This window comes from Pholcus phalangioides, unplaced genomic scaffold (assembly GCF_987345545.1).
Source record: "Pholcus phalangioides strain wild (caught in Gottingen) unplaced genomic scaffold, Ppha-v1.0 ptg000009l_1, whole genome shotgun sequence".
NCBI classification, from domain to species: domain Eukaryota; kingdom Metazoa; phylum Arthropoda; class Arachnida; order Araneae; family Pholcidae; genus Pholcus; species Pholcus phalangioides.
In genome coordinates, this window is record NW_028301602.1 from 6830972 (window position 1) to 6903060 (window position 72089).

A 72089-nucleotide genomic window follows, 5' to 3' on the forward strand; every position below is an offset into this window, starting at 1 on the left:
GTGAAACTTTTCCACTCCATTTAATGAAGCACAAATGTAAGCTACAGATATTTTATTTCTCTGCATTCATGCTTTATTAAACATGTTTTTCCCCATTGACATAAATATTTTTGTTGAAAGATGCAAATATTGTGAATTAAGATGGATATGTACATCGCTATGCTTATTTTACGATGATTCTGAGAAAATATATTCTCCTAACTCTTAAATCATTAAACTTCGGTTTGATGTTTACATAAAAGTTGTAAAAAAATGGATATCAACCACCGCTTTTTATTTCCAAAATGACATGATTTATTCACATAATATATTTAGTGAACGATATTTCCAATTGTTCTCATGAACATACAGGAAGGGTTGTTTTATTTTTCTTCTTCTTCTTTTTTTTTCATATACATGCAAATTCTGAATTTAGTCTTTGATTAGCTTCACAGCCTATGTCTAAGGAAAAGAACTAAGGGAGCGCTCCGCAAATGCAAAGTTTGTCAAGTTTGGGTTAAAAATATAGGAATTTTTCGGATCAGCTTCTGCATTTCACTAATTGGAAGTTTTAGCACACGGGGACATTGTATAAAAATTGAATTTCGTTATTCTTTTCATGTACACGACACCTCAAAAAATTGCAACATATTAAGAAACCGCATGCCATTAATATTTTTTTCGTAAGTGGAAGTATATTCATAATGCCATCGGTAGTAAAGACAATTCTTTGTGCAAACTATTTGAATCAGTATGTATACAGTGTGATTACTAACCATTGATCCTAGAGGCATGCTTGCAATTATAAAAAAAAAATATTCAAATCACGTGTAGAATTCAGATACTTTGTTCATCATGATGCAAGGGATTGTAATAATAATATACATCATCAACAACCATTTTCAATGTAGGTGGATGTAGATCTGCTCTATAGTTTTCCATTTTTTTCTGCCTAATGATTTTGCCTTCAAGTTGACTCCAGCTATCGGATCTCATCACCGCATGTTGTTTCGGTACGCCTTCTCGAATGTTCAACAGGTAGGTAACAATCTAGAATTGCTACAATTGTGGTCCATCGGTTGCCATGTCTTCTTGTAATAATATGCCCAGCCCATTTTCACCATTTACATATTGCAAACATTTAATACCTTGATATGATATTGACCCATGATATTGTTATGAAAATTATGGCAGTTATTGCCTGTATTCCGTCGGATTTTTATAAAATATTTCTGTGCATATTTAAATGAGTAGAATCGGTGATATCTTTTTTTTTCAAAACTTCTTGAAGACGTCACCTTGGAACCCTCCTCTTGCGAGTACTTGAGAGAGAAGACAAACTCTCTTGTGTATGTTTGATACGTTTGCGTACGTCTGTTTAATCCGTATTGTCAAATTGTTCTGCTTGTGAATACGTGTAAATAGCTGTTATGAAGAAATCTGCGACGTCTGGCATTTTGGTTGGATCCTTACTCATTGAAAAGACTTGTGTGAGAGACATCCAGAACATTATCATATACTTTTATTTGGCCCCTTATCCGCATGATGTTTCCTTTCTCGTAGCACACACTGGTTAAATACTTTTCTTTTCAGGTGAAATACCATGCGGCTCTTCAGAATTGCACAGTTTTAGCAAAAAAGTACACCATCGGATCCTGATCCTTCTATTTATTTCATAGAGAGAGAGAGAGAGATGACTTCGCGAATATTCTTGTATCCTTTCTTCTAGTTTCTAGGGATTATTGCTGATGACAACAAGTATGTCGGTACAGTTATTAAAATAAAAATAAAAAATTACCTTTCTAGACGGAAACCCTGTGCTCAAAAACTCAATTAGAAATTTATTGCCCTGGCTTTATTGAGGAAAAAAAACGACGTTTCTAGGTGCAATATTCGCAAAGTCATTAGGATTGAAAAATTGGAGAAAAATTCGTTAAAGAACAGCGTAAATAAAGAAAAGAAGCGTTGTCTTGCAGCTCTTGCTGTTCTTTCCCAACTGTCCTCTAATTTTTCAAATCAAATATCTCAGTGAATAATATGAAAGTCTTTTTTTTTGCCTTAGGAATGACAAGGCAACAACATTCTAATAGGGTTTTTGAGAACAGGGTGCCCGTATAAAATATTATTTTTAGTTTAATAACTACAAACCCTTCGCAACATGATTGGCGTATCTGAATTCTACACGTTATTCGGATAATTTTTTAATTTGAAGTATACCTCTAGGATCAATGATTTGCCAGTAAAATGGGGCAAGAGAGGAATTAAGTAATCGCATCGAGATCGTTAATACATCGAGATCTAAAAAATAGGCAAATATAAGATGAAATAAAACCTGTAACCAAGCACTGGTTACGTTATTGTTGTCATATCGTGGATAAAATGTTTTTCATCCACAGTGCCATTCTGTTCCTGATGAGAATAAGTTGATGACATCTATGATAGATGCAAACGAGATATTTATTAATGAACCAATATTTTAGGGATATCACGCTGCGGTACATCCTAGGCGAAATAGTGATATCTCTACCTGCATCGATCTTCATATTAACTTCATATATCTACATCATTTGCGAATACATAAAATTTATTCAGAATGTTTCGTTTATTTCGGGAACGTTCTTTTATTTTCTAAAAAAACAAGTTTATAGTGAGCGTTATTATTCATAGAGTAGTTCCAAAATCGCTGATAAAAATCAGTAAAAATAATGATCCTGAAACAAAACTCTAGGGAGTATCTTCATAAATATTCAGTTATTCGCGAAGGACATGCTCAATTATAAACCTTTAAGCTGTGCCACTGGAATGCGTTTTAAATAACTCATAAGTAAAGTTTTATGTTTGCTGAACAGAGGTTTAAAATTTGTTATGTATCTTCCGAAATTTATGCTCTGACTAAATATGCCTCAATGAACCTCTGGAGGACCATAAGTTATCCGTGAAATAAATCTAATGGGAGCGCGTAAGACAGCGTTCGTTCTTTTATTTGTCTTTCGTCTTCGAGATATCTTTTAAGAAAATGGAAAATATGATTTTTAATGATATCGAAATATGACTTATACCGCATGACCCGCGGACTACTTTAAGAAAACATTGAAAGCGGATAAAATTAAATAAACGGAAATTATTAAAGCCCGTTGACCAATAAAAAGTGTACTACTTCGTTCATTTGTAACTGTGAGATACTTTTAGTATATTAGGAGCGGCTAACGAAAAAAGGGGAATCAATATAGCAACAGTTTTGGGGGGACCTCCTTATTTTATATATTTCGGAAGAGAAAATTCAGTATGTATTTGGTATACGTGACAACAGAATTGCTGAAATTCATCTTGGTGAAAGAGATAACTTTAGAAATATTTCTCTCTACCTCTCTCTCCAAACTTTAGAATTAAATTTAAGAGTTTTCGGGTTTTTTGGCCGACGTTTTTTGATACGTTACGCAATTCCTGAAAATGTTCGCCACTCGTGCGAACGGAACGTCGGAAGACGAAAACTGTATTTCACGTCTTCCGAAAAACCCGAAAACTCTTAAATTTAATTCTAATTTACTCGATGGCCATGAAAGCCTTTTTTTTTGTTTCATATTTCGAAACTGTTCCAGATATAATTTCTGGTTTTAGGTTTTTGGGACACACGTCGGGTCAATACACATCAGACACTTCATTTCGACCTGCTCAAAACAATAGCAATGCCTCTCTTTCACGGCCTTTCTTTCTAGTTTTAAATAAAGTACTCGAAGGATTTCATCATATAAAATATGCGGCGTCTTTAGCAATTTTGTGTTCAAAGGAAACCAATCCGATAGCTTTTCACTTTTATACTATCACGTATCTGATACGCCATATAAGCGCAATCTTCGAAATTTGTATAAAATCGGAAGTTTTTCTGAACTTTTGAGTCAGCTATTTTTCAAAATTTAGAGTTTAGAAAATCCAAAAATTCATTTCCGCGACAATCATAGACGTTTAAAGTAGGTGTTTGGATTCTGATCGCAAGCAAAAAAAAAAAAATCGAAATTTTAAGCAGGATCCATGGCGCGGTTGAAAATATATAGTGTCTAAACCTGCTGCTCTCTACGGCGACAGCAGCACGTCTACAACGATAAAATCTTCAAACGTTACACTTGACTGATAGTTCGAAAAATGTGTGGTAGATGGCAGCACTATCACAAGCATTACACAGAAATAACCTTCACGTTAGGTTCACAACACGGACATGCGCATACGAACATGTACCGATTCGTTGGAAATTCCGCAGAGGAATGTTGATGAGGTACATGTGTGGTTTAGTAGTGTGTAAACTTTTGAGGCACACTGTAGTAGAAAGATGCATTATAAAGAAAGGAGAGAAAGAAAAAATAACATCCGCTGATTATAGGGTGACCGTAAACCTTCATGATGGTAAAACAAAATGCAGAGGACTTGTTTGAATTTATCCCACAGGTGTTTGTACGTAATGTTACGTCCGTGACAGTAACGAGGTTAAAAAACGTCACTTATTGTATTAGAGGCAATATTTCCCTTTTTGTATGTGGGGATGTAGAAAGCATGCAATTTTCAGAATAGAAAAGAATTGAGGTAATTCGAACGATACTTTCAGATAGAACAAAATAAATTAATCAAATTATAATCATCTAGGTGATGATTATTTGTAAACATATTTTCGCTCATGGGTAAAGAAGAAATTACAGTAATTCAAACGTTCAAAGTTCACGTGCTTGCGTTCGCATTTTTCTCTTCTCTGAATAAAGATCAATAACTATTATTTACGCTCAAAAATATGATTCTGCCTTGTTTGTTTAACAAGATATTAAGAGTTGGTATTAGAACAAAGCAAATGCGACAGATCAGTTTGAAAGACAGAGAAAATAACAATAATAATGAGTCGGGCATGAGGTTCGTTCATTTAAGAGAGAAAAATAAACTTTAGTTTTGGATTTCCAGCCTTTTTATCCACAAAAATATACGTGACAGAAACAATTTTCGCTCAATTATTTTTACTGAGTCCGGCCGCGTTTCTTATTATTGTTATTACTGGGCTTTTTTTCCACCTCCTTTTCTGAACAATTCCATTTTAAAATTTTTTTCCAACTATTTTTATTATTTTTTTTCCCCCATGAGAGCGACCGGAACGCGTTGGTACCAATTATTTCGTGTAATGAACTCTTTCGTTATTTAGAATGGGAGTATGTGCTGAATAAACAATGAGACAGAGAGAGGGAGATTCTCCATTTCTCTCCTTTCTCTCGCTCTAACGTGGTGGCACTTCCAGTAAGACATACTTATATACCTTTAGATTCCTCCCACAACCTAATTTACGTTGTGTGTGAGGCGATTTCCTTCCACACAGTGTATTTTGAATTGTGTTTCACGTGCATGTATACATTTATACGTACTTCAGCTGTGTGTGTGTGTAAGAGAACATGTAGAAACATAGTTTGCATTCTGTTAACAAACGTACGAGAAACAATTATCCATAGGATAGGAAAGAAAAATAAATGCGTGAAGCGCTGTTTTTGGAAGCTATTCATTTTGTTTCTTCGTGATTTTTTAAAATCTATAGATTTTTTTTTTTTGATCTCTTATGAATGAAATTTGAGATTATTTTCTGAAGAGAGCATTTGTATAATAGCTGAACTTACAGCAGATGTATAAAATAGTTTTTCTTTAGAACTGGACTGCTTTGCAAAAGTGAGGAATAGCCCAAAAGATACCATACGGAAGTGGTATAAGAATATTCAAATTTTATGTTTATTTATCCACATTCAAGGGGGTTATTTACATATAAGTTTTGGAAGCGTTCCGTTTTGAAAGAAAATTAGTTCAAATTTTACCTTCTGATAAAAATTGGAGATGGTAAAGTCTGAATAATTGGGAATTACTGCAACACCGGTTGATTTCAGAAGGTTTGACGTTGAAAATAAACTTACTACTCTCTCGGAAGTAGCATAAGAAATACAGTAATTTTACAGTCGAACCTCCTCCATAACCGAATTCCCGTAAGCAACCGGTTCCACTAATTGGAATTTTTTTAATTACATAGACGGAACATAATGTTTTTCACTATTCATTAAAATGGGCAGTCCTCGTTAGCTGTCAAAACTTCCGCTCCCATGGGTGTCCGTTATCGAGAGGTTATACTGTAGAATGCGGCTGTGAAAGCGTTTTCTGAGAATGTGCAGCTGTGAAAAAAGTCCTCGAACGCCAACAGGACAACCACTTGTTTTTGTCCTCTTTTGAATGAAAAATATTAAAGTGAATGAACAAGATAGATGGGTTCACTTTTGTTGGAAACGACTCGCTTCACATTGTAATTTATACAGAAAATATTCTCGTTTGAATAAAAACCCTGTTGCATAATCCGACAGAGCTCATCCCAAAGATCCAGAAACCGCTGCAAAGTGTATTTCGGGGAAAAAATTTTTCCTTTTGGAAATAAAAACTCCTAATTTGAAATCTTTATATTTTTGTTGCTGTATTTTGCCAAGTATCCAAACAATTCTAATAGAAATATACATCAGAAAATATGAAGCATTAACAGACAAATTTCGTAACGAGGTGGTTAGAAAATAATATCGCATTGACTATTAACAAATTTGATTGCAAATTCGCTTTCTTCTAGTTTTGGAAAAGTATTTAAAAGTTTCCCAAATGATATATTTTTTAGAATGGGGAAATTTTTCATTTAACTTGAATACTGGCCAAAGTAGCGGACGTATTATCATTTTAACGATAATAATAATTTGTAATTTATTATGAAAACCGATTCAACATTAAAATCTGATTACCTCTGAAAATTGTACCGAGTCAATAAGTATTTACGGTTAGACTGAAAATGGTTAGCACCTATAAAACTCAAAATTTTGATATAAATAAAAGGTGACGTAATTACAAAAATTATCTTCACGTGTACATTTATAAAGCAGGTAAGAATATTTTTCAATAGACACAAAAAATGGGTTTGATGATGGAAATAAGGATGTCTTGTGGTAATCGTGTTTTTCTTCGATTATACATTTGAAAATATCGGGATTTCTCCGAGTGGATCGTACCAGCATCTCCTAGAGATAGAAGGCCTCCGCACTCTGCTTGTAATGTCAGTAAGCAGTCCATTTTCCCTCAGAGATATTCAGGAAAAAAAATTCCCTGCTCGTGCCAGTATCATCGTTGTGAGGAAAAGAAATGATCGGACTCAGAATTATCGATTTATATGCCTCACATCCAATCACTATGCGGTATTTGTGAGCCAATCAGGAAGATTCTACGCCAAAATAAGAAGAAACGAAACAGGATGCTGCGTTTCAAGATGTTGCAAACTTGCTAGGTAGTCTGAATGGCGTTTATGGTAAACAGTGCAGAGGCCTTCTATCTCCAGGAGGTGCTGATCTGATCGTACACGGGTTAATCTAAATTGATGGGACAAACTTTAAGAGATGATATAAGACACCTACGCACACATTTTTGATCATAGATTGAGTGGTCATGTCACAATAACAAAGGCGGTAGAATATGTCTTTGGGGGAGTGCACAACATCCCTTCACCCGTAACAAATACCATAATTTACTGCGATATGCGATGCCAACCATCCAAAGGTGCAGAGCATGAAATGCTGTTGTAGGCATGCTGTCTCAAGGTGCACCCTAGTTAAAGCAAAATATACCAAAAGTTATTGTACCACTTTTTATTCTTTGTCCCAACATGATCTTAATGGTCATCGCTCCAGTAAACGCCAAAATTAAATCGTGGGTGCATGTAGTTGTGGCATAATGCAACATCACGTCCATTTAAAATTAATCAAACACTACAATCCTGCTGCATTGGATTGGACATGATGCGCGTATTACATGACACTCGCCTCGCGCTCTCTTCTAACTCGATTTCTTTTTGTGTGTCCACCTCCAGGGCGTTGTGTACGTAATTGATATTGAGCCCTTTGAGGATTTCATCGCTAAAATTAGTGTCACCAATGTGTTTTATTCTACTGTTTGAGCCCTTTTCTTTTCATATTCGACAACCATAAGCGGATGCAGGCTCCTTAAACGGGGAGGGGGCGAATGTCAACCTTCGTCAATGCCAATAATACAATATTATTGAACTGAACGGAAAGGTGGATTTTCACCCTTCACCGCCACTCTCGTCCGCCCACGTCGACCACACATTCCAAGACAAAAAAAAATGCTTGTTTAAGTGTATTCTAACACCCATTAAAGAGTTTGTCCCACGAATTTTGAATTTCCCTGTATCCTGTTGCGTCTCATCTGCTCCTTTTTCTCTTTCAAGATGTTAGAATACAATTAAAAATATTTACAAAATAAATTCATAAGATTTAAGGAGTTTGTGGATGAGAGCAAGAAAAATCAACATTTTTCTACGAAAGCTTGACGCAAACAAACCTTTCCATTCATTAAGATTTTATTATTCATAAATGACAATGTTCACGTGTGAATTACTAGCCACAATGGGCTATACAATTATATTTTCTCTCAATAACATGAAATTTATATTTTGTTGTTGATTCTTACTCTGCTTGCACTGATGCAGTGTACGGACTCGCATCGCGGGGTCCGGGTTCGAGCCCCACCGTCGCCACAGTGGTGGTCGGCTGAAGTTGGTTTTCTGTGGTTCCCAATTTCGAGGCGCAAATGCGAGCCGATCTCCCCGTTAAAAAGTCTCGCCACAGAGAGCAACAGACCTACAAGCAGTACAAATATTCAGTCACGACACATCACTCACTTCACTTCTGAGATATAGATGACAGCACTGAAAAATCATACACAACACTAGATACGCACTCAGACTGTTAGGTACACACAATTACACTTCCGGCACAACTCACTAGGTAGAAAATTGCCTATGGCGATAGACCTGAGTTGTGTTCGGTTAAAAAAAAAAAAGTGTAACCGGCGCCACAGTAGTGGTCGGCTGAAGCTGATTTCTATGGCTCCCAAGAAATCAGCTTGGCACGAGACGCGAATGCGAGCTGATCTCTCCGTTGAAAAGTCTCACCAAGGCCTAAAACAGCACAAATGTTCAATCGTTACATTTCACACAACACATTAGGCACATCACTAGATGCTCTCTCAGACTGTTTGGTAAGCACACTCTGTTCCAGACTATGCCACGAACCTGGGATGGAAGAGATCGCGATAATGCGATCAGTCCGGTGGCAGAGTTCTGGCGTTCATTCATGATAAATCGCATAAACTAATTTCCGTTTAAAAATACCTCAATAAATTGACTGTGAACATCATCACATAACATTAAATGTAAAAAATAATTGGTATTTTAGCCACCATTCAAAACCGTTCACAATTAGCTCCGAGGATTTAGCAAATACTCTGTAATAGATATTAGTTTCTAGAACCCAAGACAAAAATGATGACTACGTTAAAAAGACTCAGTTCATCCTAGTAAAGCAGGATGCCTTATAGGCTCCTAGGGGCGTTGCCAAGCTGCGTCTGGTATGCTTTGAAGTGGTTCTTTTTTATGGGAAAATATCCATCAAAGTGTTCTTGGAAGCCGTGTCTGACAAACGTTTGAGAAACAACTGTAGTAAAGTGTGGTGTTTACGATAAACAAATATTTTTACTTTATTTATCTAAGCCTACGCATTAACAAGATTGCGAAAAAAATTGGCATTCACATCTAGAGTAGCATTTACAACGAAGGGATATTATTTATATCTATGAAATAATTACGATTGCATATTTTGAATGATTCGAAAAATATTCATTGGGAACAGAAAAATTCACATTACTTATTATAATTGGAAACTTTTTTTCCGTTTTTGAAAGAAAATATGACGAAATAAAAGCTGAGGTCTGAACTGTATTGGAAACACAATATTATCCGTGCAATTGCCGATATATTTTACTGTCTCGCATCCATTAAAATCCTATAACGAACGTAAATATGACCACGAAACACAGAGCTCTGTTCAGCCTCCATCTCATTCATCCTGGAGAGAGACAGATAGAGACTCGCTATATTTCCCATAGAAAATCCTGCACAAACACATTTGTAGAAATCAAACGCCTGAGAATAAATAAAAGTAATCTAATATGAATTCGTCTCATGTTTTTCCAAATTTTCCTGCGATCTCGAATAAGAGCCATTTGCGGAAATTACATTGAAGCATAAATCGGGAAAAATACTTGCAAATATTTATCAGCTATCAGACTAATGATCTTTGTGGTCGCGGTACGTCACTATATGCAAATTTTCTAGACAATGCATATTGACACTTATCATACATAAACCGCAAAAAAAAGGGCTTTCCTTCTCTCCTCGTAATTTATGAAATGTATTTGATCTCATATTCGTGTTATTTTCTATAGTGCTTCATAACAATGTTTTATTTTCAAAATGGGAGAGAAAAACCGTTTATTTCCCGCTATAGTTAATTGGAAGTGCTTCCTGGAGGTAGGTACAGAACCGACATGAAAACGCAAGTTCACCATTAACTTCGCCGCTGGTACCAAAAGAAAATAATAAATTCGAAATGTAAAAAAAAAAAGGAAAAAAAAATCGTTGCCAAATTCGCGTGCGGTCATGAATATGGAAACAAAATGAAATGACTACACATTTTTTTTCTTCTCCTCCCACAATGCATTTGTTTTCTATGCTTTTTTGATATATTTGTGTTGGGATGAAATTTCAGCCTCACTTCTTCAAGTTTTATAATGAAATTTTTCATGTTCTTGTTTTTTTTTCCCTAAATGAATGAAAAAAAGAATATAATTCACAATTTTTCATGCGGAAGAACATTAATACGACGTGTTTTTTTTTTCCATTTTCAAACTCTGGAACTTTTTCCATGATATACTATGTGTGTTTCTATTCTTTATAATAAGTATGGTTCAGATTACGTTGATCTCATAGATAGTTGGGTTTTTTTTTCTTATATGGAAATTGAAAGTGTAGGTGGATTGCGCTATTAGAAACTCGTACATCACTTGTTATTCTTACGAAAATAGTGGTAGCTAAAAATTGATTGTGGCAAAGGCTCACTTTCGAGTAAGTTCGAGTGAAGCATTTTCAAATTTTCCATATTTCTCAGCATGTCCTGAATATCTGCTGAATTGCGTGGGTTTTGAAGATCCGTGGGAGAAGCGAGAGTTTTTAGAGTGAGAATCAGGGTTTTTGAGGATTTGAATTGGAAATTTCCACAATTGACGACATTTCAGAAGGGGATTGGGTAGCGGTGGATGAGGTCGCAAAGGGGACGATGAGAGTGAAGCTATAATCGGGCAATATAATGCACTAGCTGTTTCTAATGTGTTATTTTGTTGAAAATTTCCAAATAAATTAACTATGAGAGACATGTGAATCTTCATACTGGCATAGGATAGCAGCATATTTAATGGGAAAAAAATTGTGTAAAAGAATTGAAACACAATTAAAACCACTTTTGTGGACAAAAAAACGTCTGTAAGCCAGAGGTGACCCCATCAGGGGAGGGGGGGGGGTGTTCCTGTTGAATATTTAAAAAATGCAGTATTAGCAATAACTGGAAGGGATCTTTGTTTGATAATGCTCGAGATTCTGACGATATGAGATGCGTTTAAAGCATTAAAGTACATAATCATTGCACAGATGAAGAATTAAAAATATTGCAAAAGAAAAAATACACAAAGTTTAAATACTGAATTTAAAAATTTAAATCGTTTGGAAAACTTTTTAATCGATGTTTAGTAGGTTTTGGTGAGTATCCTAACTCCTCTTCGAACATTGGCCGCATGTGACCTGTGGGTCAGCTGTCGGCCACCCATGTTATATATATATCATTGGCTGAATATCCCTGAATATATATATATATATTTGATTTTTTAGTCATTCTTCGCGTGCTTCATCATTGGCATCAGCAGATTCTCTGCACAATTTCTTGATTACGATTTCCTGACACACACGAAGACGAACCAACCAACCATTTGAAGCTTTGAAGTTGATGAATCTGAGTTCTCCAGCTTCTCGGGCTTTTTCTTGTTTTTTATTTCTTTTTGTTTAAGAGAAAAAGCCCGAGAAGCTGTATATATTCCAACTAGAACATGGTATTTCACCATGTTCAATTGTATGAGAACCCCCCCCCCCAAATGAGCCACGGCAGAGTTCTAGATCACTTAAGCAGCCCACGGCCCTTTTACAGATCACTTAAGCGGCCAGCAACATAGTTCAAGATCAATTAAGCAGCGTGCGGCACAGTTTGAGATCCTTTAAGCCTCCAGCGGCACATTCCCAAATCATTTAAGTCGCCCGCGGGGCACAGTTCCAGATGACTTAAGCTGCCCACGGTGCATTTCACACGGTACAGGTCACTCAATTGGCCTGCGACCCATTTCCAAACGAATAAATTGGCCAGCACTCTCCAAAAGGTTGAACGCTCTTGATTTAAACCGCTTTTCCTCTCACGTCTTTCAAATGATTTCAAACCAGACTTGCTGAAGCGAAATTTACAGATTCAACCTTTTGTCCGTTAAACAAGAATCAGTTGCGTTTTCTTTGTTGTTTGATATTGGAACATTTACTAACATATTCTTTACAAGCGAAATGAATAAATCATATGCGTAAGGAAAATCGGCTGTTTATTCGCAATCACAGTCTAGCCGTCACATGGATATAGATTGTGAAAATGAACGGTGAAATAATAAACGAGTAATTGCGCACTAATTATAATTGGTATTGGATATTCTCAGAAAGATTTTGAACTCGAATTTCATTTGTTGCATTTCGTTTGCTTTTTGTTTTGAAAGTTATCTTGTTTCGGATAATATTTTAAACTCGATAACGCAATTATTCGAAAAAGATCGGAATTTCGAACACGGGCAGATTCTGAAATTACCATTTCGAATACGGATATTAAGCAGATCATTTAGTATATTTATTGGATAAACTTGAATTTCACATTTTTGTGGGGAGTACAGTGGAGTTATTGAGTAAAATATCGGTGTAATAATCATCTATTGATCTCACAGCACCAGAGTCGGTAAAGGAAAACTATATCTTGATGATGTAAATGGTTGTATTAGATGAGAGAGTTGGAAGACAATTTTGAATATTTCTGGAATTTTCGATTAAATATGTGTTAAATGTATCATTTTATTTTCCAATTTTTCTTTCTTAAATTAAATTTCAAAACTCTGAAATTTGATTTCTATCAATGATTAGGAAATCACCTTTGATTAAATGACTTAAAACATGAAACTGGAAGTTTAGGCAGTAAAAAAAACGCGAAAATAGGCAAGCAAAAGGCACTAAAAGGCTCAAAATAAGATCTAAAAAAGTCATTTATAGGTAATGGAGAAAAACAAAAATAACTGAAAACCAAGATAATATGGGTTCGAAATTTAGCTAAAAAATCGGCTGCCGTTATATTGTCTATTGTTCTTTATTGTATTTATAACAGTTGTTCTCAACCTTTGGAAGCCCGCTGCCCGGTGGATTTCTATTTTGTGAGTAGAAGGTCAGGTCATGCTACAAATGGGAAAAAAATGAAACAGTCACACGTCCCGGCAGTTGTGGAAACACTGGTTTAATATTTGTGTTATTAGTCAAGCCAAGTTGATGCTCTCACGCCAAAAAAAAGTGATTGCGATCCTTCAAACTTAGGTCGAATGTGATTCAACATAATAATAAATACTTAATTAGCAAATGCAAAAATAATTCCAGAAACAAATTAAAGAGCAATAATTAGTGAATAATTGTAATTATGTTTTAATTAAAACTTTAACCATGTCGATATACATTGCGCTATGTGAAAACTATGTATAACACAGATAGAAAATCTTTGCAAATTCTATGGCTAACAACATTGCTTTTTTGTCAGATGTCTTTCTCAGCCACTTATGCCAATTTTCATTCAAATGTTGCTGAGAGAGAGAGAAGGTAAGGTTTTCTGACAAGAATTTGTACGAAGAATTGGAATTTTTATGAGGAGCAATTATTTTGAAGTGTTTAATGCCTAAATATCCAAGTCGCACAGGGGATATGACTTTTAAAATCCATTGATAAGCATGAAGCAAATGTTGAAATATAGCGGTGGGAAAAATTCAAGAAAGACATTTTTACATAAAAAGGTTTGAAAATAGGCAAGAAAAAAGTAATTTATGGAATTTTTTCTGAAATTCCGGGCTCTACGTATTACTAACTTATTTCATAACTTAACCAGAGGTGTGCAGAAAACGCCGCTATAACAAACACATTTTCCAAAATCATTTCATTGAGAGAGGAAGCTTGTCCTGTAGTAATCAAAGCCTAAAAAATACAGGGTGCATAGGTAACAGAAAGAAAACCATTTTACCGTAATTTAAATCTGTTTTTCCCCAAACTTTCCTCCGTTTTTCTAATTCGAATATGTCAATGAATATTCCACTTAGAAACGTGGAGCCTTTTTAGTTGGCATCACATGAGACAGGGTAGCAACTTTATAATTGGGTTTTGGGGCACGCGGGGACTGTATAAAAAATCAGTTTTTGTATTTTAATAATTTTAAAATTCCTTGCAATATATGAACAATGTATCTGAATACTAACGTTATTGGGATATTTTTTTTAATTGGAAAATTATTTCCCCGTTGGAAAAAGTATGTCCCTAAAATGAATGGTTCGCCTGAAAATTTTATTTATGCACCCTGTATATAAAATATTGAAGACACTCTAAAAACGATAATATGTAACCCTTTCTGGAAAAATAATTTACTCAATGAGCGGATGAATGGAATTGCCCGTGATGAGCACATCGAACTGGTTCACTAGAGTATTATCAAATTGTTGATAATGACTTCCGAAGATAATTTGAAAACAGAGAGAGAGAGAGAGAGGCTTACCTCACCTATAAACCTTCCGCTCTTAGCAGATAAATGGAGAGATAATATGTCCTAATACAAATAAGTCGAGGTAATTAACTCTGCATATGCATTACATCTGCAGGAAACTTTTCCCACCGTTTTCGACCGGAAACTCGCTAAAACTCATCTTAAGCACATATTGATGGTTGGCTCCATTCGCGCTCTTCACAACTGCGGCCATTTTCAAATAATCATCTTGGAAATGATTTAAAATGCTCCCTGTAGCGTATAATTTGAAGAATTTATTTCGTGTCCAAAAATTATTTACTATTCGTATAGTGTGACCACGGAAAAATGGTATTTGACCTTGTATAGTCTTCATGTCGAAAAAAGAGGAAACATTTTTCAGTAGGAAGAAGTGTGTGGGGGAGGGGGAGAAATTAAGCATTCTCCAGGGTTGCTGCTGGAGTGCATTATTCTCCAATTTCTCCCTACAGAGTATGAACCCTCTCTTTAAATGATGAAGGTCGTACAAGGTCAAAGACCGTCTGTTGTAACATTATGTATTCAGGTTATCGTCAAAAGATTCCAAAATTGGTATGGTATATCACTAACGCGATCAATTTTTCGTCCTGGGATGCATGTTCAGAAATAACATCTGAAGAAGCAGTAACGGTTTTGCTAACATAAAAAGTCTCATAGCTTAATCCTCTAGAACGGGGGTGTTTTCAACTTTCCAGATATGCGGTAATTCTGTCACTCGCGGGCCAGAAACTTGTCATATAGGGCGACCATATGACCCATTTTTTACGTGCCATTCAGGTAATTTTATATTTTTCTGTGCAATTTTCTCGGAACTTTTTTTTAATAGAGCTTACATAAATTTTTGAAATCAAGAATTGGGGTTATTCTCATGACTAACAAGTTAAGGCCATTGACGACATTTCTGGCGTTAACTGTCAACTTTACTTGCCTTTGACAATTTTTTGGCTGCAATTTGTTGACTTTACTTGCCATTGAAATGTTTTGGCTTTAATTGGCAACTTTATTAGATTTGAACTTTTTTGCGATAATTTGTGATGTCTCGTTTGGACTCCGATTTCTCGTATTTTAATCAAGGAAATATGGTGAGCCTAGTCATTAATCATGTTGTGTATATTGATATTTTCCTACCGGCACACCTTTCGCTTGCTTGATTTAACATCTTGGAGGGCCTATTTGGCTTGAGGGACGGGGGCTGTGCAACCCTGCTCTAGAACGTTGCAAATATTTTTTTTTGTCATTTCCAACATTTCGTCCCATAAAAGAAAAATATTGTCCTAATGATTTCTGCAACCTCTTCATGTTAGGTCCTCCTATTTTGGAACGCCATGTCTACAGTTTTTATTTATTTATTTTGAAGGACTGGTGCATAGAAGCAACTTCGACATCAATAAAGGGCCGTTCAAGTATTACGTAAGCAAATTTTTAGCCATTTTTGACCCCCCCCCCCGTCAGCAAAAGTCAGCAAAACGCTGACCCCCCCCCCCCTTGTCAGCAAAATTTCGTCATCAGCTCTGCCCCTCTGAATCCTAACTCATATTTTCATAAAGGGTGGTTGATGACGTAAACATTATCCAAACCCCCCCCCCCCCGTCATCAAAAGTCAGCAAATAGGAACCCCTCCCCCCATAGATGATGACGTAATATTTGAATGACCCCTAATAATTCTACAGTAGCATGCACCAGACTTGGGACATATTTATCGGAACAGAGTTGACTAACTGCGTTACCCTCTACATTCATTCATTCATAGAAGCAAACAAAGTACGCACAAGTACATTTTTCATAAAATATCAAAATGCAGTGATATCTCCACTAAGGAACGTCTCTGCTTATGAATTTTTGGCTAACGAACATTTTTGCTGATATATGGATGCCCATTCTAACCCAGTTCACTTTCACTAGCTTACATTCTAGCACATTATAACCAGATCGAGTCTGATTTCGATTTCAATTCACCTCTGAATCTTTTTCCAGATGCACCTCCACTGCTCTTTTTTGTTTTGAACGAAATTTTAAAGATATAATTTCTTTTCTATTAACTTTGTCTTACTAAAAAACTTTAACTTGTCTAACTAAGTCTTTAGTTAAACAAGTTAAAGTTTGGCCATCTCACGTAAAATATAAGATTAATCGGAAATAAAATGCATTAAAAAGGCGGGAAGAAGGGGGCTAGATTTGAATTTTTTTCATGGCACCAGTTCCTTCAGCGCGAGACTCTTAGCATCAAATTGGACATTTTAGGACTTTCATTTTCCTATCGGCTTGCATCAGACACAGAAATGAGCTTCCGAGAACACAAATACATGGACACCATTACGCATACGACTGGTTTTTGTTGTGTAAATAATGTGAAATAAAAAGATTCAGTACCTTATTCCCTATAAATCCACAATTATCTAACTAAAAGAGGTTCATTGTAGCCTTCGGCTAGTTTTTTGCATTTTTATAGCGGTCTCTCTCTCGGGTTTCAAAAACGTATCTTTAAATTTTGGTCAGTACCTGGAACAAATTTTAAATGATTTTCCATAGAAGCCTATGGGGAATCGCGTTTCGGCTAATGGAGCTTTCCGCTAACGAAGACTTCAGCTAACGAACGTGATTCTGGAAAGAATTATCTTCGTTAGTCGGGGTATCACTGTAACGTAAAATCATCTGCAAGATGCGTATTGTCAATGCAGATTTAAAACTTCTATCATAATAATTTCTATTAAAATTTCTATCATATTTATTGGAATTTACATAGTTCATGTTTAGCAGAGTTTACATTACCGGAGCCGGTATTATTCACAGGTATGGTATTACGAGTAAAGTTAGAAATAAAATATGCAGACTGTTAATTTATAAAGTTGTCAATCGATCAGCAGCAAGATTTTGGAACTTTGGATATATGCAGGTGATTAAATTTATTATACAGATTTATTATAAGACCATTAACAGTTAAACACATCCCGGAAAAATGCATGATTCTGGCTGTGATATTCGTATAAAATATACAGATTGGACGAGAAGTCCTGCACATATTTTATAAATTAATAAAAAATAAATCAACCAATTGACATAAAAAGAGGAGTGGTTTGCACTAATATATTTATCATGACCTGGAGTTATTTTTGATAAATTGAATAAAAGGTCAAATTTTACTCATAGGTGGCGCTGTAAAATGAAAAAAATTGACATTACACATAAGGTGCAACACAATCAATGCACGATTCATTTTTGTAATGTGATTTCCGTTGCATAGAAAACTACCCTATTACAACATGAGCATCCTTTCACCGGTTGGATATAGCCCAAGCTAAAAATGGCGATCATATAGAAATATGGTAGTTTTATGCAACACGCAAATTGTTATAAATATTAATTATACACTGTTTGTGTTACTAATTATGTGTCAGGTCGAGTATTCGGTTTACAGCGCCACCAGTGAGGGAAATTTGAACTTTATTAAATTAAATTTAAAAAAAAAAAAAACTCATATGATAAGAAGTATTTTAGAGCAAACCACACACCTCTATGCCAATTGGTTGATTTGTTATTACTTTCTAAAATGTGTCCAGAACTTCTCGCCCATCCAGTATTATTCGGAAATAATTTCTGTTATTTTATGAAATAAATAACGAATACCTGAATGAATTTGCCATTAACCCAAATCTCAAAAAATGAAGTGAAAAAATATTGAAGTTGTAAATATACGCACGAGCAAAAACGCAATTATATATAATTTTTGTTTTTTTTTATTTCACACATTAATTTTTTCTCACCGGAAATTTCCGCATAGAGTTATCACGTTTCTTTCAAATTACAGGGTTTTTTATTTACAACTAAAAATGTATATTATGGTGTCATATTTTTATCATATTCGTGAAAATGCAAATTGAATTTTTAATGACGCTCGTGGAGCTCTTCAATCACTAATCGTCGGTTTGTGTTGAACGTGCTTTCTCTCTGTTATTTTCTTCTTATAAGTTTCTCGTTGGAGGTAAAACATTACGAGCTTTCGATCCGTTTTCCGCCAACAAGAGTTTATCGTCATTTTCCGGTGGTAGCAGCAGAAGCAGAGGATTTAATTGAGGTTAAATTACTTTCTTGTCGATGATACTACACACACGAGGCCTCCAAAGTGAAAGTTAATGCCTTCCGACCGGAGGATAATTGGTGGCAGCCTGTCTGACTACGCCACTGATGAATACGCGGCTCTACTTTTTGTTGACTACTCCAATACACAGTCATAATTGATGACGAAGAACTCTTTATGAAAAAAGTTATGAAATTATTTGTTGAGGAAAAATGTTCTTTCGCTAAATTTCCTCCAAAATGAAATACAAACTTTTTTACAAAATGCATATATATATTCTCTTTATATATATATAAAAACAACAGTTGCGTTTAATGTATGTATAAAGTGTTGTACGAAAAAATTTACTTAATGACAGCGTTTTATGTAACGGACAAAAATATCACGAAGGAAATAATTCTTCAACTTGAATCTAATTTCTTGCATCTATTATAGAAAATTTAAATGAAATAGGTAGCAATAGAAGTGACTGCAGTTGACTTTTCTTACAACGTATTACAATCCTAATTATGAAAGAAAAGTGACATTAGTTTAATACCAAGAACTGCGATGGAAAATATTATTGATATTTTTGTAGGGAAAAATCATTGAACTGGGCACGATTTTCGAATACGGAATTAAATTAAATACAAACAGAAATAAAGCAATCAGAAGCCACAAAATGCAAATTGCTCAACAAGGTGGCTAGAAAAAAAAATGCTGAAAATGTGATAGAAAAATAAGAAAAGTTCAACGTAAAAAATGAATAATATTGCAACCTCCCACACACACTAAAATTATGGATGCCATACAGCAGCACAAATCCAAAAAATAAATAAAAAACACTGCTAATAAAAATGTGGTTGTCATTTTTTTCAAGTATGGATAGCTTCGCGATTTTTCCTACCGAGCATATCATATTTCCTATTGAATTCTCCTATCGCGAGGTAATTCACTTCAAACGAAGGTAAGCTAGTCCATGCATGTACAACCTCATTAGAAAAAAAAAAAAAAACCTTTTCTGCGACACAAACAACCTCGAATTATCCCCAACCAATCGAAACTGGTGCCCCGAATTGCAGCAGTTCATTGACGTCGTAACAATGATTCATAATCTATCATATAGATCCAAACATTTTGAATACTCAAATCCATTGAAAATCTCCGTTGAAAATTGTGAATACTCAAATCATATCTCCACGACGCCTACGCTGTTCCAGTGAAAACATGTTCAATGAATTAAGTCTCTCTTGTAGCTCTAATCTCAAATTAAGATGAATAAGTTTTTGTCAGAATAGCGAACAAAAATATAAGTTTTTAACAAGAGAAATATCGATATATTGGATAGAACACCAATCATTCTTTGGAGGAAATAAGGTTTTAGATAAGGATCTAATTCTTTGTTCTCACCGTTGCTTCAATAGCGTATTGTTGTTGCTGTGGACTGGTAATTATCTTGCTAAAGAAAATGGCGGTGGCTTCAATAAATTCCTGTTACTTAAATCCTATCGTTATGATATATTGTATAATATAAAGACTTTTTTCATCTTTTTTTCTTTTAATTATAAAGAAGTATTTCAGCTGAGCCAGAATCAGAGAAAGATCACAAAAACAAGCTTCACATGTATGCTAACCATTTTGCAATTTCTCTGTCATGCTCAATTTTTCAAAGTTGGCTCTTGCCTGGTGTGATGCTTGTATCTTCTTCGGATCTCGCTGTCGTTATCAAGAAAAACAATGCTCCTTGGACACTTGTTTTTTTAATATTTTAATAAGTACTCAGAATCTGTATTTTCTGAAGTCTGTGAGCACTAGTATTGTCATGTGTGCGTGTGTACAGCATACCACGGCTAACCAACATAATTCATTCTGAAATTATATTCGATAGCCGAAAAACACGATTTCCCTACAGGTTTGAGGAAAAACCTTTAATTCTTTCACGGTACGGACCCAAATATGAAGTTAAGTTTCACGCTACGTATAAGTATACGCTAAGATAGCTGGCAGATGACTGGAAGGAGCAACTTCACGATTCGATTAAGGAGAATTTAAAAGATTACGAGATACTTTTTCCTTTATAGATCAGGGGACTTCAACCCATGGCCCGCGGACAAACTGGGGCTTTCAGAGCTTTTGCTGTGGTCCGCCGACAGTTTTTAGAAAATACTTGCTTCGCATAGAAATTAAATATTAAAAATTTCAAAAAAAGAGCTTTGGCCACTGAAAGCTATAACTGTTGCATTTAAAACTGCGATATACACTCCAGATTCAATGGTAATGTTGTGCATTTGGACAATTAAAAACGTCGTCATAACGAATTAGGGGATCCCTGGGCCAAAACAGTTTTTGAGGTCTATCAATTCATACAAGCCACATATTTTGAAAGGTCTAACTCACCATCCAAAGAAAGGGGTGTATATATATATATATATATATATATATATATATATATATGGGAGAATTAATTATGGGATTATTGAAAAAATACTAATCTCATAATCGATGCGAACTAAGCGACATATTTCAGATTTGATAAAACAAATACTTGATATAAAAAAGAATTAGTTAAATAATTATTGAAAGGAAGTTATTTCAAATGAATAGAAATCCAAATTTAATGAAAGAAATAAATTCGGATTAAATAAAACTTTTCTGCAGTAACAATAAAAAGAGTAAATGCTTCTTTTCAAAATAATAATAATAATTGTCATCTTCATATATCTGACAAATTCTAATAATATTAATAAAACCAGTTTCACATTCATACATGATGAATTGCATTTATATATTTAGGCGAATCATGTAGATGAAATGAATTGTATATTTTTTTCATCTATGATCATCAGCATGGATCGTATGATCCCTTGGTGATGATTTTATTTGTTCTCCGCGACGTACATGATATGTTTGCATGATAATAATAAAAAAGATAAATAAATAAAAAGTGTTTGATGATTTATGTAACCCCCTTTAATAAACGATAATGTCACGCTTTGACATGCTGGCCAGCAGGCTTCGTGCGAAGTTTAATTTGCCCCACAATATCTGAAACATATCGCCAATGCTCAACGCCAGACGTGATTGACCAACTAATTGTGGAGAAGTCAAATGCGTCGTGTGCCGCGCGTTAAGTCCATCACCACATTTTTGTTGTGTTTCTTTTCCTTCCCTTCTTTTCTGTCTTTCCCTATCGGCTGTTTTGTTTTCTGTCCACTCCAGACAACAAAACAGCAACTAAACCACACATAAACCTCGTCCATATTTATCTGCGCACCTCTACCGAATTGTTGCATGCTGGAATGTGCATGTACGTGTTATGAATGTGACGTTAAGTCTGTTTCGGGTATAATGCTTGTTGTGTGCGGTGCTGCCATCTGCCATCCGTTTCTACAACTATGAGTGAAGTGTGATAATTGAATAACTGTATCTTTGTAGGCCTGTTGCTTTCTGTGGCGAGACTTTTTGACCCTTAACTGCGGTTGTGAAAATTTTGTCTGTAACTGGCGTCGTGGTGTCATTTGGACCCCAGCGAGTATTAATGCATTTTAAAAATCAACCAAATAAATTTTCATAAAAGCAGTGGGTTTTTTACATGACTTCATTAATCTATTTATTAATTCACTGAATAATATGAAACAAAAAGGCTTTAGTAGCCATCGTGTAAATTAGAATTTAGCTAAAAAGTTTTCGGGTTTTTATGGCTGACGTGAAGTAGTCTTTCGACGTTTCGTTCGCACGAGTGGCGAACATTTCTAATATATCATGGCCAAAAAGCTCGAAAACTTTTAAGCTAAATTCTAATTCACTGAATAATTTTTTTCAAATTCCTTTAATTATTTTCTCAAAAATATGTTTTTTTTAAGACACGCATTCCAACAAAATGGGTGAATACATGACTTTTTAATTTTTTTTAATTATGTATTAAAATTTTTGAACGCAATTTTCATGTTTAAAAAATGAACAGATATGATGAAAATATGCTTGGAAAATAAAATTTGCAAATTAAAATATTTACTATATTTTCGCAAGCACCAAAATTAATCTTATTCTAAGTCGGTAACACAGTACTTGTAAACAACACTATGGCATGTTGATCACACAGATCTTAGTGCAATTCATTAACAACAGTATCGTCCTGCTGACCTCGGATATCCGATGTTTCACGACTAATTTGAAATTTTTATCGAGAAAACTGACGCTCTTCTCATACGTCATTTCTATTTGAACACTCCAGCCGTCATACAAAAAATACTTACGCAAGAGGTGTGGTGGTTTGGGGGGGGGGGGGTCATTTTGACCACACGGAAACTTTGGGGTCAATGATATAGAGAAAAAGTAGAACATGATAAATTTGTCAAGCACTTGTAACTAACCAGTTAGAAAAGTACTGAAAATAAGATGGTCGAAGGGAATGTCTTTCTCAAGGGGTGGCAAGATGAAGAATGCGTGGGGTCAAAATGACCCGATCACGCCAGTTAAGGGTTAACGAGACGTCGGCCCGCATTTGCACCTCGAAGTTGGGAACCACAGGAAACCGACTTCAGCCGACCACTACTGTAGCAGCTCAAAACCTTTCGAAATCATATATTTTCGTGTCGCACGCCATTTCGTTGTTGCCCAGTGTACAAAAAGGAAAGGTAATTATTGTAAGTGACGTGATTTCACTCTTCTCACCGAGTCAGTGTAATGGCGGCTAATGCGATGAGGTATAAAGCTCGTACTTACATTCACCGACGAAAGAGGTAAACAAGTACGACCCCATTACACACTCCTAGGACCAAAAACGGAAATAAATAAGTGCCTGATTAAAATGAAAATTTTATTAGAAAAACATATTAGTCAATCGAGTTAATTAGCTCTTGCCCGCAGTGACTGCGTTGGTGAAAAGATTTTCCTGCACACACAACTGAAAAGATCGATCGTTCGGAAACTAATAGCTGCTGTTCCATTAAACGCTCGGCCGACTCTCCCCTCTCGTTAATTTTCTCTCCTTTATAAGTTAGAATTCATTTACGTTTGCATACAAAATAAATTAGTTTTAATTGAATTAGGTATAATTTAATTAAAGTTGTAACTCCGGAGCCTAACCTTCCGCCTCTCACCGATCTCTCTCAGGAATGCAAAAGTTTATTAGTGAATGAGGGGGAGGAGGAAAGAACCCCCTCCCCCCCCCCACACCGACCATCTTTATATCTCATATAGGAAGGGCTTTTCCTAATGAAAAATACGATTGAGTTAACTTTCATTGTGATTGAGAAATGAAAAATTATTCCAAGTTGCGAAAACTTCATCTGCCTTAATTATCGGGGAAACTACAGGTTAATGAACGGGAAGTGTTTCACCCTTACTTTTTCAGAAACACGCATGTAAAAAAAAAATGGTGTTATTCAAATTAGTAATTCAATCACGAGTTGATTTATTATTATTTGCGGGAGGCGTCTTATACTTGTTTTCGACTTTTAATGTATGCCGTGAACAAAAATTTCGTGTTTTATAAAAGATAAAAAGACAGGAAAGAAGAGTCCTCATCGCACTCTATGCTGCTGAATCGATTAATTAATCAATGCTCGAAAGAAAAAGTTTGATTATTCGGTGGCAATGTCTAGTCATGTTTCTTATTACCATGAACAAGTTGGAAACTCATTCGTTTTGTTGTCTTAATTAATTTTGTCAATTAAGTTATTCAATCCTTCAGCGTCATCGCTGATATTTTCTCCATTACGTACCGTATATATATATATATATTTGCAGATATATATCGACTATTATTTCTATAGCATAGAATCCCATTAACTGATATCGTCGCTGGATAAGTTTGCCCAATGTTACAATTACTGTCAATATTTGCTCCACCTCGCCATCATCGACATAATTATTATTAAACGTCACAGCTATATTATTGATTTCGATGTATGTGTATTTGCAGTATGTATCTGAATGTTTAAATATGAAATAACTATTCAGAGCTATGATGGAGAGTATGATTGTTACAGTAAATGTGATAATATGTGGATTTTTATACATAATCACCGAGAATTTTGATAAGTTTGAGAAAATTCTCTGAATTTTCACACACAATAATCTGATACACTGATAATCACAATGAGAATTTCAGCAAGTTTTATAAATTATCATAAATTAATCACTTTTACCGGAGAACATACATAGTACCCAACATTATAAATCGTACTGTATGATATACTATTCATCATCATTCATACCTGCATTGTACGTGTATCGTTATATCGGGGTACGATCGTAAAATTATTTATCAATTTGTCGGGGTCCTACTTTATACATCACACATACTAAACTCATTTTGATTTTTTTCCCATATTTATCAAATCCACAAATAACACAAGGGCGTTATGCATAATCACAGATAAAGGCGATAAATTTCAAGTATTTATCAAATTTATCAACGACGCTTGGGTACTATACATATTCTCCGGTAAAAGTTTCTCAAAATTACCAAGACTATTGGTAAAAATGCATAATAACCGATTTATCACATTTTCCGTAGCATATTTATCATTATTTCTTAGCATCGTTGAATTAGTTACCGCCGTTGTCAACGTTTCCACCGCTTCACCATCATCGACGTAATTATTATTGACGTCAGTGCTACAATACTGATATCGATACACGAATGTTATAAATACCTGAATATTTAAATATGAAATAAATGTATTCAGAGTTCTACCTAGCGACCGTGTCACGACACAGCCCTGTCTGTTTTTTTACGTCTATTTTATGCAGTCACCTCTTGTGTTGGGTATCTTTTCTGTTGTGTGACTTGAATTTGTATTTGTAAAACTGTTCTCCATAGCACGGTTTGAACAACTGCTATACGATGACAGAACAGTTTTGACGAAGGTTCTAATCAAGAGTATCAAAAACGATCAACCGGTTTTTGAATTCAAACTCTATCATTAACTAAATCGTATGCATATAAAGGGTGTCCTGTAAATAATAATTCAGTCCTCATCTCATCAACCATTTTTCATACATGTATAGTTTCAGTTTCAAAATGCTCAAAATGTGTTCAGAAATCACACTGTACGTTTCGAGAGGGAAAACGTCACAAAATGAAAAAAAAAATCTAAATTTTTAAACGGCTTTCTATCTTCCAATTAGGAAGTTGCTGCCCTGTCTTCTCGAAGCAAAAAAAAAATTACATGTTTTTGAATGCATTATTCGCTGAAATATTTGAATTCAAAAGCCGGAATTCAAAAGAGGAAGAACAGCATAAACAAACGCACAAGCTCATTATGCTTTTTTCTTTCGAACCTTTTTTTTCGAATTCAAATATGATATTAAATCTCAATGAATATTGTAACAGGGGGTCTTTTTTTTTGTTGGGCTTAGAAGCGACACGGTAACAACTTTCTAATTCGAAGTTAAGGACCATAACGAGAAAACCGTATAAATGTTAATATTTTTTTATTTTGTGACACACTGTATTTTCTCTCGAAAAACTAATACAGGGCGGTTTCTGAACATATTTTAAGCGTTTCATTAATTAGATCCATACTTCTACGATGAACGGTTGATGAGATAAAGGCTGAATCAAGACTTAGAGGACACCCTGTATATAAAAATACACAATTATTTCACGAAATAGCTACTACACGAAACACATAATTAATTCAAAATAGAGCTCTATTTGTAATTATGTGAAACAAATGTAACGCATGCGGTTATACGAATATCCTGTATATATTTAAATTTTTAAAGAAACAATATATACATAAAATGTTTTTTTTCTATCACAATAATTGTTAAATATTCATTTCAGTAACTACAATCCTGACCTCACAATATACTTGTATTCTGAAGTCAGGATAACCGTCGAAGTATATTACATTTAATGTTTACTTCGAAATGAATCGTTTTCGTACAGAAAGATGCGAAACGTACATCGGAAGAATATCTGTCGCCTTTAAAATATTAAATCGTAACTAGAGACTTATTTCACAAAATAATTTATTGTATACACAGAACATATCAGTGAAATAACAAATCAAAAAAAAATATCGGGATATATAGCATTCTATAAGACTCCAAAAAGCCTTAAATATTATTTATTCAAAACACACCCGCGAATCACATTGAGGAGTATTTATCTAATGCGTACAAAATGTATGAGAATAAAACTAACTCACCCTTTGCTAAGTTTAATAACTTATTATATTACGAGTAAAGCCTTTGTTTCGTTGACAATTTTTCTCTGCTACTAACTCGATTTAGTATTAAGTCGAATACGTATTCTTTCTTTTGAAAAGTCCCAAATACTTCGGAGCAATGAGTAATGTGTATATCGTTTGGGAATTTCGTGTTTGTTTTAGAATGTTTGTCGAGTCTCATACAGACGGAGTAAAACGCTTCTATACCGTTTGTATATTGTCATCTGCGAGACTTTGCTGAAATCCATTTTCGAACTTTGATCTTTCTCGTGGTAATAGAAGAATCTATTTTGTCTTCTCGCGAGAGATATTTCTTTGGGAGTGTTTTCTTGCTTTTTTTTTTCTTTATATATTTTTTTGTCATCACCTCAATGTTTTCGGTTTTCCTCTAGTGCCGTTTGGTAATTTCCGCTCACATCTGATGTCGAAAGTTTGCTGATCTTTTGCCAAGTTCTATATATATGTGTGTGTGCTTCTCTGCGTGGTAGATCTTTTATCCCGGAATTTCTCCGATATCGGCAAAACATTGTCAGGGTTTTGTTTTTCTCAACCACGTGATTCCAAACATTTCTTTGGAAAATGGATTTGCAGTATAATTTCCAAAACACAGATGAACTTGTGTAATTTCAAGTTCAAGAGGACAGCAAAAGAAGTTGGAATTATAAAAAAGTCGAATTATATCCAATTCAACGTTATATGATGATTTTAATTTCACAAAATATCCATTAATTATACAGATTCACCGAACAATGTTATTTACTGTGCCGGTATTAAATGTAAACGTCATGAAAAATAGAGTCGAATCCCATTATAACGAACTTCAAGAGACCGTAGAAATCACTTCGTTACAAATGAATTTCGTTATAAAGGACTTCCGGGTTTTTTAAAATGTCCCTGTGTAAACTTATGTGGGGAATTAGAAAAGTGTTCGTTAAAATGAGATTTTTGCTATAACGGTATTAGTCAAAATGTGATTCGACGGTTTTTCATTTGCAAATTTGTAATTTTATTTTTCTTTCTTTTGGATGTTCTTAAACATTGCACAAAAACAAAATTGTTTTAACGACTGAAAAGTTTGATTTTTCGAGCTTCAACAGCGTTATGTTTTCTAACATGTCCCGTAGCTTCTGCAAGTCTTGGAGTAGCAACCAGTGTTGCTTTCTAATATTCATTTTTGTCCTTCTCGTGAGTAGATTCAATGTGAGAGAGAGAGAGACTATAGTCTCTACTTCTTCATCAAGCCCCTCATCGGTAAGACAAGCACAGTTTTTCTCTAGAGTTAAAAAAGCGTGTGTGGCTTGGTTGGACATCACAAAAAAGTTGCAAAGCTACGTGAATGTCCTTACATAAACGAACAATAGCATTAGAGAGACATGAATCACCAACACGTTTTACCAGACAAAGGGGACTGGGATTTTAGCACTCCAGCATTTAATCATTTATTCTTTGTAGACATCACATCACTTAGAGGCTTTTCACACCGACAGGATGCGGATACGGATGCGGATGCGGGTCCGGAAGAAGTTTTAACAATTGGAATATACTGCGCCTTTCAGACGAGCCGAAAAATCTCCGGACGTTGTCCGCATGTGTCAAAACCTAAGTGCGGGCTCCGCATCCGCACATAGAAGTTTTGACAATAGGTTTATTCGGAGCTATTCAGACGATGCGGATGCAGAGCGAATTCGTCCGCATCTTTGGCTACTTTTTGAAGGTGATTTTTCACGGAATTTTTTTAACTATTTGCCATAAATACCCTTAAAAACACCATATGATGGTGCTGATCCATATGATGGTCCCTGCTTATTAATATAATCTAGATACATAAGTCTATCCCTCCGTTTCCTTCTGAGATGGAGATATAGCAACTTTAACTGCCTTTTGTCCATATTTCACAATTTTATACAATAAAACCTGCCAACAACGGCCACTGACGGGACCAAAATTATAAGCCGTTCTGTTCATTACGAATATTTAATTGACTACATACTTTAATAACTTTTAAATTTAATTTAAAAAATTTAATTTTATTCTTTTTAAATTTTTAAAATTATTTAAAAAATATAAATATCTGAAATATTATTTTAAATATTTATTATTTTTTTAAATTTTTAATCTTTTAATTTTTTAAAACTTTAAAAAAGATGCTTTTATTGAACAATGTTATCCACGTACGGTATTCACTCAGGGCCGGATCAAGACGTTTTGAAGACCCTAAGCACTTGAATATTTTTGGTGGTTCCCCGATGCCTACAAGTTTATTTTACTCGATATTGAGTCTATAAACTTGAAAAAATGAAATTTTATATTTCAGAAGTGAGACTCATCTAAGGATGGGATTTCACTCTTAAAGGTTTATGAAAGTATAAAACTTGAAAAAAGCAACTAATAAATTGCAAGTGCAACCGATAAATTTATTAGTTGCTTTTTTAAAAGAATTATTATAAAATTTTTATAGTGTAATCCGACTTGAGGCCGGGATTATACTATAAAGTTTTGCAAAAGATCTTTTATAAAATTTGAAGAATTCAACCAATAGGCGCATCGGTTGCATTCATGGAAATGCAACCGGTGATCTTAATGGTTGAATTTTTCACGTTTTATCAAAGAGCTTTTACAAAACTTTTATAATTTAATCCCGGCCTAAGACAGAATTGTGATGTGAATATTTCTAAGCACAGACATTTTGGAAGTCTCCACCCCTCCCCTTTTTTTCTACTTGCAAATTCTTTGATATTTCCTGAACTTTTTTTTTTTTTTGGAACATCGAATGTTTTGGATGTTTTTGGATTTGATTTTTTGTGCATTGGATGTTTTTGGAATTTTTACTTCATATTTTACCGAAAATATATTTTTTTTTCAAAATTTTTTGAAAATATTTTAAGATATCTTCTCCCATCGGCTACTTGTGAGGATCGGAAAGAAGGCATCTTTATACCCATATTCTATGGGGCTCAAGATTAAACCACCAAAGAATGTCTCTAGGCTGCCTATGGGCACTGAATCAGGGGTGAAGGAGAAAAATAATTACAAAAATTGCGAAAAAATACTTTTTATGCGCGAATTTCAACCTAAAGATGCGGGCGATTCGTCCGCATCTTCAGTGATCGTTTTAAAGGGTATGCGGACCCGCGTCCGCATCCGCTCCGTGTGAAAGGGGCCTTACACGCACAAACTTCCGTAGTGTAGTGACATTGGCATCTGCTGTTGGCAAATATTCATTGAGCCATCTAAGAGCCGGTAAAACTCGAACTGCTTAAAGGAAAGAGAAAAGCTAGTGAGTGGAAATGGTAAATAAAACGTTACTTCATCCTTATTGCTTAGAGTAACAACAACAACAACAAAAATGCAGATTTTGTTCTGGTTGTAATTTTTTTCAATACAGACCACGTGTTACATTTTGAAAAAGATCAGTAAACCACGAAATGAAGAAAGGGATGACCGAAATTTGGCCAGAAATTCCGTCCAGACATCTTACAAATGAAAGATCTGAATGAAACTGAGTTATCCAAAACACGAGGGGAAAATGATTGAACTAATCAGTGCCGTAATTTCAGCATTAAATAATTGAGTAAGAAATTCAAGGGGAATTCTTTAAATTCGAATGAGAAATGGCCAAAAGTCATTTGTATTTTATTTTGTCGTTACGTTTCTGTTCTATTTTTCTGTGATTTTATAATTCCCAGCTACTTGTTTTTTTTTATTTTTTTTTTTCATTTTTCCATTTTTAACCCCTTAAATGCATCGGTTTGTAGTACGTGCAAAGGGTTCTTTAAACGTCCATTACTGCAGCCGGTTTGCAGATAAGAAATCAGAATCACTTTCGCAGTTAAGTTAAGCTGATTTTCTTTCAATTTTATATTTTGAATTGAATGGTAGATATCCCAATTAACGACAAACATTCCTTGTTTGTTGCGGAGTATGTGTGCCTGTGGTTTTGCTGATTTGTTAAAATTTGTATGAATTTCTTCTTTTTTTACCTTGAAGGTTGGAACCCGAATGTTTTTCTTACCATGGTTTAAATCACAACGAAGGTAATTACATATCGGTTAATTCTAAATACAAATACAAATACAACGCCACAACAGGCAAATTGCCCAACGAGGTGGCTGACTTAAGAACATCATGGATCCCCGAGCCATTTTTTGGAGGCCCTACCTAAAAGTCATGAGAGAAATATTAACAGGTGATATGGAGTGACTATGACCAAAACAAGCAGTTTTGGTCATAGAATTTGCAGTCGAATCTCAATAGCAAAGGAAATAGAGGGTGCTTTATGATAGTGCACAACAGCGCTTCACCAAAAGCAAATATCATAATTAATTATAAGTATATAAATTTTTTCATCGCTCCATGTATTTATCAAACATATATATATGGGGTTTTTTCTGGTGAATTACATATGCATGTAATTCAAATGTGAATGCCCAGCACTGTCAACGGAGGCTCTGTTTGATTATTCCCGTTGCAGTGCAGGGTCTGTGTGAATTCTGTGTGTGTGTGTGTATTGCATATTCTGCAATAGGACAGGCAAAACTGCTCAGCACTGTGGACGGAGGCTTTGTTTCTTCGTTACCCGTCACAGTCGAGGCGCTGTATATATGTAATTTGTATACATTGTGTATTTTGACCATTCTCAAAGCTCTCCCACTTCAACTTGCCAGCTTCTTCCTCTTCTTTCTTGCCCACAAGTCTTTTCCACATTTCTTTCGGAATCCCAGGCTGCGGTCTCCGGCCCTTATGTGCCACTGGGCGCACGTGCAATTTTTCTCCCTAGTTATTGGATTCAGTTATCCGGTTTTGTCAAATGGCTTATATGTTGCATTGGTTGATGGCTGTCTTCCTGGGGAGAACGACGCGAGTAATTCGAAACTTGCGGGCACGGGGCAAGGGGAGCCCCCCCACTATAAATCTTTGCTAACTTTTCCGACACAACTCTGCCTCTTTTGAGGGAACGGAAGTAAGGTGTTTTGCATCACTCCGGAGTTGTGAGCAGTTCTATCTATCTATCTATCTGGTGAATTACATATTTACAACATATCCTTTAATTTTCTGCCATTGGCGATATTTCTTCAATTTTAGCGGTAGATAGCAACTTTAATTGCCTTTCATAACCTTACTTCCCTCTTTTTGGCTGTCATTGACAACTTGCCTTTGATAATTTGTTGTCAGTAATTGAACATTTTACTTGTGTGCATTTGACTATTTTTTGGATGCAATATGGACAGATTTCTTTGTCTTCGAGTATTTTTAGCTGTAATTGGAAACGTGAAATGCCTTTGAAGATTTTGGCGGTAATTGGTAACTATAATTGCATTTGATGGGTTTTTTTTTTTTTCGCTATAATCGCTGACATTCCTTATGAATCCCTACTTCCGTATTTTTATGAAGGATATATGGTCAGCATTTGTCGTATTTAGTGTATAGATACTTTTGTATCGGGGCACCTTTCGCGAGCCGAATGAAGAATGCTGACGGGCCCTACCATTTCCCTTGTTCGACCCTGGATTTGAACTATAAAGTGTTGTGTATGACGCTGTGATTTAGGTCAGAGATGCCAAAGTTTGGTCATCCCTTTTTTTGTTCCTGGGTTCACTCATCTTTTTTCAGAATATAACACGTAGTCTTTATTGAAAAAATTGCAATCAGAACAAAATCTCAATTTTTTTTGTTACTGTAAGCAATAAGTTTGAAGTAACGTTATATTTACCAGTTCCACTCATTAGCTTCTGTCTTCCCTTGAGACGATACCATTAGTAACACTATTCCTGTATACCTGTGCTACTGGCCCCAACAATTCATTAGCACATTCCCTGAGGATCCTGGGATAGATATCATCTGGTCCTTAAGCTTTGCTTGCACATACATTTTTTAGAAGACTTAGGACCCCACGTCTCCCACTTGAATATCGTTGAGGATTTTATTACCCCATGCATTACCCGTATATTGAATATCATTATCTCCATTAAAAGCCGACACGAAAAACTCATTGAAATCACTGCACATGTCTACATTGCTCTTTAACCTAGAGCCTCCTATCGAGAGTCGAGAGGGGGCCCAACCGTCCCCTTACATCCACATATCGAAAAAATTATTTTGGGTCAGAGCCAATGTTATCTGCCAACCTAGATTCAACTTCCTTTTTACTATCCCTTATCGCTTTCTTCAACAGTCTTCTTGTATCAGTAAACAATGATAGGTCACCTCGTCCACTTTTATACTCTCTGAATGCTCTTTTCTTTTCAAGATAAAGGTTCCGCACGCTATCCGTGAACCATAGAAGATGCGCTGTACAAACACGCTTTTTTCGTACAAAGGGTATGTCGTTGTGCAAAACGGAGGACAGCTGCGTACTAAATTCTTCCCATTGACTTATCACCCCGACTGATTCCAACCGGTCTTTGAAAACTTCCGCTAACCTTCCTCTCAAAACATCAAAGTCAGTTCCCCGAAAACAAGGAACCAGTCTTTTGTTATCAATTTTACCCGAAGAAGTCTACAGTGAAAACTGGCAACACGATGATCACTGGAAGAAAACTTGTCCCCCACCGCAACATGTTCAACAACAAGATCCTCGGAGTTAATTCAAAACTAAATTCACAATAGCATTGGATTTTCTCCAGAATTTTATTGCGAAATTGCATATAGTATAAATCCCACTTTTCTCGGAAGCACTTTCTCTTGGAAACCATTTTTAAAACTCCCAAAAGTTCAACCTCAAGTGCTACTTTCTTATAAAAGCCGCCAAATTTCATATTCACCGTATTTCTAACTTAAAACATACACAATCCTTTCAGTTAAGGCTTAGCTCCCTGAGGTCAAAATAAAATATTCTACAGTGAGGAAAAAAACAACCCACCCATTAGTGGCACCAAGGTCTGAAAGGGATGAACTGAAAGAAATAAAACATGAAAAACTGCGTTAGGAAAAATCTCTTAGGACATTTCTTAGAAATATCGTATTGTTGTAAAAGCAAAATGGAGAGATTATCTTTAATTGTATGAATTTATCTTGCTAGATTTTGAATGTCGAACAGTTTGAACAGTACTGCATTGTTGAATAATATATTTTTATTATGGCCTTGTGTGTTTGAGTGAATTCATTCTAATAGTTGGACGGATCGTCTTTGGTAATATAAGTCTCGGCGACGATACAAAATTATAATCAATAGCAGCAGTAGGTTCATCGTCTCAAGTATGTGAAATATTGAATATGGCGATTCCCTAACTCGATTACTTCGGGAGATGTTCGAAGTCAAACTCCATTTCCGACCGTACGCTCGTAAATTTTTGTCCCAACTATGTAGGAACTGGAACGAAAAGTTCGTAGAGTGCCTGTCAGTAAAGAGTTCGGGATCAAAATCCCCATTAGAGGATATGGATTCTGCGGACTTGGTTATTAACGAGCTAATCGAAGGAGAAAATCTCAGGATCAAAGCTGTGCTGTTTCACTGAAAAGCGTGATCATCTTTCCATTACCACCAATAATAACCTCAGCGGAGCCGCAGAAAACCACGTGGTGCCCTTTGCAAATTCATTCCATGAAAAGGACGACATTGAAGACAGACATCCATTCATCCGAACTTCAACGAATCAGAAAAAAACATACCAGATGCCCGCCGGGAAGAAGTGGCCCACGGGTGACTGGGAGGCCATACTCAGCAAAAACCACCCTAAGGAGGGTGCTGAGAATAGGAGGCCTACCTTCCCCATCGATAAGATCCACCAGATGATCAATGGTGCCAGGGCCAGGGAGTTCGATTAGAAGATCGCCATGTTCCTGGGTGCAGTCGAGGGATACATTGCAAGAGAAATAATTCTTCTCACCGGAAATTTAGCATTGTTGAGAAGAGCAAATGGGATCGGGGTCCATGACATCAATGCCTCCATCTTCAGTGACGCTGATCTCCGAGCTACCCTGCAAGAGTTCATTGAATACTGAGCATTTTGTCTGCTGCAGGACTGCAAATTTTCTGAAAGCGACAGAAATAGGCTTAGCGCGTCCCCAGAATTGTAAAAATTGAATCTCCATAATCTGTTCTTTTTTTGTTTGTATACGAAATATAAGTTTAGAAGGTTACCCTTATTGTTTCAGTCAGTCAATTATATTGGAGTTATTTAGGATATGATCATTAGAGTGTGGTAATAAGAAAAGTATCCTCTCTAGAAATAAGAAATTAGTGAAATTAGTAAAAGGTGGTCTGTGGGAGTTAAAAAAAATTAAAAAAAAGTAATATCCACAGCCTGTTTCAGTGCAAGCTGTTAAATGCGTGCGGTCACTCTATTACGATAACCGTCCCCAGAGATGCAACCAAGTGGGGCAGGTGGGTGTGGTGCCTGAATGACCAGGTTAGACAGCAACTAGATACAGTACAGTGGATGGCATAGCGAGTAAGCAGAAACCACCTGTTATCAAATATTTCTTTGAATTCCAAGTCCTTCAATGTATTTCACCTCAATAGCAACAGTCACTCTCCGTCAATGGACAGAATTTAAGGTTCTGTGGATGTGCAATAAGGAAAGATTCCACCGAAACACTCGGTAACCATGCACCCAACTCGTGTTGAGTGAACATTTCTCGGAAATTTATAACGAATATGTGCAGGGGTTCTCAATCTTTTCCCACTCATGGCACCCCTTTCTCTGAACAACGTTTATTCGTCACTCCCCAGAGCAGTTTAACATAGAATCTCTTCGAAAAACCTTTGTCAGAGCCGCCACTCCATGGCACTCTTGACAAAGGTTGGAGGCGTACAGTTTGTGAACTCCTGCACACGGAAATAGAGAAATGTATAATCCTTTCTCATGGAGCACAGAGCCTTCGGATATCACCAGAGGTTGTCCCATGGAAAAGATATCATCTTTGACTTCTGTGGGGGAAAGAGCAATACTAGAGCATTAGTTATATTATTGTTACGTACTTGAGGAACTGAGATTGAAAGAACAATTCCAGCGTCAAACAGAACTCAGAATATCAAAATAGTTTAGAAACAAGGATGTTCGAGAATTACCCACGCATTTAAAAGGAATTTATTGAAATAATATCGCGAGATTTTTGGTGGAGCCTAAGAAAATGCGATGAATTAACCCCTCAACGTCGGGCCCGGACTTCACATGCCGTCGCGCAACATACTCAGTACGTCAGCAACGGCCAGCTACGTAATCATAATGTTTAACCCATTGTATTATTTCATGATCTCTGCATGTTTTATATCATTCGATAGAGGAATAATGTGAAATTATATGCAATCATAATTATATTATTTCCATTTATCATATTTTATTGTGAGTGATGAATGTTTTGCTGCTTAACACGTGGACATCCGTGATACTTTTGTAAAGAGCCTGAGGAAATAACGCCCTGTATAATTATAATTGTAAAGAGCATGTTTATGTTATGTTTGAAGGGGTTGTATAGTTATTAAAATAAAAAAAATGCAAGATATACAGAAGACTGGATGTTGTGAAGATATTTAGTATTTGAGATGTTAATTTTTTTTTTTTTTTAAGGAAGGAAAAAACTCATCTCTGCCTCTACCGGGAGTCGAACCCCGGTCCCTCGACTCCCGGTAGAGGCAGAGATGAGTTTTTTCCTTCCTTAAAAAAAAAAAAAAATTAACATCTCAAATACTAAATATCTTCACAACATCCAGTCTTCTGTATATCTTGTATTAACAAGTGGAGAGCGACATTCATGTCATATAAAAAAAATGAACTGTTTATATAGTCTCCGTATGCCCCAAAGCCTGATTAGAAAGTTGTTGCCCTGTCTCTCCTGATGCCAAAAAAATCCGCATTCTCAAGTATTTTCACTGATATATTTGAATTCGAGAAACGGAGGCAAGTTGGGAAAAAACAGTATTAAATGCGAGTAAAACGTTTTATCCGCATTTCAATTGTCACATCCACTGTTTGCTATGCACGATTGTATATTATGAGATGTATATAAATTTTTAGAAATAAACCGCCAACCGGCTGAGATTCAAATTAGCGCTGTCTGGTGAACATGATGGCAATTAAACTAATAAAAGAGCAATTTGACACGGTGAAACGAAGTCTTCAATGTGTGGCACAGAACTAGTCGAAATTCAGTGTCGTTCAGATGTCAGGACCTGTTCAATTATCAGTATTATTTGTAAACAAATTCTAGTTTAATAATAGGGTGGCTTTGTCTCAAAAGGTATATTTCTGGAAAAAGAATAACATTTTTGAAAGACAGGAACAAGCCTCCCCCCCCCCGCAACCCCGGGGTTTCATTTTACCACTAAAATGACCCAAAGTCCGTCCCTGGTAGAATAGTGTGGTTCGTGCACTTGAGTGGTGACAAGGGATTGATCATGCTCTTGCAGCAAAAGCAAGGAATGGGACTCATTGAGGAAACACATCGACCAGACTGTGGCCCTCATAGACCAAGTGGTCATCAAGGCCGGAAGACGACCCAGAGTCCTGATTCAGAACGTGCCAAAGGCATGGCAGTCCAGTGAGGTTGTCGCTCTACAGCGAGCGTAACGAGGGGCTTCCATCAGATACTACGACCTTTGTGAACAGCTTTTCTCGTCTCGCAGCGGTAACCAATGTGCTGTAATCGAGGTGACGGAGGGGAATTTTGGTCGGGCCGTTTTTGCAAAAGGTATGTGTACACTGACTAAGAAAGACACAGAACAGAACAGACCGAGCACGACAGGCTCTGTCGCTTACGCGATTTTAGCTCATTGCCCGGATGGCACGGTCGTGCGGGAGAAAATTCTGAAAAACATAGAGGAGATTGCCCCCCCCTCCCTCCCTCGAAGGTTACAATATAAACTTGTTAAATGTTATACATACAATCGTTGTGGCAATACACATACAATCGATGTGGCAATACATACAATCGTTGTTCACAAGTCACCTTGTGAAGTGACTCACTTGGTCCTTCTTAAAAAATTATTATTTCCGCTGACTCATTCTTCTGAACTAATTATACAACCAATTATGAACTTTTCACAGAAACTCAGTTGAAACACCTTTAATTGCGAAAGCAACTTTCCTTCTGTTTCATTAACTGTGGTTATTAAGGTTCTGCAATAGCAATGTCACATTAGCAAATTAATGTATGAGAAGACAATAATGAACAAATATTATGAAATGAAAAATCAATTTAACCTGATATCAAATTTTCTGTATTAAATCATAAATTAATTCGACAGGTAAATTTAAATGAAAACAAAATAAATACAAAATAAATCAATACGGTCAACAACTAAAGCCATAAATTAAAGTGTAACGTCCACATAATACACATAATCATTTACCAGCCAAATCAAGATAAATTTTCAAAGAATTAAAAATCATTTCTTAGTATCAGTTATAAACTACATAGTATTAGTTCTGACAATTCAACCCATTCATTGTTCACCCATCCAACGATTATATGCGTTACGGTAAATTTCATAAATTAATTATATATTATACTTAATAACCGGCTATTATGCACACACTTACCAATCGTCTCTTGGTAAGTGTGATAAATTTATCTCTTTTTCCGGCGAATATGCGTAATACCCTAATCGGGTCCCGCTAGCAAGGTGGCCAATGGGTAGATCGGTCTTATAGAAACTGTTGCACCTTGTGCAGTTGGCGCAACTAAGAGGCAATTCCTCAACACACGTTCCTTATACACGTTAAAATATAGTATATATATACAAACGAGTTCATTTTCAATGTAAATTATTACTGCACCATTTTTTTTTCAACAATAAAAATTGGGATATGCAAAGTAAAACTGTAAACTTGTCCACTCAGAATTATAAAAAAAACAAAAACTTAATGGGTGGCTGGGAGAGATATCAAGTAGGGTTTGTAAGGGAGGGACTCGGTGTTGCTGAAGCTTATCCTCGTTCTGTCCATAACAAAATGGGGATTCGTTCTTTGCTTGGTCGTGTGAGTCCGGCATGAGTAGAGCGTAATGTTTCCCAGCATCGAGTGTTATCAGTGAAGTCGATCTAAATTTCCCAACATGTGAATATCAGATACACACACATATATATATATAACTTACATATAATTTTATTACCTGTAGAATGATATTCAACTTGTTTGAAAATCCGTGTATATTGTATACGGGGGGTTCAGCTGGTATTGCGGTTAAGCATTCGATGAAATTGATTTACAATTCCTTCCCGTGCTGGAATCTCCTTCTCATTTGATATTAACGCTGAAAAGATACATTATCGTCGTTTGTATAATTGTATTTATTTATGTATCTTATTTTATTAAATATAGTTTGGCCGAGGCCTATACAAAAGGATGCGGAAGTTATGTATGACGAAAATTACGATTAATGATAGAGCAAAATTCGGAAATCGTAGTACAATTTGCAATATTTGGCGGTAGGTTGTTCCAGTCGATAATAGTTCTTGGGAAGAAGCTAAAGGAAAGTTAAACGAGAGATAAGTCTAAGAGAGAAGAGCGGTTTTGTATTTTGAGTTGGCGCTTGAGTTCCGATATGGAGACAGACGCAGACCAGATGTTAAAAATGAAACGAGTGGACTTATTTTGAATAGATTCTAATTTGTCTATGTTGGTTTGGTTATGGGGTGCCACGCTTCACAGCCATAGAAGAGAGCAGGGAGAATATATGTCTGGTAGCACAAGTGACGGACATGACGGGTGGATTTTTTCAGGGTACGACGAAGAAAAAGTGTTTTTGGAGCCATTTACAAAAAATATAATCAACGTGAAGATTCCAGCGGAGATCTCGGAAGAAATTATAATGCCCAGGTATTTATAATGGGAAATCTCAGACATCAAAGAATTGTTTGTCGAGTATGGGAAAATCTCGTGAGGAACTCTTTTTACGGGTAACTTTCACAAAAACTTTTTCTTAAGGAGTTGAGGGACAATTCTTAGGTTGAGAGCACCATTAGGAAATAATATTAAGGTTTTACGTTTTTTACGTTTAAAGTTATTTCTAGTTTATTTCTTTGGGGAAAGAATAACTTTGTTGCAATTATTTTACTGATGTAAAAAGTATGACGGGAGTGCAAAGAATTTCAGTATTGTTTTGTGCCACCACACGAGCAAACTCCGAGCTGAAAAAGTGTGTGTGTGTGTGTGAGTGCGTGCGTGCGTGTGTGCAACACAAAAATTTCATCATATAATGTTCACGGAAGGAAATTCGGATATTTCCGCCCATGGGTAAAATACACATAAAGAAGCATTTTTTGAACAGCAATGTGGGGTTGGCAATGGAAATTGTTAGTGGAAAAACACGAAATGCTGAGAAAATGAAAAATATTTTTACTTACATTAATAATTACAGTAAGAGTATTCATATGCTCCTTGGTGTTTTAAAAGAAAAAAATTATACATCTAAATTTGGGAAGTACCTGGAACGAATTAAATGATTTTCCATAGAAACCCGTGGAAAATCCCGTTTCGGCTAACGAACGTGATTTCGGTACGAAAATTATCCCCGTTAGTTGCTAAAAAAAGTATTCGTATAGAATCAGACCAAGTTCATAAATTATTTGCCTCAACTATAGCATCATTGATCCGAATGTTAATTAATATTTGGTCAAATATTTCACCGTTGCATAATAAAATAAGTCTATCGTTCACAGAAATGATCACCGGTGCAATATATTCGGCAGTGCTAGTAATTAATGGCGATGTCAAAATAGTTTTCAAATTCATGCGAAAACGACCCATTCAATTTCCTAAACGCGTAAATTTGCCTCAACCAGTGAAACATTTACGTCTTCACGATTAAAATGACAAAAATTCCATCGTGTGATTTTTCCTCGTCTCATTTCAGAAACTTTATAATGAAATAAAAACTTGCCTCGGCACGCAGATTACACCTGCTTATCACAGTTGCTGTTCCGAGTCTCGTTAATAAATAACTCAATAATTTATATCCGTCGTCAATCTGAATATTCAAAATTACTCAAGCTCATAAAAGTGGCATTTCGATTATCATCTCTCTCTCTCCGGGAAATGGAATTCTCGAAACCCCACGTAATGGAAAATTCGTATCTATTGATTCTCACCCGTGTGCTTTTACACACACACACACGTCGCCATCATCATAATCTTTCAGATCGATCAAAAAGAGTTTCACCCTCCTTTCCCACATCGATTTTCCCACTGAGCTAGAACGACAGTAAAATATGCTAGGAATATACGGAATAAAATGCTAATTAGAACGTCGCCCATCTTTTATCCGGAATGGTTTAGACATTAAAAGACTCCTCTGGCTCCGTGTTTATTGAGAACGCGCGCGCGAGAAATATGCTGAATCGAAGAAAGCCCTAAAATGGTTGCATCAGCAGGTTCTTTTGTGAAAGTTTAGTTTTGAGGGAAACATTTTATTTTATTTTTTCCCGCTAGTTCAAGGTATTTCTCACGGAAAACACGCTAACGAATAGCGCCTAAACAAACGGTGTCTTTTTGGGATTTATTTCGCAATATCGAATTTCGATTCCGTGGAAAGAAAGCTGAGCTGGGGTTCCAATTGAATTGTGGCACGACATTTTTCTCTTCCAAAAATAAGAAAGAAAACTGGCTGTTGTGATGAGTGACACGGATGTGTGTGTGTGTGTGCCTTAAATGTGCAACATGCAACAGGGGAATTCCTTAAATTCAATCATATTTAAAAACATGTCATTCGTTATTACGTTCGGACAGAGTTTTTGCTCTATATTTCTATGAATTTCTGTCTTGTGTTATCGAAATAAATTTCACGTCGGCTGCTGGAGAAGAATTCAAGATGGCTCAGGTATTGGACTCAGAGAGAAGTTTAATCTGTACTCGGAGGTTTTGAGTCATAAAGTGTTAGATTAGATTAGATTTTTATTAATTGTGCTAAGGGCCGTCTGCGTCTATTACAGTATATATAGGTGGCATAATAACAAAATTATATTTACATATATATATATATACATATAGAACATTGGGGAAAATTAAATACATATAACAATACACAAGATAAATAAAGAAAGAAGAAAAAAATCACAAAATGCACGCACAATAAACTTCATTCATAAATTTCTCGAAAATCTAAAATTAATTGCACATCTCGAAAGAAATTAAGTAATCCGTGTATAAAACGTCGATCACAACTACAGTTATCGAGTAGGCTTACGAAAGATTGCACATTTGATTCGAAGGAGTTTATATTTTTTTATATACGTTTACGGCGGAAGCATATGTACATTGGCAAACAATAGATTACATGGGCTCATGTCTCTTACAAATGTTGCACTCCAAGTCATTTCTGAAAAACAAGGTTTTGCCAGCAGGATGTCAGTATGTCATGGTTAATCTATAAATCTCATATAAAGTCTCATTAGATGAGGTTGATGAAAAGGTGTTCTGCTGGTGAAATAGAAAAACAGAAATGTTTTATAAATCTCATATAAAGTCTCATTAGATGAGGTTGATGAAAAGGTGTTCTGCTGGTGAAATAGAAAAACAGAAATGTTTAAAATGAAGAAAGTGAGTAGAGTTGTGAATTTTTTGTTGATATCAGTTTGAAATACAGTATCAGTAACATAATATAACATTTTATTTGCTTATAGGCCATTGACCCGTTACGAAGACCGACAACGCATCTCACACATCATCATTGTTCAAAAAAGAACTGGAAAGAAAAATCAAATATTAATTTCAAACAAAATTAAACAAATGTTCTTAAAAAAAGGTGTATATCTAAAATAAAATTTCCATTGGATGAATTAGTATTTACTAAATGTATCAACCAATTTGTGGTGAAATTAATATAATCACAGTATGTAAAATATATTTGCTACTGTAAGCTCGGAAAAAAGAACACTCGAATAGGATGTGTACAATATTTCCATTGAGTCCAGATTTATAAAGTGCACAGGGTGGAACGAAAAAGGGTGTTTTTTCACTTTTTTCGGAAATTGATGTTACCTTAGTATTCAATTCAATCGTCACAATTGTAGTAAAATGCAAATCCACCACTGTCACTCAAAAATGACAAACTAGACTTTAGCCGTTAGAATATGTGAACAACTTTTAATGGTAAATTAAAATTAAAATATGGCTCACGTAAGAAAAAAAAATTAAGTCTTTAAATGTGGGAAGTTTGTTGAATTCATTATACAGAGTCTTTATGGTATAAATTGAATTCATTATACAGAGTCTTATCACACGTTGCAATGTGATTTAAAATAGAAATAATATTATGCTTAATTTTTAGGTAATAGATAGGAACCATACATAAGGATGGACGTATTCGAGTAAAATACGTTTTACTTGCGATACCCAATTAAAAGTAATATTGCTATTTTTCTAATTGTTGAGGGCAATAAAACATTTCTTAGTCAGCCTGTTATCATCAAGATTAAGAATGCGGATCCACGAGTTTGAAATTATTTTAATTATTGGTCACTTTAGAGTTACTTGTTCAGTTTCGTATCATATTATGTAACCCGGTGAATTAAAAAAAAATATATCAGTCGAAAGATCCTCTTTAAAAAAGTCAAATGAACCTTTTCAATTTCATCGAGATACCCGCAACTCCAAACAACAGCACTGTACAGTGATACTGAAGTTACGAGTGAATTATTACATTTGGTTTTAGCTAGTATGGGTATTAAGGAGTTAATGGCAACTTTTGCTTTATCAATAAAAAAGATGTCGTCATGGAGAAAGAACCGTCCTTCCTTCTAACAGAGCACAACACTCAGGTCTATCACCATCTATAGGCGATTTTTTTACTACCTAGTGAGTTGTGCCGGAAGTGTAACTCTGTGTACCTAACAGTCTGAATGCGTATGTAGTGTTGTGTTTGATTTTTCAGTGCCGCCATCTGTATATCAGAAGTGAAGTGAGTTTTTGTACTGTTTATAAGTCTGTTGCTCTCTGTGACGAGACTTTTTAAAGAGGAGATCGGCTGGCATTCTCGCCTTGAAGTTGGGAACCATTTTTCATTTCATTCCGTGCACCGCCCAGGCTCTATCGACCATTGTGAAGTTGGGAACCACAAAAAACTAACTTGAGCCGACCACCACTATGGCGACGGTGGGGTTCGAACCCGGGACCTCGCCATGCGAGTCCTTCACTATGGCCACTCGACCAGACCACCATAGCGGCAGAGAAAGAACCAAGGAAGAAAACGGCACACCTAAATAAGTATATTGTTTCGATACGACTCGTGATTTTGCAGAACCAATGATCTGATTTGGTGATTTCACCACCGAACACTTTTTTCACATTTGGTAATTTACAGAAAAGAAAATATCCATTTTTGTTTTGTTCAAATTAACAGCCAATTCAGTGCTTTCAAAAAATAAATAAAAAAACAAATTAATCTTTCGTTGGCTTTTTTTTCGTATCAGGAACCAGGGCCATATCATCTACATAAATTAGGAATATGTACCTCAGTATTTGAATCTACACGTATACCAGGAATACCCTTATTTTCCAACAATGAAACTACATTATTGATATATAGGAGGAAAAGTTTAGAGCTTAAGATTTCTCCCTGCAATACACCAGATTTTATAGGGCAACTTGGTAAAATTTCCTACTTAAAACGTATACGTCTTTACTTTGTCATGGAAATGTTTTATAGTTGAGAAGAACCCGGGATTAACTCCATATTAAGATGGTTTTCCCATAATATGTTATAATTCACGGAATCGAAAGCGGGCCTGAGATCAACGAAAGCGATATAAAGTTTATACTTCTGTTTTTTGAAAATTTCAATTGAATTAAAGATTTCAGCGCAAAACATGACCAAAACAACTAAAATCCTCTCTAAATCCCGCTTGATATCAATAATAATGTTATTTTCACCTAGCCAGACATTAAAATGCTAGTTTAAAATGGAGGTAAAGAGTTTACACGTATAGCAAACTAGAGAAATTGCACGATAATTTGATACGAGTTTATCGTCACTCTTTTTAAAAATGGGGGTTGAGAAATAATTATGACGATGAGAGTCGGGGAATGTATAAGTTTGCAATATTTTATTGAAAAGAATTAGCAAAATAACTTTAGCATTTTGTGGTTAGAAATTTAATCCTGATATCATCATGTCCGGCGCTTTATTTTGCTTCAGGGGTCTCATGCCTATTAACATGGTGAAAAACTATGTTCTACTAGAAATATCATTAAAAATACTATTTTACCATCGATTTATTCCAAATTTTTTCACATGGTTGTGATTGTATGTGATATCCTATGCTGGTATACAATTTTACATATCTTAGATACGTTATTTTTTGTAAATTTTCAAAAAAATTCATTAAAAACAGCTTGTGCTCATGATAAAATACAATGACAATGGTATTCGATGTAATTGAATAAAGAAATGATTAAAAATAAAGGAAACTTCAATTCATGAAATGCAGTAATAGGTTGAGATTTCATTGACTCAATCTTATTTAAAATTAAATTCTAAAAAAGTTGGAATTTAAAATTTAAAATTTGGAATTTTAAATAAGATTTAGTTAACGAAATCTCAACCTTTTGCCTCATTTCATGAATTGAACAGTTTCCTTAATTTTTAATAAATTTTTATTCAATTACATTGAATAGAAATGAATTAAAAATAAAGAATTAACGAATGTTTTTGAAAATTTACAAAAAATTAAGTAGCTAAGATTTGTAAAATTTTATACCAGCATGGGATAACACATAAAATCCAGAACATGTGTAAAAAAATTGAAATGTTATTGATATTTCTATTAAAGCATAGTTTTCACCATGTTAAAAGGTATGAGAAACCTCAAGTTTTTTAAGATTGTAATCCAGTTCCTCCATAAGAATGTCGCGGTCTAAAATAAGATCTCCATAGGAAATGATTAGACCTGTCGTAGGTATATTTGAATTTTCCGCGAGCATAAAAGTGGAAAAATAAGTGTACCAATTTTCAATTGAAAAGTTTGGAACGGTTCTGTCATTTCTTTTAAATCCATACTCCTTAATATTCATTACTATGCACCAGAATTCCCTTTCCTTTCTTGTAATCATTATATTTGTATTAGGGTCTAAAAAATAATTATGTTTATTCCGTCGCAGCTTACGTTTATAACTTTTTTCACAAGATATATAATTGAATCTATTGTCTTCTGAATAAATAGATCTAATTTTTTTTTCGTTTACATAATGTCCTGATACGAAGCAAAACCTACAACGAAAAATTAATTTAGTATTTGATTTTTTGAAAGCATTGCATTGGTTGTTAATTTGAACAAAACAAAAAACGATCTTTTCTGAAAATCACCAAATGTGAAAAATGTGTTTGGTGGTGAAATCGCCAAATCAGATCACTGGTTTTGCAAAAATCAAGAAATAAACGTGTCGAAACACAATATACTTATCTAGGTGTGTCGTTTTCTTCCTCTGGTTCTTTCTCCATGACAGCTTCTTTTTATTAGTAAATCAAAAGTTGTCATTAACTCCTTAATACCCATACTAATTCAAACAAAATATAATAATTCATACGTAACTTCAGTATTATTGTACAGTGCTGGCGTTTGGAGTTGCGTGTATCTGGATGAAATTGAAAAGGTTCATTTGACTTTCTTAAAGAGGATCTTTCGACTGAGATTTAATCCACCGGGTTACATAATACGATACGAAACTGAACAAGTAACTCTTAAGTGATCAATAACTAAAATAATTTTAAACTCGTCGGTCCGCATTCTTAATCTTGATGATAACATGCTGACTAGAAGAAGATGCCAAAATTTTCCTCTCCCATGTCACTGACGAAAAGATGTTACTCTCCATTGTTGATGCAAAGCATGAAAAAACAACTGAGAATATATAATGAGAGCAATATAGTGGAGTTGGACGCAGATGGTAAAATTGGACGTAGAGTGATCAACAACCATTTAGATATGCTAATGACACCACTCTGATGGCAGAATCTGAAGAGTTGAAGAAAATTATATCAAGAATAAAAAGAGAAAATGAAAAGCTTGGGCACTATTTATATATCTAAAATAAAGATCATGATTACAGCAGATTTCAACTACACTCATGTCCATAAATTAAGGATAATTCAGAATCACACGGAAATCGAAATCTAAAGTAAAAATTTCACCTGTAGAATCATCACACACATTTGCAAGAATGATATGCAAATTTCAGAAAGCCACCAGATGATGCCAATAGTACGTCACAATGACGAGAGTGTAAGAGGGGGGTATATGAGGAATGGTGGCATAGAAGTAAAATTGTTCACAAGAGTTCTGTAAGGCGCTCAGTGCCATAAGCGAATAATTATGACACAGAGGACGCATGGGGATGATTTTTTACGTGGTAGAATTATCGGCGCCTGGAATGTGGGCGTACTCAGATAGAAGTATCCGAGCAACTTGGAATTGCCCAAAGTGTCATCTCTAGGCTTTGGCAACGATTCCAAGATAACAGAAATGTCAGTAGACGTTACAGTATAGGTCGCCCCCGAGTTACAACGCCGAATGAAGACCGGTATTTGGCAGTAACTGCCAAAAGAAGCAGACGGAGCACAGCATCCGACCTATCTCGTCAGCTATCTGCAGCCACGGGTACCACAGTTTCAAGGCAAACCGTGTACAGACGTTTGGGAGATATTGGTCTATATGCTCACAGGCCTGTCAGATGTGTTCCGCTCACGGCAACTCACTGTCGGCAGCGATTAGCCTGGAGTAGAGAACATGCAATGTGGACATTGTCACAGTGGGCTTGTGTGATGTTTTCCGATGAGTCCAGGTTTAGCATGCAGTCAGATTCACGTCGGACTTTCATATGGAGAACGCCAGGTACCCGTTACCACCAAGACAACATCATTGAACGACACCGTTACGGTGGTGCAGCATTGCTCGTTTGGGGTGGAGTTATACTGGGTTCCAGAACAGATCTGCATGTTCAAACCGGAACCATAAAAGCCCAAATTTATCGGGACATCATTCTGGAACAACATGTACTTTTATTTAGGGGTGCCATGGGTGCAGAATTTGTGTTTATGGATGACAACGCCCGTCCTAACCGAGCAAACATCGTAAACGAATGCCTTGAATCTGAAGATATAACCCGTATGAAATGGCCAGCATTCTCACCTGACTTGAATCCGATAGAGCATGTGTGGGACATGCTTGGCCGACGAGTTGCAGCCCGTCAACCACCTCTACATGTGTACCGGAACTTCGGAGAACATTGCTTGCTGAGTGGAATGATCTTCCCCAAGATCAGATCGATAATTTGATACTCAGCATGCCTAGGCGTTGTACGGACTGTATTTCATCGCATGGGAGACATACAATGTATTAACCATCATACCAACCATGTAATAGTAAGTTTTTGTAAAGGAGATATTTTTTACAATTGTTCCAGGGAGCAAAAATCGTAGTTTTTATGAATGGTATCATACATATACCATCGTTTTTGTTCTTTATCTTTTGTTTAATAAATGGGCTATATGAATAAGTAACGTTTGTTTTGTTTCTGAACCTTTATTTGCCGGAGCTGGCATTATCCTTAATTTATGGATATGAGTGTAGATGGCGAAAGTTTTGAGATTGTGGACAGATTTTATTTCCTAGGGTCAAGAATTGTGAAAGAGGGAACAGGCTCAGGAGAATTATAAAGACGAATAGTTCTGGCCAAAACAGCCATGAAGAAGCTTAATATAATAATGAAAGACAAAGATATGTCAATGAAAACGGAAGTTGGGTTTATAAATGCGTTTCCTCTTCTGTGATAATGTATGGATATGAGAGCTGGACACCACGGAAAGCACATAGAAAAATAATTGATTCCTTTGAATTTTTGATGTTGGAGAAGGATGCTCCAAATTCCATGGTTAGCTAAAAGGACAAATAAATTGGTTATCGAAAGAATCAGAGCTGAAAATTCTCTAGAAGCAAAAATCATAAAACAGGAACTTAGTTTGGTCATATAATAGTTACAGGTCTCACTGGAAAAAAATTATAATGCTTGGGAGAATGGAAGGAAAAGATGAACAGGAAAACCAAGCAAGATGATGTGTAGCAAAGCACCGGAATGAAGTTAGCACAACTGGATCATACTGTGAATGACAGACCAGCTTAGAAAGCCATGATCTATAGAGTCACAAGCAATCGGAATCCACCCGATGGTTCCTAACAACATACCACAGCAACAACGTGGTCTGCTCTTATTGAAATAAAACTCCTTGAGTGGTTGATGACGTAAGCATCATCCAAAACCCCCTCACCCCTTGTCAGTAGAAGTCAGTGAATCGGAAAACAACCTTCCCCCCATCGACGCTGACGTAATGACCCCTAATATCTTCCATATTTTTTTTTTATCGGTGAAGTAACTATTAAATTCTGGCATGCAGTTTAAATCAAAACGTTATTTTATTTCTCTTTACGGTTAAAATACCGTGTGAATACAATGAACACTCAGCAAATCAGAAGTTGACATCCCACCGATAACATGCGGTTGATGTAAATCACAGACTTACACGATCACTCAGTCTGAGTTGTCACTGAGATCTGGCGACCGTCTACCACATGGAATTGATGGAGGAGTAATGGACCTTGGAATTACATCAAAATCATCCTTTCGACAGTAGTGACAGTAGTCTTTGTACTCAAACTCCCGGTTGAGAACTTGATACTTCAGGAAAAAATCTTGAATGATATTTCCCCTAGCTGTCTCAGCCAAACTAAGTGCCTCACAGGCGTCCTCATCACTACCAAACGAAAGCGTCGAAGTCCTGTTGGAGAATAAAATGAAATCTTGAGTCGGTTTATTGCATTTTTTTTCAGGCGTACGAACAATCGAAACCTAAAATTACTTAACTGTGAACCCAGGCCCTCTTGTCAAGCATACTACCATCTACCCGTATTTATTTTTTATAAAATAATGTATCATATCAAGTAATTAATATTTAGTAAATGTAATTATATAGAGTAAATAACATGCAATAATTTATTCCATTTATTTTTTTAAATACTTTACTTTATTTTCAATTAATTTATTTTTATTCCATTTTAATTATGTACGAGATCGTTACATAATTTTACAAATTGTGTCAAATGAATTTTACTAACTGGAAACATGTATTCAATTCGAAAAAAATCTCTGTGTCTTACGATTGCGTTAAAGTCTGTACTGTAATTATTTTTAATTTGGTAACACTAAATGATTGCTATGAATTTGAATAAACTATTGTTTTTAATTTGAATATTAAGTGACATAATTTAAATAATTTATTGAAATGATTTGAATAATTAACGGAAATGATTTGAATAATTAATGGAAATAATTCGAATAATTACTGGAAATGATTTGAATAATTAATTGGCATTTATTTATATGGATAATTGAAAAATATGAATTTAGAAAGTATATAGAGTTAGAAAAAGACAGGCATTTTCCAATTTCTTGAGCTTACCACAAGGTACGACTGGCATCAGTTGGTAGGAAATCCTTCCAGTAGAGAGCTTTCCGAAATCTTTTCCTTAGGAAATTCTTGCACTCTTCTTTCCGTCCTCTTAACAGAAAAACTATGCATCTCTTACAGATCTTCTGACTCCCCTTCTTAACTAATGTTAGGCCTAAGGGTCTGTGTCTGAAGACATAATGCTCGTATTTCAAGTAGGTGAGTCGACATTGAAATTTTTTAGCGAAAGCCACGTATCTGGAAGACAGTAAATATCCGTTACATTTTACATGCATATACATACATCTTACAGCAATAATTACTTTTCATTGGAGGCACAGGGATGCTTGGTATGGGACAATTATAGGTTGTTATGGTGTTGCAGGAAATTTTTCTCTAATAGGGTTGTTAATAAATAGAATAGCTTACCCCCGGAGGTAGTAAATTCTAACACAATCGACACGTTTAAAAACAAATACGATAAACATGTTGGGGTAAATCGAGAATCTATCCATACTTAGAATAAGACAACCAAAGCGAAAAGGCGAACCTCTGGCAAATAGCATTCTGAAACTTAGTTAAAATATCATGCGATCACGTGCCAATCACGAGCGCGAGCAATTGCAGTCCACAAAAACAGTGGCTGAGCAGCACAGATCTGACCTCTAGGTTGTAATAAATTTTGGTCAATTAAACGATGAAAAATCGTATTTGAAATCAAAGATTAGAAATCTGAAAAATGATGTGGACTTGCAATACTACTCGCGAAAATTCAACCTTGAAATAGTCATAGAGCCTGAAAGTGAAAGACAAGGTGCACTCTGGCGCGATACTGCAAGCGATACAGCATGCAATTCAACGCGGATTGGTTAAAAATTGGTTAAAACTGAAATTCCGGTTTTTAACCAGTCCGTGTCCGCATTGGATGCTGCATCACTTGCAGTATCGCGTCAGAGTGCACCCTGTCAAAATGAAGATATATGATATGGACAAGATTCGATCAAACCTTACTTCATGAACTGAATTTGTGAATAACCTGAATGACTAACTATTACTGCTATGCATCGAGTTCCAACAGTTGGAAAAACAAAATCAAGGCAATTATAGATATAGATGATGATGATGATGATATATATATATATATATTTTTTTTTTTTGTTCAGAAATTGAACAAAATTTAATTTCACATGAAATTAATAGGCTTCCTGGATATTATGCCAAGGTGAACAGGAAAAAAATTGTTATTTTACTCCGCCGGGAATCGAACCTAGGACCTCTTGCATACCGGGAAAGCGCACTTACCATTATACAATAGAGAGACGAGCCATTTTTTCCCCTTAAAACACACATAGTAGCATGACTGGCTGAAGTTAAAAAGACCATGCAGTCTCCACTCACCAAGTCATGTTACTATGCGTGTTTTAAGGAACAAAAAGGACTGTATCTCTATGGTATAATGGCAGGTGCGCTTGCCCGGTATGCAAGAGGTCATGGGTTCAATTCCCGATGAAGAGAAAACACTTTTTCCTGTTCACACAACACTTTTTCCTCGGCATAATAACCAGAAAGCTCATCGATTTAAGCTAATTATAACTTAAACTTCCTCTACAGTAGAATTTCTTAAATTTACGTAATGGAAGTCGAACCACATACGTTATACAGTATTAGATGTCCTATCGTAGAACCTATCTATGGCACGTGGGAATAGCCTTGACATTGTTCTTGGTAATAGTCTGCGCTTTAACATCAACATCTTCTCTTTTCCATACGTCTCTGAGATGATGCGGAAAAAAAGATAATTTAAATGAAAGCATGAAGAGATCACATAAAATCAACTTACGGTATGAGAATCGATGTCTTGGAGGTTGGTGATACTATTCTTGGTAAATTATATCTAAGACATCGATTCTCATACCGTAAGTTGATTTTATGTGATCTCTTCATGTTTTCATTTAAATTATCTTTTTTTCCGCATCATCTCCGAGACGTATGGAGAAGAGAATATGTTGATGTTAAAGCGCAGACTATTACCAAGTACTATGTCAAGGCTATTCCCACGTGCCATAGATAGGTTCTACGATAGTTCTAGTATATGAGAGTTTCTTGAAACCCTTTATGAAATCAAATGAAAAATTTATATAATTAAAAAAGATTAGAAATAATTTACCAAGAATAGTGTCACCAACCTCCAATCTTTTTTAATTATATAAATTTTTCATTTGATTTCATAAAGGGTTTCAAGAAACTCTCATTATATAGTCAAGTGCCCATACTTGGGGCAGCGGATTAACTTGGGACGATTCGGGGATTTTTGTTTTAATATGTTGGTGTTGACCCTAACGGTTGTTGAAGGTGACCTTTAAAGCAAATAATTCTCTTTGTTCGTTGTCGCGTTAGCATTTCATGATACTTTCAGTTTGAAACGCGTTTTGGTTAGGAAAAAATTGCTCACATATTTTCACGAAAATTTGTGGGGTTTTTTTTTAGTTAATTATTAAGGTTTGCACCATAGTTACGTTTTAGCACGAGGTTTCTTTAATTTAAGGCCATGTTAGATAAGGTATCACCTATAGAGAATGCCCATTCAATCTATTTTTTAATTGTCATTATTGTTAGTTACAGCCTGGCTTGAGTAGAAAAATGTCAAGTTTGTCTAAACTTGGGATACTGTCCCATGTTAGACACATTACATGGAGTTACTAATTAAATACATTAGAATGGTCATACTGTATATGCTAGTTCAGGTTCAGATGAGAAGTTGTTCACAACCCGGTTTATGAGAACATACACCGGTAAAATAGAAGTTTTTCTAATTTCCTGATGTTGATGACAATACTGAATTGTGAAACCTCTTAGGGTCCACTGAGATTGCTACGCTACAGTTTTGTCCTCTAGCTTTTGGAGCATAGTTCACGGACGTACCGGGAAAAGCTACTGGTGCATCAGCCAAACGAAGCTAACCCAACCCCGCAGGGCGCCCCTCACCAACTCTCTCGTCATCCTGCCTCCTTCACATTCCCAACCCAACAATAGCCCAGCATCTCCGCCCGGCATCACCAGGACGTTCGCGCCCCCAACCCCAACAAAACATCCTCAGCCAAGTCCCACAACAGCCGCCACCCGACCACCCAAAAACCCACATCACTCCCCACGACCGAAATCTCCCGCCCCTTCCGGAGCTTCATTGTAAGTCAAAACAATAAATAGTTGCACACAAAACATATTTGCGGACATCTGGATGCTTCACGACACTGGCCTTTACGACGCATCCTTTTCGTTATAATGTCAGTTTTCAACAGATCCTCCGAAATTCATTGCATTGCGTGTAGGGCCCTTATGGCCTGGCTACACAGTTATCCGTCTTCTTCACGTACAGGGCCCCTGTGGCCAGTCCACACGGGAATCTTTCTCCATCACGTGCAGGGCCCCATTGGCCTGCCTACACGGGTATCCAACTTCTCCACTTGTAGGGTTCTCGTCCTAATAAATCCTCGAATGGAAACCGGTGGGCTTATGGGCCTTTTTCCCTTATTGGGCCGGCCGAGCTAAACATCTTCTATCCCCTCTTGTTCAGCGTCAAGGCCGCCTGGCAGTCGAGTGGTTAGGGAACTGGCTTCTCACTGTGCAGGTCTGGGTTCGAATCCCGGTTCGGGCATGGATGTTAACTAACACTAACAAATTCCCTGGACGGATCATGCTGATCCCTTGGGAATACGTGAGGATCACGTTATTTAAAGAAAAAAGAAAAAAAAAAGATTAATAACACAGCTGAGCCAGAAAGCGGTCTCACAGCACCAGTAAAGGGTTAATACGAAACTAACAAACAAACAAAAAAAAAAGTAAATTTGAACTCACCCACGAACTCGTCCATTTCGTATTTGAGGCGTTTATTTTATAGGATTACAGATAAATAGTCCTGTTCGTTCTTTGTGCACCCAACAAACACAAGTAACACCTCTTATGGAATCCTTCTTACGATGAGACCGTCCCCAAACACGTCGAACAAGCTTACAGTCGAATAAGGCTTTAGTTAGGCATAAAGAATTGTTTTGCCTTTTGAAGGGATTGTTGGACTATTCATTACAATCTATATAAAAATTCTTGCCAATAGCGGCCAAGTTTATAAATGCCATCAAATACAGCGAAACCAATTGATTCAATTATTTGATTCGTCAAAGCCGCTTAGATGGTCAAGGGCGTCCGAATCCCAGATGTCAACAAAAAACAAACATGGCGCCCCGGGGGAACTATACATAGCAAGATAAAATCGCTGATATCGCCTTTAAATTTATCGCTGCAATAAATGATAATTTATCATAAAATTAATGAAAGTAAATTATTTGCAACAACTTACATTTGTTTCAGTGTGTGGCGTCATCGAAAACTAATAATATAGTGAATATCATGGCTTCGTGCCTTATTAGGGTTGCCATGGGTAGTTATGAAACTCTCTGAATATGTTATAGAGGATTCGCCAAGTTAGCTGAGGACCCGATTACGGAAAAAGAACCTAAATAATTTATTGCAGTGGTAAATTTAAATTAAAGGCAATATCAGCGAATTTACCTGGCTATGTATAGTTCCTCCGGGGCGCCATGTTTGTTTTTTGTTGACATCTGGGATTAGGACGCCCTTGACCATCTGCGCGGCTTTGACGAATCAAATAATTCAATCATATTGGTTTCCCTATATTTGATGTCATTTATAACCTTGACAGCGGTTGGCCAGACTGTGACGTCACTTGATTGATATCTACTCTGTAATATAAAATCACTCTATAATAAAAAATAAATATATATATATATGCATATATCTCACCAGTGCTCCCAACACATAGGATCGGGGTACCCGGGGGGATTGCGCATATAACCTTCATGGGGAAGTTAAAAGGTTTCATTTCCAGGGGCCCAAGATGGATCTGCGATAGTGGAAGCCCAAGATATATCCAGTCTGCGGGACCCATAAAATTTGCGAATTCGGTCACGGGTAATTGCTTGGGGGTCTGTATTTTATTCGTTGGTAAAATGAATACAAATGTAAATTTTCAATGGCACTCGCAGCGAGGATGACCGACAAGCTTCAAGTCGGGCCCCCCCCCCCATGTTTACAGGTTTCATTTTGGGGGTCCCTGGATGAATCTCATTCTTTTTTGTTTAACATTGTAGAATTTGCAACAGCGAATGCCCGAGATAAATCCAGTCTGGGTTCCCCTATAAAAAACTGCGTGATGGGTCCCCGCTACTGGATGTGGGGCCCTGGATTTAATTCATTGTAAAATTGATAAAAATATAAAATTTTCATTGCTCCTCACAGGAGCGGATGTTTGACAAGCCTCCAGGTAGGGGTCCCATGGAAATGTTGACAGGTTCTATTTCGGGGGCCCCTGGAAGTATCCCATTGAGTTTTATATTTTAACATTGTAAAATTTGGGACATCGGTAGCCCGAAATAAAGCCAGTCTTGGGCCCACTAAAAGTATGTGAATTGGTGTCCCGGGTAATTGGTTGGGAGTCCTGGATTTTATTCGTTGGTAAAATCAATACAAATGAAAATTTTTCATGGCACTCGCAGCGGGCGATGACCAACAAGCTTCCAAGTCGAGGGCCCCATGTTTACAGGTTTCATTTTGGGGCCCTGGGATGAATCCGATTCTTTTTGTTGTTTAATATTGTAGAATTTGCAACAGTGGAAGCCGAATATAAATACACACACACACAGTCTGCCCCCCAATAAAAATCTGCGCATTAGGATTTTATTCCTCGTAAAATTGATAAAAATTAAAAATTTTCATGTCCCACAAGCATCTAAGTCGAAGGGCCTCGACAGGCAATTGACAGGTTTCATTTTGGCGGCCCTGAATGAATTTCATTCTTTTCTGTTATTGTCCCGGGTAATTGGTTGGGGCCCTGGATTTTATTCGTTGGTAAAATGAACACAAATGGGAATTTTTTATGGCACTCGCAGCCGGCGATGTCCGAGAAGCTTCCAAATCGGGGTCTCATGTTTACAGGTTCTTATAGAATTTGCAACAGTGGAAACCTGCGAGAGATAAATCCAGTCTGGTTCCCCCACTATAAATTTTCGTATTGGGTCCCTGGATTTTATTCGTTGCAAAATTGATAAATATGAAAAATTTTCCGACAAGAATCCAGGTCTAGGCCCCATGGAAATGTTGACGGGTTCTAATTCCGGGGACCCTGGATGTATTTCATTGATTTTTGTTGTTTAACATTGTAAAATTTACAACACATCGGTAGCCCGAGATCAATCCAGTCTGGGGCGCCACTAAAATTTAGCGAATTGAATCTGGGGACTCCCATGGGGAAGTTTTTTTGGGGTACTTGATGAATCACATTTGTTTTTTTTGTTGTTGTTGTTGCTTTATTATTGCTGTAAAATTCTCTTCTTCAGTAAGCTGGTGCTTTCCCATGTCCCTTTCCATAGCAGGCTGATGAAGTGGGACGAAATAAACAAGATGTGTTGTGAAGAGAAAAGGGGGAGGGAGTTCACGGAATCTTTGCCCCCGACATTTCGCCCCTAGTACGTTTCATCCCCGTTACATTTGGTAACCGTATATTTCATCCCGAATATTTCACCTGCACTGACCTTATGAGCGACCCGGTGAGTGACGAACTGAGTGACCCTATCAGTGATCAAGTGGGTTGGACATTTACCCCCTAACATTTTGCCTGTTCTTACCGTGTGAATGAACATATGAATGATGGTACATGTGACGAAGTGAGTGACCGTATGAGTAACCAAGTGAGCTGGACATTTATCCGTGACAAATGCCCTGACCGTAAGAGTGAACATTTAAATGATGGTGTGAGTGACCGTATGAATGGTCAAGTAAGTTGAATAATTACCTCCCGATCTCGCGTGAGTGACCCTATGAGTGATGAAATTAACTGGAAATTTACTCCCTTCACATTTCACCTGTTCTGACCGTATGTATGAACAGATGATTGATGGTAAAAATGACCATGTAAGTGACCCTATGAGTGAAAAAGTGAGTTGGACATGTAATTGTGACACTTTGCCTGCCCTGACCAAGTGAGTGACACTGTGAGTGATCAATTGAGTTGAACATATATTTCCTGACATTTTTCATATTCCCTGACCGCATGAACAATGGTATGAGTGACCGTATAGTAATCCTTTGTTTGTGTGCGATTTTTTTTGCAGATGAGTGTACGAACATTGTGTTTATGGACATTTCAAATTCCTAAATTTTGCATGGAACTCATGCTTTAATAAATTAAGCAGAGCTTACTAATATGTGAAACTAAAGGCTACTAGTAAGGCAACTTACATTAATTGGGCTTCGAAATGCTATTTCACAGCGCGCGTGTGTGTGTGTGCATGCGTGTTTCGGCCAGTCAAAATATACTACTACACCAAACATGCACCTCATCCATATTTCTCTGCGGAACCTCTAACGAATTGGTACATGTTGGAATGTGCGTGTACGTGTAGTGAAACCTGATGTGAAGTTTGTTTCTGTGAAATGCTGCCATCTTTCACCAGTTTTTCTAACTATGAGTGAAGTGTAATGATTGAATAATAATTTATCGTTGTGAAGGCCTGTTGCTCTCTGTGGTGAGACTTTTTAATGGGGAGATCGGCTCGCATTTGGGCATTTGTTCCTCGAAGGTGGGAACCATAGGAAACCAACTTCAGCCGGCCGCCACCGTAGCGACGGTGGGGTTCCAACCCAGATCCTCGCGATGCGAGTCCGTCACTATGACCACCCGATTTGCCGCTGTGGTGATCGAGTGGTGATAGTGACAGAGGACCGGGTTTCGAACACCCATCGTCGCCACCGTGGTGGTCGGCTGAAGTTGGTTTTATGTGTTTCCCAACTTCAAAACGCGAATGCTAGCCCATCTCCCCTTAAATTTTTTTAACAAAGTTTTGTTAAAAAAATTATAAATCAAGTATTTATAGAAATATATGAAACCTTTTTGTTCATTTTCATCACCAAGCCAGTACTTATAACACTGCAGAATTTCAAGTAAATTGGTAAATTAGTTTTTGAGTTATCACGCGCGCGAGCATCAAAAACGTCAATTTTCAGAAATTGCAAAAAACGAAAAAGTCGCATAAAATGTGAATTATTCACAAGAATACTTGATAAAAAAAAAGCATATGAAACACCTTCACTATTGCTTAAATATTTACTGGTGACATAAAAATTTTTGCATTTTGCCCGACTACACGCTTTCGTGCTTTAGAGCACCCTAACCTCAGATGTTGTCACGCCTTTCGTCGAGCTTCAACATGCATTTAGTTGCATTTTCTCCAGTTCTAATGTTGAGGTTCTTCATTATTTCTAGTCTCCCACGATTCCCATCATTATCCAATAACACAGCTTCATTTACAGCGATTTCAACCATTTTGAAACCCACACCTGACGTCTTTTGGCAATGTTTATATACTAAGGCGTTGAATGAACCATTCGCATTTTCAATCTTGCCTCCCAGACACCTGTAAGCAATTTTGGATGAGATAAGTCATTAAATATAGGTTTTATAGCATTCATTATAGCAACGGGAATGTCTGTTATGTTCCGATACGTTGTGAGCTCGTTACTTTCAACGGCACTTTGGTAGGAACTCCAAGAATCAACACCTCTGGGACTGTCTCGTATGGAAATTAAGCTGCTGGAGGAATATTCGAGATGCCTCAGGTATTCCTGAGTCAGGACTCAGAGAGGAGTCGAAGCTGCTGTGGGAGGTTTTGAATCAAAAAGTGTTTTTGTAAGAATAACAACAACTTATTTTATGTCGGATAGTTTGATGCATGCCCTGAAAATGCTTATCTCAAAATTAACGTACCTAAGAGAATTGGTTGTTCTAATTAAGGCGAGAAATCATTCGCTAGATTGTTCTTATAATGATTAGTTATCGGTTCCATATATATATGTAATGATTGGCTTATTGCATGATTTCTTTCAAGAAAGAAATTACTTTCAAGTTGACGGTGCACGTGTCATCCAACAGACCCTCTTTTTTAAATGGACTCGTCCTCTCAACCCACGAACGCGAGTTTTTTTTTTTAACTTTTAGTAGCTGAGTTTAAGATTCCAACTAATTTCGCATGAAAAAAAGTGTTGTTCATTGCCTGGGGAAAAAATTCGTTACGTATTTTATTGCAACTGTTGCACAAGTCGTGGGTACTTTACTGGCAGTACCCAAGAATACCGACTTCGGTAAAACAGTCTTTGGAAGGCATCGTTTCTTTTTCTTGCTTGACGTCACCTACTACGATGATGTTGATGTCCACCGCATCAGCACACATGCTGATAAAAGCCTCAAACACGGCCTAACCGAAGAGTATGCGTGGGTACACTTGTAAACATCTACTTTATATTTTATCATATTCAATGAAAATTTTTATCCGTCATTGGCATTTCATTCTGTGTGAGGGCACTGCTTCCATTCACCTTCTAAATTGGAAAGTGACGTTGGCAGATGCAGGATTTTTATGTTTCATGGGTGTACAAGATAACCATAAATATTTGGTTGAAATGTGATTTGAAATAACTCATTATACTTCTGAAAATACATTAATACTGAAATACATTCTGACACAACTCGTTTTATCTGTATTGTTAAGCCGATAAGTCAACCTGAGCTAGAAAGAAACTCGAGCTGGATGTAGGTTCTACGCGCTCATAATGGTCGAAAAATGAAATGGATCGCTGTATTGATTTTCAATATTCAGTGAGAAATATAATAAAAATTTTGAAACCGGTCCTCACGAATTCATTTTTAATTTCAATCAAATTAATGGAAATGGAGGAAAAGAGAGGATCTCTCTCTGGCAATCTCATTCACAGAATCTCAAATAGGGGGAAAAAATAGATTTTTTACCCCAAACTTACATTAAATTATAAGAAATTAAAAATAAAAATCGATATTATTTTAACCATTTTAAGAAAAAGAATATTGCTTAGGTAATGATTTATTTAAATAGCGCTTCATTAACAAAAATCGATGGAAAATTTATAATTTCGGTGGTCCCTCATTTTCCGAATGAGCTTGAATGATTATTCTTTGAGGAAGGTACTTACTCGATTTGAAATTATAGGAATCGACAAATGTTTCTACCAATGTTGTTAATAAATTGTATTTTGAATAAATACTTTTCGCTATTTATATTTCATGTATTTATTTCATCAATTTTCTGGATTCCGTAAATTCAAGCTATTGAAAAAGCCAAACCAATAATAGATCCTTAGCCAGTGTTGCCAACATTTTAAAATGCCGCGGACACCAAGTAGCGAAGCTGAATGGACCGTGAAACCCCCTCCCCTGAAGTGAAGAAGAATTTCGAGCGACCTCCTCCATAATAAAATTCAAAATGTTATATTTTTTTATAGTTCGCATATCACAAAAAAGAAATGAATTGCAACTTCAGATTTCTGAGCAACCAAAGTGTCAATAATGCAGTTGTATAAGTGATTAAAAAAGTAATAACAAGATTCTGCGGAATCCTTACACGCATCACAGGATGATAAACACTGTCCTATATACAACCTAATGCAAAAGGGGAAGAAAACATCAGTCTTTCGAACTATACCAATGCTGAAAGAAATACAGTGTGGTAAAAAAAAAAAGGTGGTCCCCGATATTCGAGCCCCTAGTGGCAGCAAAAATCAACGCATGCCAAGGAAATTCGAAATAATTATAAGTGTTTTAGAGTATGCTCTCGAGATTTATTAGAGAAACGGAAACGTGTAACTCTCGCGATAATGGTTATAGCAACGAAATTTCGAAAAAAAAAATTATTAGCAACACTCATTTTTTATGCATTGCAAAGTAATCGGCTTTTAGGCAACCATAGAGGGGTTGGAGCAGTACCAGCAGCACCACAAACGCCGGTGCCAGATGCAAAGGAACCTGTGGAAACAATCAATGCAGATCACATTTATGCCGTATGAAATTCCCCTCCGAGGGACTAGCGCACCAACAACTCTGTGAGATCTTTCTCTGTCTGCGTCCTGCACACGCGTTTATGGTACTACACAAATACCGTTCCAACACCATTCACACTTTTTCACTACGCCAATAACTTGGCAGTGCACAAAAGTGAGCGTTGCTTGACTTGACTTGATTATTCAAGTGTTAGTGAGTGTTTCTATTTGCAAATTTCGAAATATTGTTGTTTCTACCATAACCGAGCGAGAGCCAGGGTATTAAGTTTTTCTTTTCAGCAGATACTTTAAGCAACCTATACTTCGAATTTTAAACGCATTCGGTGATTTTTGTGGATGCTAGGGGCTCCTTTATACAGGGAAATTCATTATTACCACCTTTGCCTGCATACAGAGTGAAAATTTAAGTTCGTATTAACTCAAATAACTCGTAAACCGTTGAGTGTTGAAACATACTGCATAAATTAGAGAAAGTGAATTTTAATCATGCGCTCTCTTCTTAGAAGAAGTGTCATCCATTTTACAAATGACCGTACATACTGTAGTAGAAAATATAATTTTTCATATGGTCCCCTTGTTCTCTAACTGCCAATGACAAACTTGTTACCCTGTCTCACCTTAGCCCCAACATTCCCTCCCCAAAATTCCATGTTTTCAAGTTCAATATTTGCTGAGATATTTAAATTAAAAAAAAATGATGAATGTGAGGGAAAAGCACATATAGGGTAAAATTAGCTTGCCCGTTAGTTTACGCGGCTCTTTCCCTAAATTTCAGCGATATTCAATTACAAATATTTCATCCAATATCGTCATAGAAACATGTTTTTTTTTTTGGAATAGCATAGACAGAACAACCAATTTCTAGATTGCATTTAGAGGACAGGGGGCCGTATAGAAATTATATTTTACTGCACTTTTTTTGTAACATAAATGACACATTTAAGATGGCTACGTTAGTGAAATAATTTTTCTAATTGAAAGTATGTTTCTCCATAGGTAATCGTTTACGAATAGTTCTAAATGTAACGGACATAAATTTTGTGTCTTTGTATATTAATGATCGATCATTAGAGATTCGCAAGAAAAAGGGATAACTGGCTATATGTAGAGATGCTGATTTCAAAACACGAGAAAAATTAACATTTTCCTCAACGGGGGACTTGTATCCCTGTCTCTCGTACGCCGATCAAGTGCTGTACCACTATGCTATAAACGCAGATAAACTATTTCTTCCCTGGAGTGGAACGTTTATATGCTGAACAGCAGCAACAATCAGCCAATATCTCGTAAATGACATTAAGACCACTAGATGGTGACACTTAACGTAGAGGAAAATATCTCCTCCCCACTTGTTTATATTAAGATATACGAAAACGCTGCTTATGTGTAGAGATGCTCATTTGATGTTTTTGGAAGGAAAAATTCATATCTACCTCCACAGGGACTCGAACCCCCCCCCCCACCGGCCTCTCGTATGCTGGACGTATGCACCGTACCACTTCGCACGGCACCGTTCAGCATATATAAGATCCAAAAAAAGAAATATTCTACCTGTCTTCATAGCTTAGTGGTAGACCACTCGTCCAGAATGCAATGGACCAGGATTCGAGTCCCTGTTTAAGCTGAGATAAATTTTTGTTTCCGAAAAATCAATAACTCTACATACCATCTTCCGTATATCTTATATGAATTAAGCGCAGTTGGACATCTTTCTCTACGCATTTGGTTTTTTCAGTCCTCCTTTAAGCAATGTCGATTTGCGCAGTCATTTAAAAGTAAGAACTTTATAAACTTGCTTTCATTGAGGCGGCATAAGTGAGAAATTTTTGTCCTATATATAATCGTATTCTCTCTCCAGACTACTCCATAATTCGTCTAGAAAACAACACAAGGAGAACTTCAAAGAATGGCGTAGGTACCTAACGAAACCATATGAGAAGAAATTTTTCAGAAGCATGCACGAGAATATATTTCCAAAAATATAATTCGAATTTATTTGAGGTGAATCTTATTTTAAAATTATCAACGTAGACATAATTTTTCAGCCGATAATCAAATGTGTAGGCATTATTAAGTGTAAAGAAGAATTTAATGGGATTGAGTTCAAGACAGTGTAAATATAGGAATTTCATACGACGTGGAAGTGTCAGTTCTATCTGCAAACCAAATTATCTCTTTGGTTTTGTCTTGAGAAGAAAACTAATAATTTTTGAAAGATGTTTTGCTATGAGAGAACTATCGAACAGAAGTTGATTTGAAGAGGGAAAATAGGAAATTCTAATTAAAACCAGCTTTTCCGTGGCATTTCTTCTATTTTAGCTCTTTATCAAACACATATCCGGAATTTCATTAATCATGAAGGAAATGTTCCGAACTTTAAGTTTTGATCTTGTTCAGTTAATCCCCTTGAGTTTTGTCGTCTTTTATTAACTCGAAACTTTATTAAATGGAACTTTTTTTTTCCACCAACACCAGGGGAAAAAATTAAATCCAAAACTGGGGAATTCATCAAACAATTATTTTGTTCGTACGAAAAAGTGTAAAAATCTACACGTTTCGACAAATAATATAATTTATGCGAAACAAGGTGGAATTTCAAAAGTTTGAACAAAAAAAAAAATCTGAATATTTAAATAAAAAAAATTCCTCATCATCCGTCATGTACAAGGATTATTAATTAATTGTTCATTAAAACCAAGCTCCAGATTCCTGCATATACTTTTTGTTCGCTTCTCTCTCAAAGGGTTTCCAACCTTTCAACGTGGTTAAAAACTATGCTCTAGAAATACCATGAACTCACTACTGAAATACCATTACAAATTATATATTCATGCAATTATTTATTTTAAATTTGGTACAGAGGTATTTGATTATACAGGGTGCGTACACTGCAGTTTACCGACGAACCGTTTGGTCCTAGAGACATACTTTCAATTCAAAAAAAGTATTCAAATAACGAGTGGACCTCGGTTGTGGAGGTTGTTTAGTTATTGAAATAAAAATTAACATTTTATACGAACGCCCTGTGCTCATAAACCAAATTAGAGAGTTCCTATACTGTGTCTCCTGATGCAACACAAGAGAATCCCATATTTCTAAGTGCAACACATTCCCTGAAATATTATATAACTCTAAAATGGTGAAAGAACAGCAAAAAATAAAGGAAAATATTTTTTACTCTCAGCTATATGCTGTCCTTCAGACAAATTTTCTCCGCTTTTTGAATTCAAATATCTGATTGAATATTGCACTTGGAAACATGTTTTTTTTGTTTTTGTTCACATAAGGAGAGACGGGTAATAACTTTCTATTGGGGTTTTTGAGCACAACGGGGAGGGTTAGTATAAAAAGTTAATTTTTTATAATTATACAACCCCTCGGAATATGAAAGACGCATCTGACGTCTACATGTTGATACTTCTTCCCACTCGAATTGCGTCTCTAATATCAACGGTTCACCAGTAATTTGTGGTGCAAATTGTTAGCTATGCACCTTGTATAAGCTATTTTATGCCAGTATAAAATTTCTCATATCTCCAACATTTGCGTCTGCAAATTTTCGAAAACAATGCATCATTAACACATTGTGTGCATGTTAAAACAGCATGACATGAATATAACTGAATAAAAATTGGTTGAAAATAAAGAAAACTGTTCAGTTCATATATAAAATGACCAAAACATTTTGGGTACTTTCATAAATATATGGTTTATAATTTTTTTTATTTCGTAAATTGATTCATCATCATTCCAGCAACAAAAAATATCCAGTTACAGTTAAAGGGGGTAAAAAAAAAAATAAAGCTTAAAAGTTCATAAAGTACACGAATAACAATTTGTACAGGAGTCTACGCCCAAGTGGACTAAATTAAAACAAAATTATAAAAATTGAACGACGAAAAGTAAAATAAAAACCAAATAACAATTGAATATAAAATACATAAAATTGAGAATAAAAACAAAAAAATTGTGTAGCTTTGTGTAGCTAAAAGGTGTAGCTAAAAGGTGATTTCTAAAAAAGAATAAAAAATATCTACATGCTTTGTTTGACAATTATATAGACGACTGAATCGATAAATAGGATCAAAAGTACATAAATTTGTTCTGTACCTCTTTTAATTGCAAATAAAGTATAAAATCTCGTTCGATACATTGGGACATTAATATTAACTTAAAAATTTTTAAAACAGCAAAAATTGCATACAATCAATGTTATTATAAAATAATTTACGGAAAAATGATATCAATAAAAATCTCTGCGATCACTTCGACTAACAACATGAAATAACGAGCGTATAAACGTACCAGTGAGAATATTGTGATTAACACAGAACTTTTTGAAAAATAACTGTTTGACAAATCTATATTGTACAGACTCCGTTAATTTCATTTGGTAATCATGAACTGGACTCTAAATAATGCCCGCATATCCAAGTTTAGATCAAATAAGGGAGTTAAACCGAAAAATTTTATTTGAGTCATAAAATTTGATATTAAAAAATTATCGGTCAGTCAAATTTCAATATTTTTTTATCATTTGAAGAACTGAACAATATTCTTCATTTTGAATAAATTTCTTATGCAATCACATTGATGCCATGCTATTTTATAATAACTGCAAAGCGTTAATCATGCATTTTTATCTTAAATTGGCAAAAATCAGCTATTAGAGATATGTAAAACTACTGACGTATGATTATCAAGGACACGTGAACGAAATTTGAAAGCACAAAAAATAGGTTAAATATGGAATATATGGAGCGCCACCAACGGAAGTTTCGTTATCTTCCAGACGTCCCAAGACGAGTGTCCAGACGTGCTAAGGACACTACAGTATCAATTTAGACTTCGATTCATAGACCACGAATCATCATAATTATTTTGCTGAGTGATGCGCTCACTTATAGTCGGACTTCTCGTTATTTTGTCATATTACACAGATTCATATATATATGTATAGAAAAAATTAGAGGAGACCTTTATATCAAGCAGTGGATTGAAAATGGTTGATGGTGATGATGTACACACACACGCACACACACATACTTATACTTATTTAATAAAATTCCGGATACACCTATCGTCCGGTAACGCTTCGATGTCTCCTTGAAATGAGGAGTCGTGTGTGTCCGGTCTTTCAATGTGCAATGGTTTGTAATGATATATTTTATCATATAATGGTTTGCATATATAAGTATGTTTTATAATGATACTAGAGCACAGATTTCCACCATGTGAAAAGGAAGGGGGGGGGGGTCAACAACATTTTCAGTCCCGTGGGCAAGATATGCTACTAATACTAGTGTCGGAAACGACACTCTCTTACGAGATTTACTGCCTATTATTTCGAATGAGGGGTTGAAACGCAAACTTTGAAAAAAACCATCTCCTGCCACCACAAAAGCGGCCCAGCACCAAGCCCCCTCCCCCCCCACCCCGCGACCCAGTAAAGCTGATATTTGATAATTCAAGTAAGATATTCTGTGTTTCTTGACACTCGCGGTCCAGACACTCGCATGCATGGGATGACCATATGACCCGCATTTTAAGAGGAGCATTCTCCAGTATGTTTTGTTATGTGTAAATTATATTATGATTATATTACAATTCTATCGCAGGACTGGACAAATCACAAAAATATCTAGGCACCAGAAAAAATTTTTATAAGATCCAAGATAATGTTCTTTCAACTTTTTCAAGCCATGGTGACTCTTATGTGGGCAGATATGCTGCTATAAATTGCAAACATTTTGCGCTTCTGTCAGCCTGCAATTTAGTGACTACACAAAGAAAATTTTAGGCGCCAATACCAATTTTTTGTCACCATAGAAACCTGCCACTTGGACTCTATCATAATTAGTTATTGTCATATATTTCTCTCATTTATTTATCAAACATCTATCTTTTTTTTCAAAATTTAATTTTTACCATTTCGGCTTGATTGACTCTCTATTTCCTGTCATTGGTGATTTTTCAGCAATTTCAGCGATAATTACAACTTTATTTCACTTTTAAATATTTTTTCTCTGTCACTGGCAACTTTTCTTTCCTTTGGCAACTTTGCTTGCTTTTGCAAATTCTTCTCGCGGATAAATTTGAAAACAACTCTACTCTCTTTCGAAAATTTGTTTTGGCTGTAATTAGCAAAGTTGTTAATTTAAATATATATATATATGTATATATATATTATTTTTTAATAACGTGACTATCACGCATTCCGAAGGAATCAGCATGATCCGTCCAGGGAGTTTGTTAGTGTTAGTAGACATCCATGCCCGAGACAGAGAACCGGGATTCCAACCCAGACCTGAACAGTGAGAAGCTAGTTCCCTAACCACTCGACTGCCAGGCGTCTATTTCCAACGGATATTTCATTGCCGACTTTATTCGCTTTTGAAAACTTTTTTGGCTGTAATTATTGGCAACTTTGCCTCTGACAATTTTTTTTTCCGGTAATTGACAATGCCCCGTATATATCCCGAATTCCCATATTGTGATGAAATAAATATGTTTCATGCTAGATATTTATCGTGTTGTATGTGTTGATACTTTTCTTCCGGAATATTTTCGTGTGCTGTATTTATCTCCTTGACGGGCCGCATTTCGTCCGCGGACCCGAGTTCGTACACCCCTTGTTAATAGGTATGATATTCCCCTAAACGCTTTTCGTATGAAATTAATTACTCATTCACACCTCGTTCCATTTCTTCAGTTCTCGGTACCATTTGTCAAAAAGCAAAACATTTTTTATCTTCAAAATTTAGCCTCATTTGGAGGAAGTCCACGTACACTATAAGTGATGGAATCCTCAATTTAATTCGAAAGAATATGCTTTTGAAAAGGACGCGAACTTTCCATCCACATCCAAGGCTTGCACTTCAATATAGTACGTACGTGTTTCTCCAGTTTTCCTTTAATCATTCTTCTTGTTGTGCGTGCGCTCGTTCTTGTTTTGTTTGCACTAAGTGCTTCGGAAAATAATGTCGAGGAAGACGTTATCTTCCCTTGTTAAAGGGTTTCCCACCAGAAAATTCTCACGCAAACTACTTTTCCTGTTTATCTCCGGGAAAAAGAATGTACTAAGATTAGGATAATATCTCCACATTACCTAAAGAGTAAAACTTCACGTTATATGCACGTGCTTTATTTTATCTTTTTTCTATGTCTTTAACTCTCCGCGCATCATTCTCTTGCTCAGTTATCACTCCATTTTTCGCGTTTCAACTTTGAACATGAGTTTTTAAGGATAACAATAACAGAATTAAATGTTTTCTGTCCTACTCTGGAACGGAACCACACATTTTTTCCCCGTCACGCAACTCTTTGTAAATTTGTTATCTTGTTATGAAATATTCGACAAAGATTCATTTTCTCTTTTGTAACACGTAGGAGCCCGCCTTGTATTTAATATGCTATTGTAATGAATTCATCCAAATATGATATTTTTATCATGTTACTTTTATTTTAGAAACACGTAAGCATTTACCTTGTTTTTTAAATAAATAAATAAATCAAAAAAATACCAGTGCACACACAACTGGAACAAATCTGAAGTATTGTCTGAGGCTTTCATGGCCGGCGTTCAATGACTTGCAAGTGGTTTCCGGGCTATTAGGCCATGACCTAAGGCATTCTCTTCCTAACGTTTGTTCTAAGTCAATGGCACTTGATGTATGAAGACTTTCTCTCTTGTCGCGGAGAACTACGTCCGTTTTACCTCAGAAGATGGCTGCCACAGATGTGAGCTAAACGTTAGGAGGAAAATGTCTTAGACCAGTGGTTCCCAACCGGGATAACGCGTATCCCCTGGGGTACGTAGAAGGTCGTCAGAGGGTACGCGAAAAGAAAATGGTAATGGTAAGAAAGGAGCAAAGGAATTAAAAGAGATTAGAAACAATTTTAAAATGTAGGTAGAGGTTTCTACTAATATTGCAGTTGTAACACAGTCGAATGACGTTATAACGAACTCCAAGAGACCTGAGAAATCACTTCGTTATAATGAAATTTCGTTATAAAGGAATTCCAGTTTTTTGCATTGTTCCTATGTAAACGTATCTGGGGGATTAGAAACGTGTTAGTTAAAACGAGATTTTCGCTATATCGGTATTCGTTAAAATGGAATTCGACTGTATATATAAATTGACCTTTTTTCCCTATCAATAAAATCTTCTATAACAGAGGAGTTGAGTCTACTTTAAGGGGATCAGCTTTCCCTCCTCCCACCCGCGCCCAACCTATGATCCGGATTCGCACACTCCTTCCTCTCGGCTCACTTTTCTTTAGATTTGATTGTTGACGAATGTCGGGGTGCGCAAAAAACCAAGAATTAATCAATTCGTGTTGTGTTTAATTGTTGTTGTGGGTGTTTGCATCGAGGCGTGTGCGTGTTACTCCCGCAATTTTCTACGTCAACTTTTCTACCAACCATATACTACTCACGTGGTTTACGCTATGGATAAAAACTGGAGTGAAAAAATGCGGCTAAAAACTGGATCTGTGTGGAAGCTAAGTTGATTGAAACACCAAAATGATGTACTGTGCAACTGTAAATGTGAAAACATATTTTGAATCTGTCAAAAGCGATTCTGTCAAAGCTACCGAGGCCTCCTACTACATTAGCTATCGTATTGCGAGACGAGGAAAATAACTACACCATTGGTGAAAATTTAAATTCACCGTGCATCGGAGATGCTTTCAGATATATGCTTACAGAGGAAAATGCTAATATAATGAGTTTAATACCTCTGTCAAATAATACGGTGTCTCGAAAAATACAGGACATGCCAGACGATATTGTGAGCACAGTCATAACTCACGTCAAAGATTGTGAATTCTTTTTTATCCATGTCGACGAAAGTACCGGTGTTTTCCCAATATTCTGTGCTGCTTGTAATTGCTAAGTACTTGAAAGAAAATTGGAAGAAAATCGTTTTATTTGTCACCCACTGAAGGGATCGTACGACTGTTAAAGAATTATTTAAAGCAATTGATCATTATTTCGTTGAAAAAGGAATTCAATGGTCAAAATGCGTTGGGATCACCACAGATGGAGGAAAATCCACGGAAGGTTGCTACTCGGGTCTTCGTGCACGCGTGGCAGGAGTCGCCCCAAAATGAAGTAGACTCACTGCTATATTCACAGAAAAGGAAAAATTGCTAGTGCTCGAAACATATGCCACTCTGAAGATCTTCAATGGCGGAATGGTGAATCTAGTCAGTTTTTGAGTTCGTCGAAGTGACGAATACATTGAACTTTCTAGAAAAGCCATAAGGTTTCTGTTGCTGTTTGTTAGCACGCAGCTTGTTGAACGGGTGTTTTTTTCGTATACTTATATACAAAGTAAATATAAGCAAAATTAAACGCAACTTCGGATTTGAGTTTGTGTTTATCCTTATTTGAGCCTAATTTTTCCAAACTTTGTAGTTCAATACAATCCTAAATATCACATAATTTTTTCCCAATCTTTGCGTTAATTTGTTTGTTTACTTCAAAAATAAAAAAACTATATAATGAAGAAATAGGCCATTTAATATTATTTGACATATACCTTTTTTTAGGTTAAGTTTTTCGGAATCTGCAATGGGTGAAACAGATTGCAGAGGTGGGGATGCCTAGAGGATTAGGGGTCGGGGGTGGGGGGTGGGGGTACGCGGAAATGAACCGAGCCAGCTAGGGGTAAGTGGATTGATAAATGTTGCGAACCGCTACCTTTACCTATGACCTAATAGCAAAAAAACCGCTTGCACGTCATGGAACAAATCTATTAGTTTAAAATTTCAAAAACTTTGATATTTTTGAAATAATTAGAAATGATCCCTCCGCATGAGAGACGACGCTTAATTTAAAAAAAAAAAAAAACCAGATTTTTGAAATCTTTGGTGATGAATAAAATATTTGATTGTATATGCAGATGTTTGTTGTCGCTAGATATTTAATGCTTGTTACGTGTGCTAATGTTTTTTTTTTTTTTTCATTCAATAAATTGAAAAATATAGGAAGATTTCTGGTTTTTCAGAACAAAAATCATGTCCCAATACTAAGATTATCGTGTTTCTATGGTATGCAAAATTTCGGTGATATCTCCAGTCCTGTTATCCTTCTGAAAATTTGCAAATGTATGCGAATAAAAAGAAGTAATATACCAGTGCTTTATATTACTGGAAAGAGAAGTGAGAAAATAATCATGTTTATTACAACATGGTTAACGTGCGTAATACGGATATCGGTTGATAGTAACTTGAAATAACGACAACAAAACCAGATTGTGATAGCGCTACCGTTTTCCCTACAAAATGTCTTAGAAAACACGAATAACCAAAAAGGAACATGGGGGCCCATTTAACATTTTTTTTGTTTGCTTTTCATTCATCCAAGGTTTCAGTAATAACAAAATGTGTAAGCCTAGTGCTAAATTTCAAGACTGGCATTATTTCACTTGAAATTAAGAAGAACTCCCTCATGAATGCACACATGCATGTAGTGTAATGTGATGATCATACGCGTAGAGACAGATATATGCATGAATATTCATGAATATTCAAAACCTAGAGCGTAGTAAGAACTTTTGGCTGATTACGTTGCTGAAAAGTGGAGAAATATAATAAACCCACTGAAAAGAACGTGATAAGTTTTTAGAAATTTTCGTCGTAGAAATTTCTCTCGAATGCACGGATCTTAAATTTTCAACGAAACATTTCTTTTTCTCCTGAACAAACACTCGAAAAAAAGTACAC